The 72,089-nt window shown below is 40.9% G+C and overlaps 4 protein-coding genes across 6 annotated transcripts; all 4 read right to left on the bottom strand.

The window, feature by feature from the left end:
- Positions 1-228: 228 nt before the first annotated feature.
- LOC104116855 (VAN3-binding protein-like) lies at positions 229-5,209 on the bottom strand. The gene is made up of 7 exons (XM_009627801.4): positions 4,756-5,209; positions 4,256-4,393; positions 1,963-2,404; positions 1,091-1,324; positions 955-1,004; positions 776-833; positions 229-665 (listed from the first exon to the last, which is right to left on the bottom strand). Exons 1-7 carry the CDS (start codon positions 5,113-5,115, stop codon positions 451-453), a joined length of 1,497 nt encoding a protein of 498 aa, XP_009626096.1. The 5' UTR covers positions 5,116-5,209; the 3' UTR covers positions 229-450.
- Positions 5,210-40,853: 35,644 nt separating this feature from the next.
- LOC104116856 (uncharacterized) lies at positions 40,854-49,007 on the bottom strand. The gene is made up of 3 exons (XM_009627802.4): positions 48,589-49,007; positions 41,278-42,345; positions 40,854-41,165 (listed from the first exon to the last, which is right to left on the bottom strand). Exons 1-2 carry the CDS (start codon positions 48,859-48,861, stop codon positions 41,278-41,280), a joined length of 1,341 nt encoding a protein of 446 aa, XP_009626097.1. The 5' UTR covers positions 48,862-49,007; the 3' UTR covers positions 40,854-41,165.
- Positions 49,008-57,558: 8,551 nt separating this feature from the next.
- Positions 57,559-57,999, bottom strand: LOC138908065 (secreted RxLR effector protein 78-like). The gene has a single exon (XM_070198704.1). The coding sequence runs from the start codon at positions 57,997-57,999 to the stop codon at positions 57,559-57,561; it is 441 nt and encodes a 146-aa protein (XP_070054805.1).
- A 4,773-nt stretch (positions 58,000-62,772) lies between these two features.
- On the bottom strand, positions 62,773-68,281 carry LOC104116857 (serine/threonine-protein kinase Nek2). 3 transcript variants are annotated; one of them, XM_009627803.4, is made up of 15 exons: positions 68,142-68,281; positions 67,241-67,420; positions 67,017-67,083; positions 66,499-66,564; positions 65,924-65,970; positions 65,749-65,794; positions 65,547-65,627; positions 65,421-65,463; positions 65,298-65,347; positions 65,136-65,217; positions 65,009-65,058; positions 64,531-64,604; positions 64,327-64,378; positions 63,734-64,189; positions 62,773-63,556 (listed from the first exon to the last, which is right to left on the bottom strand). In XM_009627803.4, the coding sequence occupies exons 2-15, from the start codon at positions 67,324-67,326 to the stop codon at positions 62,924-62,926; spliced, it is 1,833 nt and encodes a 610-aa protein (XP_009626098.1). In that variant the 5' UTR covers positions 67,327-67,420; positions 68,142-68,281; the 3' UTR covers positions 62,773-62,923. The 3 variants fall into 3 exon arrangements, with proteins under 3 accessions (XP_009626098.1, XP_009626099.1, XP_033517360.1); XM_009627804.4 differs by having other exon boundaries at positions 67,241-67,410; XM_033661469.2 differs by lacking the exons at positions 67,017-67,083; positions 67,241-67,420; positions 68,142-68,281 and adding an exon at positions 66,749-66,770.
- Between the last annotated feature and the right edge of the window lie 3,808 nt (positions 68,282-72,089).

Below are 72,089 nucleotides of genomic sequence, written 5' to 3'. Positions count from 1 at the left end.
TTGTTTTAAATAGTTAGTTAGTTTTAGTGCATTTTTAAACCATAAGAAAACAGCAGGGGCTTTGCTGGTCTAATAGGTTAACAAACGATATTTTCAAAACCAAATCTAATAGATTAGGAGCAGTTTTAGCCCTTCCCGTTTGAAATATGACAGGTCAAAAAAGGTTGCCCTACACATCTTAATGAACAATTGATAGTGCCCTACATCTTAATAAACAATTTGTGCTAGGAATCACAATATTTTTCGAGGTCTAAACAAAGAGAATACTTATAATACATGGATAAGTTTTAGAATGTTTTTCACAAGCACATCAAAACTTTTATACATTCTACCTTCATCTAATTAATACACTGGTTCTCACTGACTAGTACGTAAGTAAGTAATAGTACCTAATTAAAACTGATCGATCGTGTACTCACTTCAAGAAGTGAATTTTTGGCATTTAATTAATTAGTTCTGAAATCTCTTCTTCCTCTCAGCCACCATAGAGAGAAGTCTTGAAACACCTTGAGTCCATATCTCATATTCTCTTTGATTTTTGCATTCGAACTCAACCACACCTCGTACTTCTGTCTTTAGTCCAAAATATCGGCGTTTCTCACCATCCTCAAGTAAATGCCTTCCTGGCCATGCTGGTACATCCTTGTAAACTTCTAGTACTACATCTGCATGCACCCACATAGAAAATTTCAAGTCATTAATTGGGTTTCCCAATTACTATATATAGTATATATGGAAGTTGTTTTGCTAACATATCAAAATTATTAGGACGTACTTTTCTTTTTCTTGGTGATAGTTTTTCCCACATGTTTGCTTTTCATCTTCAGCATCACCTGTGAAATAGGGAAACATAAAGACTTAATTACTTTTTTATACATATTAACACTAACAATATATATGTTTTACGTTATATGGTCACTTAAAAAGATAATAAGGCAAATTTCCTATGCTTACCTCTCCACTTCGATGAACATAGACAGAGACTATTTTCCAGTGAAGATCACCTGAAACCAACAAATAGACAGCTGCATCAGAAAAATATGGACAGAAAATTTTGTGCATTGGATATCAGGGGACTTGTGCAATTTACCATTACGCGTTCGCTTGAGAAGTTCGCGGCCCCGAGCCAACAGTTCCTGATTACAAACACCCAAAAAGTTCTCTTCAATGTCAAGTCCCTCGCAGTAATTATTGCTATTAGTTTGAGTTTGATCGTTGTTTCGAACTGTGCCTACACCAATTCCCTTTTCTATTGGAATTACTGCAGCTATGTTCCATACTTCCTTCAGTGCCCTAGCCTTTAATGTCGCAGCTCCTCGTAAAGCTGAAAATAAAAATAGGACTATATGAGATTGGACTTTAACTTATATACGATGATAATGTAAATAACTATTACACCTATAGTGTATTCTAAATGGTGTAGCTTATAAATCTGTTTTGCTTTTTAGGTTACTAGTCATAGGCAGTGGCGTCATAAGGGTTCGTCGAAAAATTACACTTGTATAAAAGTAAAATATTACATTTTAGAGGTATATAACACATATTGAACACCCCTTATCGGAAATTTTTTTTACTTTTTTTAAATTTGAATATCCTTGAAAAAATTCTTAGTTTCGCCACCGGTCATAGGAGTACTTTTTATAAACGATTACGTGTATTTACTTTTTGGATGATGTAAAAATTCTTTGTAGTGTTAGTGTATAGAAGCTAAACTTGATCATAGAAGCTCAGGTTTTAGTGTTGCGGTGGGCTAAAAGTCAAGAGGATAAATGATTTATCAACTTTTGTGACATGTATAACTACCACTATTATATAACCGACGATGTGTTACAGCATTAAAATCCAGTCTTTAAAAGATTTAATAGTCAAACTACCTTAGTAATTATCAAGTCGAAGTTTAAAATTGTAAATTAGCTAATGAAACAATGGTGACTCTGCTTTCATATGAAATGTTTAAGTCACCTGTGGCAGCAGCGGCAGTAAGAGTTGATATATCCCCATGAGAACGAACATTTACAGCAGAACTAATTGCTGACATAAGATGATCACGGTCAGCTCCCATAGCTTCAGCAGCCTCCACGCACTGTGCAGCTACCAGCATTGCTGCCGAAGCAACAGCTGCATCCGTCTTTGCCATTTGTTCGTCTTTGCCCGTGGACGATGCTGCTGCAGTGGCTGCAGCAATTGCAGCCACAGAAGCAGCTACTCCTGCTACTGAAACAATAGCATGAAGTTGTGCGTTCTGGGCTCTGCTCTCTTCTTTCTTTTTTTCTCTCCGTTCCTTTAACCATCTCCCTACTGTCTTGCCACCAGGCGTGTTTGGTGCAAGCCCTGTAGTTCCACTGTATCCGTTTGTTCTCACGTTTGTGAATAATGGTTGCAGAGTGTTGTTCGCTTTCAGGTACTGCACCCATATGAGAAAATGAAGGTCAATGGCCGATGTAGCATATAATAATTAACATGTTCAACTTTTGAAATATAAATATATATGTAAAAATCACTAAAATTTAAAAAAAATAGTAAATTTTAAACCCATGATTTTAAATGTGTAATTTGTTCAGTAGCAAGAATCTAAAGGTTCCTGAATTTGCCTCTAGCAAAATGACAATGCTAAATAACATCAAAAAGGTAAATCTTGAAGGAGAGTGGTAAATTTTAGCTTTACATTAGAATGGAAAAATCTTGATGGGAAACTAAACAAGTAAGCCAAAACTCTGAAACTTGGAAGCAATGACAATATATGATAAAGATTGTCAGAGAGCATCTATTTACCATTTACACACTCTACTAGTCTTTTCCAAAAGTTTCTGTCCTGATGATGATAATTAAAATAGGACAAACTGCAGCATAAGATCTCAGTCATCTTGAATCTTACTTGTTGCATATTCTTGTGCAAGCTAATTAAGACAAAAAATAATAATAATAATAATAATAATAATAAAATTGCCTAGTTTACCCAAGACATCTTCACGTGCTACATAAAAACAACGTATGAGGTACATTTTGTATATCAGGTTCTGTTGTTACGAGATTCCACTATTGAATAAACCAAAGTGTTCCGGTCTAAAATCCAACGGCTTTTACCAAGACATGGCTATTAATGTTGTTGTATTTCAAGAGGGGAGACGTACGTAATTCTTATCAAGTTTAAGTTTAAGAAAAGTTTACGCTATAAAGCTACATACGTATAATTATAAGTAATTGCTTGTATTAAAAATATAAAATTACAATGTCAGTGTATGTACTAATCCCTCCGTTTCAATTCATGTGAATTTGTTTGACTGAGTACGGGGTTTAAGAAAAAAATGAAGATTTTTGGAATTTGTGATCCTAAACAAGTCAAAAAGGGCCCCAGAGTATTTGTGTGGTTATAAAAACTTCTCATTAAGGATAGAATTGTAAGTTTAAGATAAATTGTTTTTCAAATTTAGAAATGGATCATTCTTTTTGAAACGGACCAAAAAAAAAATAAATTCACCTAAACTGGAACGGATGACAGTATATAGTATAAGTTAAATTCATTTCTATAATCTAGCCAGACCAACGAGGAAATGAGTTCCCCTAACATGGGTCGAGGGCCATTACGTGCCTTTTCTAAAAAAGTTTGGTTTCACTTTTGTTCATGTTTTACTTTCTTAATCTTGTATGAAACAAAGTTAACTTCTTTATAAGTTTGGTTTCACTTTTATTTTTGTTTTACTTTCTTAATCTTGTATGAAACAAAGTTAACTTCTTTATAAGTTTGGTTTCACTTTTATTTTTGTTTTACTTTCTTGGTCTCGTATAAAACCAAAGTTAACATCTTTTTCTTTTTTCTTTTTTCTTTTTTCTTTTTTCTTTTTTCCTTTTTTCCTTTTTTCTTTTTTCTTTTTTCTTTTTCGCCTTTTGTGGTCGAGTTATTCCACAAACGAAGTCAAAAGGTGGCTCTGATTAGACGGCTAAAGCATCCTTGTACGTAAAGCAAGAAAAGTTGAATATCGAAATTAACAAAAGTGCATTATGTTCTTAACTTTTTCTTGTTAAGAACACTAGAAAAAGCTTTGGAAATGGGTCCGATGGAACCCCTTAATTATTTCTATTAGCTCACAATCAAAGAAACAACAACCATCATCATTAACTAATAACTATACGGACCTACTAGCATTTAAGACAAAAAAGATATGCACTTGGGGGTTGTTTTAATTAACAAAATAAAGTGATCAAGATACTACTAATTAGGAAAAATAAAAGCTTAATAATGACAGAAATTAATTACCTTAACAACATCTTCAAACTCTTCAGAAGGAGAGACTGGAGGGCTATCAGTTTCTTCCGTTAGAGAACCATTGAGAGGTCCACTACTATGAGACAATCTTCCTGAAGTTAAAGGTGATATCTCCTGCCCATTATGCATCTAACAATTTCAACAAAAAAAAAGGGAAAAAAGGAAAAGATTAGGTTATAAAAAGATTAATATGCTGTATTTATCCTCTGTAAAGAAACAAAAAAGAAATACCCCTTCTCTTTTTCATTTTATTCTGATGAAACACATTTTTTCCAATAATAATAATTACGTCTCACTCTCTAACAAATTTGGTTGATTATATGAATCCACACCGCTCTCATTTCAGTCCAATAATAATACTAGACGTTCTTAGTGTTTTCAACTAGCATATAAATCTGTGACATAACTAAAGACTCCTAGAAAATAAACACATTCTTTTCTAAGTGGAGGAACAATGCGAGGAATATAAGAAAATTGTGAAGAGTACTTACAGATTGAGACATAATGCGTTCAAGAACAAGTTGAGAAGTAGCAGATGAAGCAAAAGAGAAGGTATTTCCAGCAAGTTTGGCAGAGTCTTCTTCCTCAGCAGAGATATTCTCAGGTATAGTAATAACACTGCTACTAGTACTGTTTGTGTTATTGGAGTGAGTAGTAGTAGTAGTAGTAGTAGTAATATTAGCACAGGAATTGGCAATGCTAGCTTTGGGAAGAAGAGAAGGAGAAGAAGAAGTTAAGGCCTTGCAAACTTGCAAAGCAGAGGCACTCCATGATCTTGACAAGAATTCCATGGGCGCTTTTGGACTTTCTGGCAAATTAACCAAGCTTTTCTCACACCATTTGCTATCCATGATATCCAAATAGTTAATTACTACTTGGGGGCAAGTTTGTGAAGTAGTGTGTGTGAATTGCTTTTGAAGAAGAATGGCGGGGTCTTATTATTTTTAGCTTTGGACCTCCTTTTATGCTAGCAACTTAACTTCTCGGTAGTTTCACTTTTTCTTTTACGTCATCAGTTTGAGATGACCTACAAAAACATGTATTCCTCTTTCAATTATTAGTTTGATTCGGTACGAAGTTTAAGAAAAAAAATTTAAAATTTGTGATCTTAAAAGCTTAATTAAGGGGTAAAAGTCTTGTGGGGTCATGACATTTGTGTGGTTATAAAAGCTTCTCATTAAGGATAAAATGGGTAAAATGAAAAGTTTAAAGTTGAATTATTTTCAAATTTAGAAATGTGTCATGTATTTTAGAACAGACTAAAAAGAAAAATACATCATCTAAATTATTAGTAGCCTGTTTGGCTAAGTTTTTTTTTAAAATAAAAGTGTTCTTCTTTTTTGTTAAAAATATTTTTTTGTAAAGTTAAGTCGTTTTGTCCAAGCTTTTAGAAAAAAAAAAATGTACTCTTGAGTAGTAGCAGAAATAATTTTTGAGAAGTAAAAAATAATAGATTCTTCCCAAAAGTATTTTTTTTTAAAAGTACTTTTTAAAAACTTGGTCAGATGATCAACACCCTCACCTATATCTCTAGGGTCGTGGGTTCAAGTCACCAAAGGGGGCAATAGCACCAACAAAGGAGATCAAAGGGGAGGGGAATTTAAAAAAATATATTATTGGCGAAACACTAATTAATACTTAAAAGAACTTTTCAAACTCATTAGCCAAACACAAACTACGGTATTATAACGTTTAGCCCGCGCCAAAAATTATTTACCTTCGGTAGCCGAAAATGTGTACAAAAATTTGTATAATTTTTATATATAACATATAATATATATATATATATATATACACACACAAACATATATACAAAAAAATAAATATTTTTCGACTATTATTATGATAGCAGCTATACAATGTCATTTTCCCTTTAACTTCTATGCACTAAATACAGAGGCGGATCCAGGATTCGAAAGTTGCGGGTGCCACCATGTTATGCATACAAAATACATGTTATGCATACAATATACATGTCAGTAGCTACAAAGACAGATTAGGAATAATGGGTTGGTTCGGTTAGTTTTTGGTTAATTTGAATAGGCCTTTCATTAACAAAGCAAATAAGTTCGATTTTAGTTCAAATTTTTAACGCTTAATTTATACACATTCTAAATAAAAATGCAAAAGAAAAATAACATTTCATGAAAGAGCACCTCCAATATAAATATTTGCTTAAAGAGTACCTTAACTACACTACATATTCTTTGTTTGACTAGATTAATTTACTTGTATTGTTCTTTGTTTATTTTTCCATCTTAATTGTTAACTTATATGACAATTATTTTCAAAGAAAACCTTCAACATTCAACCTATGATATTCAACTCAAAACGACTATCAATCAAGCCATTTAATTTTTTTTCAAAACCCAATAGAAGATATTGCTCAAATTATATTTCACTATATAAATTAATATCGTTTCATTAAAATAAAAAAATTATATGCTAATTAAAATCAATCCAAATTACCTATAGAAAATAATTGTTCATAAAGTAAGGTATAATGATAGAAACAAAATAAGAATTGAAAATTTAAAACTAAAGAAGAGAGACTTAGCAAGTAATAAAAGGTGGGAAAGAACCGAAAAAGAAGGAAAGAAGGTGAAGCCGTAGGGCTCAATTGAAAATAAAGGAAATCTTAATAAGTAGAAAAAAGGAAAACCTAAAGGAGCTGCTCCAACAGGGAATCGAACTTGCATTCATGAGGCCAAAGAAAACCTTCAAAGGTATGGCTGAACCAATGGCACCCACTTTCACTTTGTGACTTTTGGGTGCCACTCTATCCATTTATACATTTCTTCACAGACATACTATGTACATAGTAAGAATTTTAGCGAAGCGAGCGGGTGCCGTGGTCCCCCTACCTCAGAGGGTAGATCCGCCCCTGACTAAATATGCGATGTCGTCTGACACTTTCAGGTCATCTAAAATAAATATATATATATATATAAGTCAATGTTTATAATACGTAAAATTAAGACATATAATATCTTATAAGTAACAAATTAAATTATATTGATAGCGAAAAAACAGCGTTAATATTTGAAAGTTAGATTCTTTTTAGAGTGTTATCTAGTGGGTTGGAATTGTTGAGATTGAAACCAACTGGGGCCTTAGTCAAGTAGGTATCTTTGACTTATTGTCTGGGTCTGAAACTGTTGCCTTCTTTCATGTTGAAAAATTATTGCACCAAATATTTGGGCGATCCCAGGCACACTGTAGTGGGTAAAAGCTAAAGTGCTATCGTCCCAGAAAAAAGAAATAAAACAAAAGAAAGCCAAGAAAGCTACTTAGGCTTTAATTAGGGCCTACAGCAGTGATCCACCACTAATGCGGTTTACTCTCTCTACTGCATATTTTTTGGTGTTTTTTATTTGGCACGCCCTTTAAATAACTAATTACTTCTAAAATTTAAAACTATTTTTGAGTAAATTACCCTTAATCAAGTTTTTATAAGAAAACAAGCATATCAAGTATGAAAGAAATACGGCATAATATTATGTGCATATTAAATGCCTTTGAAGAAATAGTAAGACTACCCATTCAATGTACTCATAAGAAATTGTAATTAAGTAAGACCTCTTAGGAATGTGTAAAATAATACCTTCTTGATCAAGTAAAACACCACTTATTTTAAAGACAAAAACACCAAATATAATGGACCGGATGGTACGAGAGGGTTGGTTTTAATTTGGTAAAACACCTCAAAAGTAAGGTTCAAAGTTATACTAGAGTTAAGTGAAAAACTACTACTATATGTAAAAGAAAATTAGAGGCAATTTTAAAAATCAGGGGCTACAGAGTACTACTTGCATTATTTATTATTTCTTGGTAGTTAATGGGAATAGTATAGATATAATTCTTAAAATTTCTTTTAACTCTATATACATAAATCATAATTTAATAAGCTGAAGGATGGGTGGATTCTAAGGAACTGCTGTCAAAGCTTTGGATCCGCTGGAAAAATTTTGAAGAGAAAAAAAGGAAAGGCAGAAATCATCCTTTTTACACCCAAAGGACACTAGACTGTTGGCCCATTTTAATCCATCAGAAATATACTTATCTCCGCAGAAATTCAAAAATAGTTAGATTTACAAGTGATAATTGAAAAATAGCTACAATTTGAAAAGTAATCGAAATCTAGCCATTTTTCATGTAAAGATAAATCTGAACGAAAACACTGTTCAAAATCCGGAAAATATTCCAGCATAATATACTGTAGTTGCAGCATAATATAATGGAAGTTCATACACAGGTGTTCCAATCTCCAGTATATTATGTTGGACCGGTCCGTGTTGCAGTAAAATAGTGGCTATTTTTCATTAACTTTGCAATCGCTGACTATTTTTGAATTACCAGTTCGAAAACTGACTAGCCCGTGCTATTAACATTCGTCATTTTTCCGAAAAGAAATTCTTGAAGGTGAAATATATCTCAACTAAAACGTTTCCTTTAATTTCTTCTGATTGTACTCTGCAACGAGTACCCAATCATTAAGACGCTTATACTTTTTCTTAAACAGTTCCAAGAGATTCATTACGTTAAAACAAAGGCGAATCTAAGCTTATAATTAAGACAACAATTGCAAATTAAACAATGGGTGCAAATTCAATACAGACATATAGTTTTAATATGCAAATCAAGTCCAATTCATTGGGTGCAGTCGCAAATCTAGAGCAGGTTCAACTAAACCTTGTTGTTTTCACCCCGAACATGGAAATAAAAAAAGTCTACATATATATATATATATATATATATATATATATATATATATATATATATATATATATATATAAGCAAGAGACGCGGAGTTGGGATTCGAAACTTACAAGTTCGAGATTCTAGCCCTAGTATTCCGAAATTTATATATATAGAGAGAGAGAGAGTTCGGACCAAAGTTATTGAATTCAGCGAGCTTGTACCCTTAACTCTAGCTCTGCTCTTTTACATAAGACATCACTGTATACGATTAAAATCGGGCCTATCCGATTTTACTATTTTACCGAGACCGGGAGATTGCATTGAAGGATGGCCTCGTAACGGAACAGACTAAATCGCGAGGATGAGATACCGAGTTTAGAATCGAGGTACCTATCGAGATCGAGGCTAGTAGTGATCGAAGCCAAATGAGACAGACATCGAGCAAGATCGAAAATAGCACAATAACAGAAAGACGAGATATCCATGACTGGTCGAGGATCATGCATAAATCTCGGAACGGATAAAATCAGAAATAATTAATTAGCTAATCATAGGATTTCCTTTTGTAATTAAAAGTATACCATAAGTGGAATTCCTCTACTATTTAAGGGGGGAGGGGTTCTAATCATCTGGTGGACACACTGTTCACAGATATCGAAGCAATATAATTCTCTTTCTCGTTTATACTATTGTTCATCAGCTTGTTATATTTTAATTGTTCTTACATCAACCAGTTCGAGGGTATCCAAACTCGAGGGCTGAGTTCCATTCTAACACTGGTTTGCTTTATTTTATAGTTCATTTCTGTTATTAATCTCCATATTTATCAATTGGTATTAAGTGAAATCACGTGTCTTTAGAACCACATTATAAGTTTAATTGTTATTCAATTTTAAGGGTAAACAGTTTGGTGCTCACCGTGGAGCCAAGGATAATAGTGATTGCTTAATACTAATTCCGATAACACACACTGTTTTACACTTGTTCTCATAAGAATCTTTATTTTCAGGATAAACATATCAAACTCACAAGCAGTGCCTACACATGGTGATAACGACCTCGGATTTCACGGGGAAAATGACAATATAGCCGCCTCAGGGATCGAGGTGCCCCAGGCTAACCTCAAGGGAGCACCAATTGCCAATCCCGTCGATGTCAGTTCACATGTCGCCCTAAATGCAAATTTGGGAGTTGATCCCAAAGGTAGCGCATGTAGGAAAGTTCGATCAGGTGGTCAAGGTACGCAGGGCAGAGAAGATGGTGGAGTTAGCCTCCAATTGATATTCGAAATATTACAGGTTCAACAAGCCGCTATAGCACAACTACAAAATCAGCATAGAACACCAAGTAGGATCGAACGAGAAGTCATCCACAAGACTGAGCCTGTGCCAGAAAGGTCGAACGCCAACGAATCGGGGACTGACCCCGCCGTTATGAAAATGCTCGAGGAGCTCACTAAACGGATTGAATCGGGAGAACAGAAAATCGAGGCAAATAACAAGAAAGTAATGACATACAACTCCTGGGTTGACCAAATACCGGGGGCACCGCCAATTCTAAAGGGTATAGATTCAAAGAAATTCGTACAGAAGCCTTTCCCTCCAAGTGCGGCTCTGAAACCCATTCCGAAGAAATTACGAATGCCAGAAATTCCTAAGTACAATGGGACCACCGACCCCAATGAGCATGTCACTTCTTATACATGCGCAATAAAAGGGAATGACTTGGAAGACGATGAGATTGAATCTGTTCTACTGAAGAAATTTGGCGAAACTTTATTGAAAGGAGCAATGATATGGTACCACAATTTGCCGCCTAATTCCATTGATTCCTTTTCCATGCTTGCAGACTCCTTTGTAAAGACATATGCCACAACAATAAAGGTTGTGACTAAGAAGTCGGACCTCTTCAAGGTGAAACAAAAAGACAACGAAATGTTGAGGGAATTCATATCTCGGTTCCAAATGGAACGTATGGAACTACCACCGGTTACAGACGATTGGGTTGTTCAAGCCTTTACTCAAGGTTTGAACGAACGAAGTTTGATGGCATCACGATAACTAAAGCAGAATTTAATTGAATATCCAGCGGTAACCTGGGTCGATGTACATAATCGGTACTAGTCAAAAGATCAGGGTCGAGGATGATCAATTGGGGACCCCTTCCAGTTCTGTTTATCCAAACAGGCCTATCGACAGAACTTAAAGGGATATCGACGGAGAACCCCGGTCGAATAGAGATCGGTACCAACCATACAGCGCAGATCGTAAAAACAGCGGCCCAGGATGCATTCCCATCTGAAATGATCGAAGGAACGATCGAGGACAGAGCTCTCGATGGCTCATGAGAAAAAGTGGCTTCGATAAACATTCCGATCCCACAGAAGCACCACGATTATCAGAATACAACTTCAGCATCGACGCATCAGGTATTGTGTCAACCATTGGGAGAATCAAAGATACTAGATGGCCCAGACCCCTACAAACCAATCCATCCCAAAGAAACCCCAATCAAATATGCAAATACCATGTTCCACATAGTCATAGAACCGAAGACTGCTGTCACGCCCCGAACCTAGGAGCGAGACAAGCACCCGGTGCCTCACCTAAACTGGCATACCAAATTGCGACTAAGGGACTATGAACATATAATGTCATACTTTGGCCATGGGGCCACCTTGCAAGACAATTTGCAAAGAAAAATAGAAAACTGAATAGAAGCTAGCACTAACTAAACATCAATATAAAGCTAGGCCGACAAGGCCGTCATAGCTACTACAGCTGACAAACCATCAAATATACATACCAGGCCTACAAACCCAACATACTGCACTAACCAACAGGATATGCCTACAAGCCTCTACTGATAGATGTACTGTGATCGGAACAGGGCCCCGACCTACCCATAACATATATGCAGATATACATAAGATGTACACAAAACTCTAGTCCTGGCAACTCCGAAAGACGTGGAGCTTACCGATCAGGCGGAACTCGAAAAACACCTACTGAGGAGGTCTAGCCGTCTGTCTGTCTGAACCTGCACGCATGAAATGCAGCGCCCCAAAAAAGGGACGTCAGTACGAAATAATGTACCGAGTATGTAAGGCAATAAAATAACTGAAATCTGAAACTGAACTGATAATATGATAACTGAAATTAACTGGGAGTCAAAGATGATCTGGAGATATACTTACCTGCTGATACTGACTCAACTCCTTCAATATAGTAAGTAAAATAATTGTACGGCCTTATAAGGCTCGGTATATATAACTGCTCTGCCATAGTAGGCTCGCTTATAGGCGCTCGGCCATACTAGGCTATGTATCTCGACCATGCTGGGCTCGCTCATAGGCGCTCGGCCACAGTAGGCTCGGTATATAACTTTCCATCTGATCAGAAGTTGCCCAATAGGGGCCTGCCCATCGATTATAGCTCGATGGTAATGAAAATACTGTAATACTGTATATATAGGCTTGCTGCTCTCTTGACTGGAAGAAGACAATACTAAAATTGAATATAGAGTCTCGATAAGGAATAATATTGTAACTTATGAGACTAGAATAGTGTGAATAAATTCATGAATATGAACTTCTCTTTTTGTCTCATTACTAACACATGTAGCTACGAGATCATGCCAAAATGAAGGAAGGCTTAGCCTTAACATACCTTATCATAATCTTTCGAATCACCAAGTTGAACTCACCTCTTCGCACCTTAATCTACAAGAATGATAATAATACTATCGTTAAGTTACGAAAGGTACAACTATCGCACAACGAACGACAAACCTATTTTGTATTAAAACGGGCAGCATCTCCCCTATAATATGCCCTTCCTCCAACTTCAAGATAACACCAACAATACAAGGACAGAACAATAACAACATATATACATCATTTTCCAGCCCTATATACACCATCAAATACTACAAAACAGCCCAACACACCCCAATCTCTTCGTACACAAAACGACCACTGTAGTAGTGTCAAACGACCCGAAAATGTTATGACGAACGACCAGCCAACCACCCTACATTTATATGGTGTTTATAAACCCCCTTCCTCCTCCAAAACTCCACAAAATAGTAATAAAACACGCAGCCCAACAGCAACACAAAACAGTCCACAAAACAGTCCGCTACAAGTGAATAACTCGAACTCACGGCTTCCGATCACCATCCCGTGAGTTCTTACAAGTATAGAACGACTTACCATGAATTTACAGAAGAAAAAATGGATGAAAGAGAGCAGTAAACTCACCTTATTTGTTGGATAACTCAGCTCCTATCTTGGTTCTTCAAACTCTAAGTTTTACCTCCAATTGGAACTTGAAAGGGAGAGAAAATCAATTAGGGTTTGTGGGAAATTTTTGGGAGGATTCTTTGCAGAGCTTATGTCTGGTTATTATGCTCTATTTTAAGTCTAATATATGAAGAAAATAGGCCCTTAAAAGGCCTCTTTGGACGACCCGAAATGGCCCATTTTTGGGCTTTCATTTAAGCAAGTAGGTGACACACCTACTTGTCACCTAGCAGCTTGCGCAGTATCGCACAAATGCCCATATCTTTCTACTCCAATGTTGTATTGACAAACGGTTTAATGCGTTGGAAAATATACTCATAGATCTTTAATTTGATGGGTGGAACACCCCATAACTCTAAGTATATTGGGAGAAAATCGCAGTTACATTTGACCCAAAATTTCAGTAAAACTTATGAGTGTAACTTGTGATGACTTTCATCGACTTTTGTTCCACAACTCGCTTGACATTAAAACATAACACACGGATGTCATACGACTAATATAAATCATAACATAATCTCCTTATCATGTTAATCACCCTAGTCTCACCCCAAAGGTACATGTTATAACATTCCCAACTTGTCGACTTTCGATGAAACATTGTTTTATTTAATTGCTTTAGCTTCTGAACTGTCCAACCCTCTTTGTACTTGTTGTTCATGATCTTCAATATTTGTAACCTCAGAGGTAACATGATTAACTTACTTTATATACTTTTAAATATTATCTCATTTTTGGTCCTACATTAGTTTGCTTACGACGCATTTTTACGTACGAAAATATAGGGTGTAACATCACTCCCCCTTGGGAACATTCGTCCTCGAATGTTTAATGTTTACTCTTGGAGACTTTGGAAACTTTTTCCAGAGTATCCTTCGTACACTAGGTTAAAACCAACCTGCACGTAGCCAGAAACATACTATGCATGCCACACATGGCCAATCTTTATAAATAGCAGCAATTTGCCTCACCGACCGTAAATCATAAATATTGAAAGTGAAAAATAAAAGCTTACCTGATGACCTGCTAGCCTACATAGAGCTATGTTGTAGCGTCCCATCTCGAACCATATCTTCATTTTGAAATAGGTGGGGGTATTTAGACTTCATTTCTTCCTCCGATTCCCACGTCATCTCTTCTACATTCTTGCTCCTCCATAAAACCTTTACGGAAGCTACCTCCTTATTTCGTAGATTGCGGATTTGTCGGTCTAGGATGGCAACTGGAATTTCCTCGTATGACAAGTCCTCTGTAATCTGTACATCATCCGTGGGCACCACTCGGGTAGGATCGCCAATGCACTTCCGTAGCATAGATACGTGAAAAACCGGATGGACAGACTCCAATTCTGAGGGCAACTCTAACTCATAAGCTAGTTGGCCCACTCTCCGAATGATCCTATAAGGCCCAATATACCGTGGGCTAAGCTTTCCTTTCTTGCCAAACCTCATCACGCCCTTCATAGGTGATACCTTTAAGAATACCCAGTCATTAATCCTGAACTCTAAGTCTCGTCGCCGCACGTCAAAATATGACTTCTGACGACTCTGAGCTGTCAACAGTCGCTCCCGGATAACCTTTACTTTCTCTACGGCCTGCTGAACCAGGTCTGGCCCATGTAACCCAGATTCTCCAACATCAAACCACCCTATAGGAGATCTGCACTTACGCCCATACAAAGCCTCGTACGGAGCCATCTGGATACTGGAGTGGTAACTGTTATTATATGCAAACTCGACAAGAGGTAGATGTTCATCCCAACTTCTTTTAAAATCCAACACACATACTCGTAACATATCCTCGAGCATCTGAATTGTGCGCTCGGCTTGTCCATCAGTCTGTGGATGAAAAGCTGTGCTGAGGTTCACCTGAGTCCCTAGACCTCTCTGAAATGACCTCCAAAAATGTGCTGTAAACTGAGCCCCACGGTCAGATATAATAGAAACTGGTACTCCGTGTAGCCGCACTATCTCCTTAATATATAACTTGGCATAATCTTCTGCTGTATATGTAGATCTGACCGGTAGGAAGTGAGCTGATTTCGTGAGCCTATCGACTATCACCCATATGGAATCGAACTTACGATTAGAACGAGGTAAACCCATGATAAAGTCCATGTTTATCGCCTCCCATTTCCATGTCGGGATCTCTATAGTCTGCATTAGCCCTCCGGGCTTCTGGTGTTCTACCTTCACTTGCTGGCAACTAGTACATTGGGCGACAAACTCAGCAATGTTCTTCTTCATATCATTCCACCAGTACATATCCTTAATGTCATGATACATCTTCGTCGACCCAGGATGGATGGAATACCATGAATAATGTGCCTCTGACATAATCCTGTCTCGTAGCCCTGCTACATCTGGAACACACAAGCGACCCCTGTATCTGAGAACCCCATCTCCCTTGAGCTCTAACAATGGCTTCTTCTGCTGCGGAACTCGCTCTCTCAACTCGACCAACTCTGGGTCCTCGTACTGCCTTTCCTTGACTTCAGCTATGAGGGATGATTTTGCAGTGTTTTGGATTACAACTCCACCATCCTCAGAATCTACTAACCGAACCCCCAACGAAGCCAATTGATGAATATCTCTAGCTAATTGTCTTTTCTTGGGCTCTACATGTGCTAAGCTACCCATAGATCGGCGACTTAAGGCATCTGCTACAACATTAGCTTTCCCTGGATGGTAGAGAATGTTAACATCGTAATCTTTCAATAACTCAAGCCATCGCCTCTGTCGCAAATTCAACTCTTTCTGCTTGAAAATATATTGTAGGCTTTTATGATCAGTAAATATATCAACATGAACACCATATAAATAATGCCGCCATATCTTAAGTGCATGGACAACCGCAGCTAACTCGAGGTCGTGGGTCGGATAATTCCTCTCGTGCTTCCTCAACTGCCTTGAAGCATATGCAATTACCTTCCCATGTTGCATCAGGACACATCCTAACCCGACACCTGATGCATCACAATACACGGCATAACCCTCTAGACCCTCTGGAAGTGTTAGAACTGGAGCTGAGGTCAACTTGTTCTTAAGCTCTTGGAAACTCCGCTCACAAGCCTCTGTCCATTGAAACTTAGTTTCTTTCTGTGTCAACTTCGTCAATGGTGCCGAAAGGGAAGAAAAACCCTCTACGAACCTCCGATAGTATCCTGCTAAGCCTAGAAAGCTACGAACCTCTGTCGGAGTGGTAGGTCTAGGCCAAGATTTCACGGCCTCAATCTTCTGAGTGTCCACCTTTATCCCTTCATCTGATACAATATGCCCCAAGAATGCTACAGACTTCAACCAGAACTCACATTTAGAAAACTTAGCATACAACTTACGATCACGGAGGGTTTGGAGTACCGCTCGCAGGTGGTCCGCATGCTCATCCTCTGAACGGGAATAAACCAGAATATCATCAATAAATACTATCACGAACAGATCTAAAAATGGCCGGAATAGGCTATTCATCAAGTCCATAAATACAGCGGGTGCATTAGTCAACCCGAAGGACATGACAAGGAACTCGAAGTGGCCATATCGGGTCCTGAAGGCTGTCTTCGGAATATCTTTTTCCCGAACTCTGACCTGGTGGTACCCCGACCTCAAATCAATCTTGGAAAAGCATCTAGCTCCCTGCAACTGATCAAACAAGTCATCGATCCTTGGAAGTGGATACTTATTCTTAATAGTTACCTTGTTCAACTGCCTATAATCGATACACATCCTCAGCGAGCCGTCTTTCTTCCGCACAAATAGTACCGGTGCACCCCAAGGTGAGGTACTGGGCCTAATGTAACCTTTCTCCAGCAAATCTTTTAACTGCTCCTTCAACTCCTTCAATTCGGCAGGTGCCATTCTATACGGAGGGACGGATATTGGTTGAGTTCCTGGAAGCAAATCGATGCTAAAATCAATCTCTCGCTCTGGAGGAATACCTGGAAGCTCATCTGGAAACACATCTGCATACTCTTTGACTATGGGAATAGACTGAAGTGTAGGTATCTCAGCATCTGCATCTCTAACTCGCACAATATGATAAATGCACCCTTTTGCGATCATTTTCCTCGCCTTCAGATAGGAAATAAACCTACCTCTGGGTGTTGGTGTATTACCTACCCATTCAAGGACTGGCTCACCCGGAAAATGAAATTTGGCTACCTTTGCTCGGCAATCAACTGTGGCATAGCAAGCTGCCAACCAGTCCATGCCCATGATAGCATCAAAGTCCATCATCTCTAGCTCAACTAGGTCAGCTGAGGTCTGACGACTACAAATTGTCACCGTACAACCTCGGTAAACCCGTCTAGCAATAATCGATTCTCCGACCGGTGTAGATACCGCAAAAGGATCACTTAGTATTTCAGGCACTATACCAAACTTCCTCGCGACAAATGGGGTAATATACGATAAAGTAGATCCTGGGTCTATCAAAGCATAAGCATCGTGAGAGCAAATGGTTAATATACCTGTCACAACGTCTGGTGAAGACTCCTGGTCCTGTCGACCCGCTAAAGCATAGATACGGTTCTGATTACCACTTGAACTGGAACCTCTACCTCTGCCTCGACCTCTACCAGCCGAAGACTGAGACTCACGCCTTGAAGGATGCACGGACATAGACGATCCTGTTGCTGAACTCGCTGGTTGTGCCATTCCCCCAGAATCTCTATTTGGGCAATCTCGCATCATATGCCCCGGATGCCCACATGTATAACAAGCATCAGAACCTGCTCGGCATTGACCCAAGTGTCCTCTACCACAGATGTCACACCGCGGAGGAAATGACCATGTCTGCGCAGAACCTCGTTATCGCTGCAAACCCGACGCCCGTGAGCTCTCACCTGGTCCTGACTGAGTATAGCGGTCATACCCGTAACCCTGTAACTGAGGTGGCGGAGGCCTAGGTGGCCGTCCGAAGTACTGGGTCCTATAACTACCCTGAGATTGCTCCTGAGACCTGGGAAATCTCATCCTCTTACGTTGCCCTTGCTCAGCCCTCTCTGTACCCTGCTGCCGACGCCTACCCCTTTCTATATTCTGGGCGAATGCCTGAATCCGGGAGATATCCATACTATCCTGCAATGCAGCGGTGGCACATGCCTCGGTTAACTCTGGGGCTAACCCTGCTATAAACCTGTGAATCCTGTCCCGCATAGTAGAAACTATGGATGGTGCATATCTGGCCAATGAGTCAAAACGGAGACTATACTCTCGAACACTCATATTACCCTGCTTGAGGGCTAGAAACTGATCGACTCGAGCCTGTCGGATCTCCCGCGGTAAGTACTGGTCAAGGAAAGCATCTGAAAAATTCTCCCAAATAGCTGGAGGTGTATCACGTCCCCTGGACCTCTCCCATCCCTCATACCAAAGGATGGCTATATCTCGGAGTCGAAAAGCTGCTAGCTCAACTGCCTCTTTCTCCGTGGCATGCATAACACGAAAGATCCTGTGAAGCTGATCTATGAAATCCTGCGGGTCCTCCCTCTGATCTGTCCCCGTGAACTCTGGGGGACTCAAAGCAATAAACTCTCGGACCCTTGAACTCCCAGACCCCTCAGAAGTTCCTGCACTAGCTGATGCCCTAGCATGTTGCTGGGTAGCTACCAACTGTGTCAACAAATGCACCGCACTCCTTAAGTCCTGATCTGATGGAAGTGGAGGGGGAACTGGATGTGCGGTTTCCCTAGGAATCTCTGTAGTTGGTGGAGGAGCCGGTAATGGCTGAGTAGGGGTCTCCCCTTGAGCCTCAGACTGGGCCCCATCTACTGGGGGTACCCTGTTGGTCCCCTCACCTACTACTGTATCTCTCCTCTGGCTAGCCGTAGTCTTCCTAGTCACCGTCATCTGTGCATGCAAACACCAACACATAAGTTTAATTCAAATTTCCTATAACTCAGTTCTATAGCACGATTTAGATTTCAAAGAAGTGTAACCAACTCCTAAATGCCCTGTAGTTCCTTGCTTATATAATGTGGTGCACAACACATCTATAAACAAGACCCTACTAGACACGGCTTGTAGACTCCCTAGGACAGAACTGCTCTGATACCAAGTTTGTCACGCCCCGAACCTAGGAGCGAGACAAGCACCCGGTGCCTCACCTAACCTGGCGTACCAAATTGCGACTAAGGGACTATGAACATATAATGTCATACTTTGGCCATGGGGCCACCTTGCAAGACAATTTGCAAAGAAAAATAGAAAACTGAATAGAAGCTAGCACTAACTAAATATCAATATAAAGCTAGGCCGACAAGGCCGTCATAGCTACTACAGCTGACAAACCACCAATTTATACAAACCCAACATACTGCACTAACCAACAGGATATGCCTACAAGCCTCTACTGATAGATGTACTGTGATCGGAACAGGGCCCCGACCTACCCATAACATATATACAGATATACATAAGATGTACACAAAACTCTAGTCCTGGCAACTCCGAAAGACGTGGAGCTTACCGATCAGGCGGAACTCGGAAAACACCTACTGAGGAGGTCTAGCCGTCTGTCTGTCTGAACCTGCACGCATGAAATGCAGCGCCCCCAAAAAAGGGACGTCAGTACGAAATAATGTACCGAGTATGTAAGGCAATAAAATAACTGAAATCTGAAACTGAACTGATAATATGATAACTGAAATTAACTGGGAGTCAAAGATGATCTGGAGATATACTTACCTGCTGATACTGACTCAACTCCTTCAATATAGTAAGTAAAATAATTGTACGGCCTTATAAGGCTCGGTATATATAACTGCTCTGCCATAGTAGGCTCGCTTATAGGCGCTCGGCCATACTAGGCTATGTATCTCGACCATGCTGGGCTCGCTCATAGGCGCTCGGCCACAGTAGGCTCGGTATATAACTTTCCATCTGATCAGAAGTTGCCCAATAGGGGCCTGCCCATCGATTATAGCTCGATGGTAATGAAAATACTGTAATACTGTATATATAGGCTTGCTGCTCTCTTGACTGGAAGAAGACAATACTAAAATTGAATATAGAGTCTCGATAAGGAATAATATTGTAACTTATGAGACTAGAATAGTGTGAATAAATTCATGAATATGAACTTCTCTTTTTGTCTCATTACTAACACATGTAGCTACGAGATCATGCCAAAATGAAGGAAGGCTTAGCCTTAACATACCTTATCATAATCTTTCGAATCACCAAGTTGAACTCACCTCTTCGCACCTTAATCTACAAGAATGATAATAATACTATCGTTAAGTTACGAAAGGTACAACTATCGCACAACGAACGACAAACCTATTTTGTATTAAAACGGGCAGCATCTCCCCTATAATATGCCCTTCCTCCAACTTCAAGATAACACCAACAATACAAGGACAGAACAATAACAACATATATACATCATTTTCCAGCCCTATATACACCATCAAATACTACAAAACAGCCCAACACACCCCAATCTCTTCGTACACAAAACGACCACCGTAGTAGTGTCAAACGACCCGAAAATGTTATGACGAACGACCAGCCAACCACCCTAAATTTATATGGTGTTTATAAACCCCCTTCCTCCTCCAAAACTCCACAAAATAGTAATAAAACACGCAGTCCAACAGCAACACAAAACAGTCCACAAAACAGTCCGCTACAAGTGAATAACTCGAACTCACGGCTTCCGATCACCATCCCGTGAGTTCTTACAAGTATAGAACGACTTACCATGAATTTACAGAAGAAAAAATGGATGAAAGAGAGCAGTAAACTCACCTTATTTGTTGGATAACTCAGCTCCTATCTTGGTTCTTCAAACTCTAAGTTTTACCTCCAATTGGAACTTGAAAGGGAGAGAAAATCAATTAGGGTTTGTGGGAAATATTTGGGAGGATTCTTTGCAGAGCTTATGTCTGGTTATTATGCTCTATTTTAAGTCTAATATATGAAGAAAATAGGCCCTTAAAAGGCCTCTTTGGACGACCCGAAATGGCCCATTTTTGGGCTTTCATTTAAGCAAGTAGGTGACACACCTACTTGTCACCTAGCAGCTTGCGCAGTATCGCACAAATGCCCATATCTTTCTACTCCAATGTTGTATTGACAAACGGTTTAATGCGTTGGAAAATATACTCATATATCTTTAATTTGATGGGTGGAACACCCCATAACTCTAAGTATATTGGGAGAAAATCGCAGTTACATTTGACCCAAAATTTCAGTAAAACTTATGAGTGTAACTTGTGATGACTTTCATCGACTTTTGTTCCACAACTCGCTTGACATTAAAACATAACACACGGATGTCATACGACTAATATAAATCATAAAATAATCTCCTTATCATGTTAATCACCCTAGTCTCACCCCAAAGGTACATGTTATAACATTCCCAACTTGTCGACTTTCGATAAAACATTGTTTTATTTAATTGCTTTAGCCTCTGAACTGTCCAACCCTCTTTGTACTTGTTGTTCATGATCTTCAATATTTGTAACCTCAGAGGTAACATGATTAACTTACTTTATATACTTTTAAATATTATCTCATTTTTGGTCCTACATTTGTTTGCTTACGACGCATTTTTACGTACGAAAATATAGGGTGTAACAACTGCAGACAACTAAGGGAGGAAATGACCCGTCTATTCAACGAGGGTCACCTTCGAGAATTCTTGAGCGACCGAGCTAAAAACCATTTCAGAGACATGGATGCAAATAGGAAAAACGAGCAGGAAGAACCACAGCATGTGATTCACATGATCGTTGGTGGGGTCGATATTTCACAAGGGCACGTGTTCAAATGCACTAAAATATCAATCACTAGAGAAAAACGAACTCGAGACTATGTGCCAGAAGGCACTTTATCATTCAATGATGAGGAAGCAGAAGGGATCTCACAACCCCACAATGATGCTTTGGTAATCTCTATCCTTATGAATAAAATTTAGGTTAAACGTGTTTTAATTGATCTAGGAAGCTCGGCCAATATTATTCGATCGAGGGTCGTAGAGCAGCTCGACCTACAAGATTAGATCGTACCCACAGCTCGGATTCTCAATGGCTTCAACATGGCGAGTGAAACAAGTAAAGGTGAAATCATCCTACCAATAAATGTAGCCGTAACTATTCAAGAAATAAAGTTCCATGTGATCGAGGGCGATATGAGATACAACGAACTGCTCGGAAGACCCTGGATTCACAATGTGGTGAGGCCGAGACCCGGTACCCACACTTAGATAAATTAGCGCTTGCCCTGATAAGCGCCTCTAGGAAATTAAAATAATATTTTCAGTGTCACCTGATCTGTGTAGTGACTACTTATCCCCGTCGCAATATTTTTCATAAGCCCAAACTTTCAGGCCGATTGGCCAAATGGGCCGTCGAGATAAGTGGGTACGATATCGAGTATCGACCCCGGACGCCCATCAAGTCTCAAATCTTAGCGGACTTCATGGCCGACTTTATGCCAGCCCTCGTACCCGAGGTCAAAAAGGAACTATTATTAAAGTCGGGTACATCATCGAGGGTGTGGACCCTCTTCACAGACAGCGCTTCGAACATGAAGGAGTTCAGGCTAGGCATCGTTTTGAGGCCGCCCATGGGTAATACAATTAGACAAGCTATCAAAACTTCCAAGCTAACTAACAATGAGGCCGAGTATGAGGCCATGATTGTAGGTCTCGAGCTAGCTAAAGGTTTGGGAGCAGAGGTTATCGAGGCCAAATGTGACTCCCTTCTTGTGATAAACCAAGTCAACAGAACCTTAGAGGTTCGAGAAGATCGAATACAGAGGTACTTGGACAAACTATAGGTGACTCTAAATCGGTTTAAAGAATGGACCCTATTGCATCTGCCTCGAGAACAAAACAGCGAGGCCGATGCCCTTGCAAATTTGGGGTCATCAGTTGAAGACAATGATATTAGCTCGGGGATTGTCGTACAACTTTCAAGATCTGTAATCGAAGAAGGCCACGCCGAAATCAACTCCACAAGTCTGACCTGGGATTGGAGGAACAAATATATCGAGTACCTACAGAACAGGAAGCTTCCATCGGATCCTAAGGAATCGAGGACTCTACATACGAAGGTCGCACGGTTCACATTGGCCGAAGATGGAACACTATATAGAAGGATGTTCGATGGACCATTAGCAATATGTTTGGGACTAGGAGATACCGACTACGTCCTATGAGAAATCCACGAGGGCACCTGCGAAAATCATTCCGATGCCGAATCATTGGTTCACAAAGTCATCAGAGCAGGATACTATTGGGCCGATATAGAAAAGGATACAAAAGATTTTGTTCGAAAGTGCGACTAATGTCAAAGGTATGCGCTGATGATTCACCAACCCGGAGAGCAACTCCACTCAGTCTTATCCCCATGGCCATTCATGAAATGGGGAATGGATATCGTCTGCCCTCTACCATCGGCCCCAGGTAAAGCTAAATTTATTTTGTTTATGACTGACCATTTCTCTAAGTGGGTTGAAGCACAGGCTTTCGAGAAAATTAGAGAGAAAGAAGTCATATACTTGATCTGGGACCACATTATATGCCGATTCGGGATGCCTGCCGAGATTGTATACGATAATGGAAAATAATTCGTCGGCAGCAAAGTGACAAAGTTTCTCAAAGATCACAAAATAAAAAGGATCCTGTCGATGCCATATCATCATAGTGCGAACGGACAGGCCGAATCGACAAACAAGATCATCATTCAAAATCTAAAGAAAAGATTGAACGACGTTAAGGGAAAATGGAGAGAAATATTGCCCGAAGTCCTTTGGGTGTATCGAACAATGTCAAAATTCAGTACGGGGGAAACACCGTTCTCTTTAGTATATGGTGTCGAAACTTTAATCCCAGTTGAAGTCGGGGAACCTAGCGTCATGTTTCGATATACAGCGGAAGAGCCAAATCACGAGGCTTTGAATACAAGACTCGAATTGCTAGATGAAAAACGGGAAGTCACCCTTGTTCGAATGGCCGCACAGAAACAGTGGATCAAAAGATACTACAATCGAAGAACCAATCTTCGACACTTTAAAATCGGGGACTTGGTTCTAAAGAAGGTCACCCTCAATACTCGAGACCCAAACGAAGGAAAACTTGGCACGAACTGGGAGGAACTATATCAGGTCCTCGATATCATCGAAAAGGGATCCTACAAACTTGGCACGATGAACGGCGAACAATTACCAAACAATTGGAACATATCACTCCTCAAACGATATTACTGCTAAGGTACGACTTTCTTTATTTTCGTTTATATTTTATACTAACCATTTGCAGGTGTTTAATCGAAGACACCAAAGGATTCTTCGAACACAAAGTCCTTAGGTCTAAAAGTAGTCGTTGTATTCTTTTTCCCTTAGACCGATTTTTGTCCCAAATGGGTTTTTCCAACGAGGTTTTTAACGAGGCAACCAATGTTCGCGCTAACTTAGAGCAATTCAAAAGTATCTGAGGCTCCTTTACAATCAACCTCGAATACTGGGGGCATCACCCTCGGATAATTTCAAGGAAAATACTTCGTGTCGACAGGGTCTCGATAGGTAAAGGACCAAACAGCCAAATGAATGTGTCTATGTAGATTACTCGAGCCCTAATGGCAAAACATGTACGCATGTATAATCTATTGAAAGAAGTATTTTTCCTTACCAGATATTCCATAGAGAAATTTATGCTTTATAATTTCATACTTATGATCTATTGTGGAAACTGGCTTAAGGGCTAATCACAACTGAAGTTCAAAAAATTTACCCTATACTGGGGGACTGCCGTCCAAAAAATAGACATGATCGAATAACTAAACCTCAAAATCGTAAGACCTTAAAAAGGCAATCCTTGATTTTATAGGCCACGGCCACCCCACTCGGGGACTGACACTTCGAATGAGTTCAAAGTATAGCAGGGAAACAAGCCTAAGGGGAAAATCCCAAACTAAAGGCTACAGCCAAATTAACACGGTTCGGAGACGTCCGAATTCCATTATAAAACAAGCCTTCAAATATTCTCATAAACTGGTTAAAAAAGGCAACCCTCGGCTGAATTACTAAGGGTCTCGATAATATCGACCCTCGAAAAACCCTAAGAGGTAGCGAATTGTTTGAACTCCCGGACAATTTTGTGCTAAGGCATAACAAAGCAAAGGATTTCGATATCGCCAATCTTCGAAAAACCTTATAGGTAAAAATTTATCTCATGCTAAGGCATGATAAATTTTTATGATTAATTTTTCAAGCCGAAAAAGGGGGAAAGCTATTCTTTTGAGGCCATATCAGCCTAATTCAAGAGCCTAAGGGCCATTTTATTTTTTGAGTTCGAGTAATTATCCTTAATCAACTAAAACCTAAGGGTCATTCGACTTCGAGTTAGAGCAAGTACTCACTCGATTTTAAAGACTACAATGGTCCGACTTCAGTCTAGTTGCCTAAAGTCCCAAACTTGTGAGCAAAATCTCCATAAGGCGTGAAGGCATGAATGAAGTGGAATTTTCACGAGGCAGGAAATAGAATAAAGACAAGTCAAAGAGAAAAAATATCTTTTATCTATATGAAAATATTTACAAGGACCGATCAGGGTCCCGCACAAAAAATCAAAAATGAAAAAAGTCTAAGATTCCTAATTTTCCTTAAAGGAAGCTTCTTCTCCATCGAGGTCCTCCCCATTCCCGGACCCGCTCTTGCTGCCATCATCATCAACATCATCGGAAGAGGCCAGCACTCTAGCATCAGCTTCATGCTCTTTAGCCTTTATTATCTCGTCGGTAAGATCGAAACTTCGAGCATGGATCTCCTCGAAGGTTTCCCTCCGATATTGGCATTTAGCGAGTTCAGCAACCTAATATGCTCGAGTTTTACTGGTCTGGTTGTCTCTCTCGCTTGGACTTGAGCTGCTTCAGCATCGGCCCGGTAAACGGCCACGATTGTCTCTCCTTTGTCCTTTGCCTTTTCGGCTTCATATTTGGCCTTTGCAAGTTCGGAAGCCAACCGAGCCTCGAGCTCCTCTATTTTCTTCGCCTGAGCTAAGCTCTTCTCCTTCATGCCTCGAAGCTGACCAATTGGGCTCGAGCAACCTCTTTTTCAGCAACAAAGCGGTTCACACCTTCTTTCCACCCAAGGTCTCTGCCTTCATCATGTTGACCTCCTCGCGGAACTGCTCGATCCTCTCAACCTTCTGCTGCAGCTGTGAGATTGAAATGTTAGCCAACATTCCCGAATCGAGCCCATGAGCTTTAAATATTTTCATTACCTGCTCGATCAGGTCGGTCTGATCTTGGTGAGCCTTGGCCAACTCCGCTCGGACGTCTTTGATCTCCTCTTCTTTTTCCCCACTGAGAAGTGTAAGGGCATTTCTCTCCTCCGTGAGCCCTCGGAGGTTGGCCTCACATCGGCTCAGCTATGCTTGGGACATTGAAAACTCCTCCTGATGGAGCGTATTAGCCTATGCGGAAAAAAAAAGGAAATTAGACAGGAAGAGAAGAAATAGACTAAGTATGATATCGACAAAGGAAGTTGAGACTCACCCGATTCAAGGCTTGTTGAGCCTCATCGAAGAGACTCGATGCTTCATTCAGGTCGGTAGCATCCTCGACCCCGATAAAGTAACCATGGAAGGGGTCCTCCCCTCCATGGGCCCCGTCTACTTCGGGAGTCCTCATAGCTTGAGCCATCCGAATTGCCTCCTCGGAAAATGCAGGGAGAATCGGTGAGTCTCCAATATCTTTTGCCCCAAGTGAGCCACTTGGGGCGTTCTTCTCGCTGTGAAGGGCCTCGGAGTCGGCCCCTTCATACATACCCGCCTTTTGCTCATCTCGGTGGGAGGCATCTTCGATCTTCGACGACTCGGGGACTTTGCCCGAGTCTTTTTCCAAGACCCCCTCGGCTCGAGGCGGAATCTCCTCAACCAACTTTGGGGCCTCGATGGTTTTCTTCACTCGGGCCACCAATTCCGAGCTATCGTCTTCATATTCCTCTTTTCCCTCCCTTAGCCGTTGAATCACATCCGCAGGCAGGGCAACAATGTCTTTCTTCAGCTTACAAACCGGATTCTTCTTAGGCTTTGGATCCTCAGAGGTTGAGGTCCTTTTCCTCATCTTATCCTTCGCCGGCTTTAGAACCGTGGTCAAAGTCTCCTTCTTACTAGACCGGGGCCTCATGATCGCATCCTTATCCAGGCCTGTACACGAAAAAATTGAATAAGTAGAAGAAGGGCATCTTAATCAAATCATCAAATACATAAAAAGTGGGCTTACCATGAGTCTTGGCCTCCCATCGGCCCTTTGCTAAATCACGCCATGAGCGTTCGGCGTATGTAGAGGTCGAGGCCAGGTTCCAAACCTAGCTCTCGAGGTTAGGAATTGCACGGGGCATCCAAGCGACCGCTACATCATGGAAAAATACATCAATGAGAAAATACAAAGGAATAAATAATACATGGAAGCTAACGGTGAAACGGTACTTACGATTCGTGTTCCATTTCTCAGTAAATGGCATCTTCTCGGCTGGGATTAGGTCGGAAGTCCTCACTCGAACAAACCGGCCCATCCAGCCTCGATCTTTGTCCTCATCTATGCTCGAGAACAACACTTTGGTAACCCAACGTTGGAGTTTTATTAACCCTCCTCGATAAAGGTGGGGGCTATACAATCTGATAAGGTGATCGAGGATGAAAGGGAAACCCTCGACTTTGCTCATGAAGAATCGGAGCAGAATAACAATTCGCCAAAAGGAAGGATGGATTTGGCCTAGGGTTATTTGATTTTGACGGCAAAAATCAATGATGACGGGGTCGAGGGGGCCCAGCGTGAAAGGGTAAGTGTAAACACTTAGAAACCCTTCCATATGGGTGGTGATGTCTTCTTCAAGGGTCAGGATTACCACCTCTTTGCCCTCCCAGTTGCAGTCTTTCTTTACCTGCTTAAGGTATCCCTCCGTTATTGAGCATATATACCTCGACATTGGCTCGCATCCACCAGGAATCAACGAGGTTTTATCGGTCTTAAAATCGGAGTTTAGCGCGCACCCCCCGGGAATGCATTCCTCAAGATGGGGTTCCACCGGAGTTTTCCCACCGGCCGGTTGAGAAGATGAAGCAACTTCTCTTTGTGGTACCGTTTTCGATGTTTTTGCCATTTTTGTGTAAGTTTGAAGAAGAGGAAGATAATAAGACTTGACATTTGAGAAAAAATTAACAGCAAAACCTGAAAATTTGTAAAAGGGAAGAACTTAGGAGATGTAAAAGCTTTGGGGATTAGAAGGAAGTGAAAGTAAAGTTTGAATCAATGAGGAAGGGGTCTATTTATTGGATTCACGGCGACGGTTAAAAGGCACTAGTGGCCGACCACCAACTGATGACTTGGGGAACTGTACCGATGGGATGTTTTGGTCACTCTCGTCATTTACGTCACGGTACCCACACTTAGATAAATTAGCGCTTGCCCTGATAAGCGCCTCTAGGAAATTAAAATCATATTTTCAATGACACCTGATCTGTGTAGTGACTACTTATCCCCGTCGCAATAGTTTTCATAAGCCCGAACTTTTGGGCCGATTGGCCAAATGAGTCGTCGTGATTAGTGGGTATGATATCGAGTATCGACCCCGAACGCCCATCAAGTCTTAAATCTTAGCAGACTTCGTGGCCGACTTTATGCTAGCCCTCGTACCCGAGGTCGAAAAGGAACTATTATTAAAGTCGGGTACATCATCGGGGGTGTGGACCCTCTTCACATACGGCGCTTCGAACGTTAAGGGGTTCGGGATAGGCATCGTTTTGAGGCCGCCCATCGGTAATACAATTAGACAAGCTATCAAAACTTTCAAGTTAACTAACAATGAGGCCGAATATAAGGCTATGATTGCAGGTCTCGAGCTAGCTAAAGGTTTGGGAGCAGAGGTCATCGAGGCCAAATGTGACTCCCTACTTGTGATAAACCAAGTCAACAGAACCTTCGAGGTTCGAGAAGATCGAATGCAGAGTTACTTGGACAAACTACATGTAACTCTACATAGGTTTAAAGAATGGACCCTACAGCATGTGCCTCGAGAACAAAACAGCGAGGTCGATGTTCTTGCAAATTTGGGGTCATCAGTCGAAGACAATGAGATTAGCTCGGGGATTGTCATACAACTTTCAAGGTCGGTAATCGAAGAAGGCCACGCCGAAATCAACTCCACAAGTCTGACCTGGGATTGGAGGAACAAATATATCGAGTACCTAAAGAACGGAAAGCTTTCATCGGATCCTAAGGAATCGAGGACTCTACGTACGAAGGCCGCACGATTCACATTGGCCGAAGATGGAACACTATATAGAAGGATGTTCGATGGACCATTGACAATATGTTTGGGACCAGGAGATACAGACTACGACCTACGAGAAATCGATGAGGGCACCTGCGAAAATTATTCTGGTGCTGAATCATTGGTTCACAAAGCCATCAGAGCAGGATACTATTGGGCCAATATAGAAAAAGGATACAAAAGAGTTTGTTAGAAAGTGCGACTAATGTCAAAGGTATGCGCCGATGATTCACCAATCCGGAGAGCAACTCCACTCAGTCTTATCCCCATGGCCATTCATGTAATGGGGAATGGATATCTTTGGCCCTCTACCATCGGCCCTAGGTAAAGCTAAATTTATTTTGTTTATGACTGACTATTTCTCTAAGTGGGTTGAAGCAGAGGCTTTCGAGAAAATTAGAGAGAAAGAAGTCATAGACTTCATCTGGGACCACATTATATGCAGAATCGAGATGCCTGCCGAGATTGTATGTGACAATGGAAAGCAATTCGTTGGCAGCAAAGTGATAAAGTTTCTCGAAGATCACAAAATAAAAAGGATCTTGTCGATGCCATATCATCCTAGTGAGAACGGACAGGATGAATCGACAAACAAGACCATCATTCAAAATCTAAAGAAATGATTGAATGACGCTAAGGAAAAATGGAGAGAAATAATGCCCGAAGTCCTTTGGGCGTATCGAAAAATGTCAAAATCCAGTATGGGGGCAACACCATTCTCTTTAGTATATGGCATCGAAGCTCTGATCCCGGTTGAAGTCGGGGAACCTAGCGTCAGGTTTCGATATGTAACGGAAGAGTCAAATCACGGGACTATGAATACAAGCCTCGAATTGCTAGATGAAAAATGGGAAGTCGCCCTCATTCGAATAGCTGCACAGAAATAACGGATCAAAAGGTACTACAATCGAAGAACCAATCTTCGACACTTTAAAATCGGGGACTTGGTTCTGAGGAAGGTCACCCCCAATACTCGAGACCCAAATGAAGGAAAACTTGGCCCGAACTGGGAGGGATCATATCAGGTCCTTGATATCATCAGAAAGGGATCCTACAAACTTGGCACAATGAACGACGAACAATTACCAAACATTTGGAACATATCACTCCTCAAACGATATTACTGCTAAGGTACGACCTTCTCCATTTTTGTTTAGATTTTATACTAACCATTTGCAGGTGTTTAATCGAAGATACCAAAGGATTCTTCGAACACAAAGTCCTTAGGTCTGAAAGCACGCGTTGCACTCTTTTTCCCTTAGACCAGTTTTTGTCCCAAATGGGTTTATCCGGCGAGGTTTTTAACGAGGCAACCATTGTTCGTGCTAACTTAGAGCAATTCAACAGTATCCGAGGCTCCTTTACAATCAACCTTGAATACTGGGGGGCATTACCCTTGGATAATTACAAGGAAAGTACTTCGTGTCGACAGGGTCTCGATAGGTAAAGGACCAAACGGTCAAATGAACTGTGTCCATGTAGATTACTCGTGCCCTAATGGAAAAACATGTACGCATGTATAATCTATTTAAAGAAGTATTTTTCATTACTAGATGTTCCATAAAGAAATTTATGTTTTACAATTTCATACTTATGATCTATTGTGGAAACTGGCTTAAGGGCCAATCACAACTGAAGTTCAAAAATATTACCCAATACTAGGGGGCTGCCGTCCAAAAAATCGACATGATTGAATTACTAAACCTTGAAATCGTAAGACCATAAAAAGGCAATCCTCGATTTTATATGCCACGGCCACCCCACTCGGGAACTGACACTTCGAACGAGTTTGAAGTATAGCAGGGAAACAATCCTAAGGGAAAAATCCCTAACTAAAGGCTACGGACAAATTAACACAGTTCGGAGACGTCCGAATTCCGTTATAAAACAGGCCTTCAAATATTCTCATAAACCGGTTTAAAAGGCAACCCTTGGCTGAATTACTAAGGGTCTCGATAATATCGACCCTCGAAAAACCCTAAGGGGTAGCGAATTATTCAAACTCCCGGACAATTTTGTGCTAAGGCATAACAAAGAAAAGGATTTCGATAACACCAATCCTCGAAAACCCTAATGGGTGCAAATTTATCTCGTGCTAAGGCATGACAAATTTTTATGATTAATATTTCAAGCCGAAAAAAGGGAAAAGCCATTCTTTTGAGGCCATATCGGCCTAATTCAAGAGCCTAAGGGCCATTTTATTTTTTGAGTTAGAGAAATCATCCTTACTCAACTAAAACCTAAGGGTCATTCTACTTCGAGTTCGAGCAAGTACTCACTCGATTTGAAAGACTACACTGGTCCGACTTCGGTCTAGTTGCCTAAAGTCCCAAACTTGTGAGCAAAATCTCCATAAGGCATGAAGGCATGAATGAAGTAGAATTTTCACGAGGCAGGAAATAGAATAAAGACAAGTCAAAGAGAAAAAAGATCTTTTATCTATACGAAAATATTTACAAGGACTAATCAGGGTCCCGCACAAAAAATCAAAAAAGAAAAAAGCCTAAGATTCCTAATTTTCCTTAGGGGAAACTTCTTTTCCATCGCGGTCCTCCCCATTCTCGGACCCGCTCTTGCTGCCATCTTAATCATCATCATCAGAAGAGGCCAGCGCTCTAGCATCAGCTTTATGCTCTTTAGCCTTTATTATTTCGTGGGTAAGATCGAAACCTCGAGCATGGATCTCCTCGAGGGTTTCCCTCCGATATTGGCATTTGGAGAGTTCAGCAACCCAATGTGCTCGAGTTTGAGCGGTCTGGCTGTCTCTCTCGCTTGGACTTGAGCTGCTTCAGCATCGGCCCGTTAGACGGCCACGATCGCCTCTCCCTCGACCTTTGCCTTTTCGGCTTTAGATTTGGCCTTTGCAATTTCGGAATCCAATTGAGCCTCGAGCTCCTCTATTTTCTTTGCCTGAGCTGGACTCTTCTCCTTCATGCCTCGAAGCTGACTTTCGATCGATGAAAATTGAGCTTGAGCAGCCTCTTTTTCAGCAGCAAAGCGGTTCATACCTTCTTTCCACCCCAAGGTCTCTGCCTTCATCATGTCGACCTCCTCGCGGAACTGCTCGATCCTCTCGACCTTCTGCTGTAGCTGTGAGATTGAAATGTTAGCCACTGTTCCCTAATCGAGCCCATGAGCTTTTAAGATTTTTATTACCTGCTCGATCAGGTCGGTCTGATCTTGGTGAGCCTTGGCCAACTCGGCTCGGAGGTCCTTGATCTCCTATTCTTTTTGCCCACTGAGAAGTTTAAGGGTATTTCTCTCCTCCGTGAGCCCTCGGAGGTCGGCCTCACATCGGCTCAGCTATGCTCGGGACTTTGAAAATGCCTCATGATAGATCGCCAAAGCCTATGCGGAAAAAAAAAGGAAATTAGACAGTAAAAAAGAAACAAAGGGAGTTGAGACTCACCCGATTCAAGGATTGTTGAGCCTTATCGAAGAGACTCGATGCTTCAATCAGGTCGGTAGCATCCTCGACCCCGATAAAGTAACCATGGAAGGGGTCCTCCCCTCCATGGGCCCCGTCTACTTCGGGAGTCCTCATAGCTTGAGCCACCCGAATTGCCTCCTCGGAAAACGCAGTGAGAATCGGAGAGTCTCCAATATATATTGCCCCAAGTGAGCTACTTAGGGCGTTCTCCTCGCTGCGGAGGGCCTCGGAGCCGGCCCCTTCAGACATACATGCCTTTTGCACATCTCAGCGGGAGGCATCTTTGATCTTCGACGACTCGGGGACTTTGACTGAGTCATTTTCCAAGACCCCCTCGGCTCGAGGCGGAATATCCTCAACCACCACCGACTCAGCGGCCTTTGGGGCCTCGACAGTTTTCTTCACTCGGGCCACTAATTCCGAGCCATCGTCTTCATCTTCCTCTTCTTCCTCCCTTAGTCGTTGAATCACATTGGAAGGCAGGGCAACGGTGTCTTTCTTTGGCTTATGAACTGGATTCTTCTTAGGCTTTGGATCCTCAGAGGTTGAGGTCCTTTTCCTCTTCTTATCCTTCGTCGGCTTCAGAACCGGGGTCGAAGTCTCATCCTCACCAGACGGGGGCCTCATGACCGCATCCTTGCCCAATCCTGTACACGAGAAAATTGTTTAAGTAGAAGAAGGGCATCTTAATCAAATCATCAAATACACAAAAAGTGGGCTTACCATGAGTCTTGGCCTCCCATCGGCCCTTTGCTAAATCGCGCCATGAGGGCTCGGCGTATGTAGAGATCGAGGCTAGGTTCCGAACTCAGTTCTCAAGGTTCGGAATTGCACAGGGCATCCAAGCGACCGCTACATCATGGAAAAAGACATCAATGAGAAAATACAAAGGAACAAATAATACATGGAAGTTAATAGTGAGACGATACTTACAATTCGTGTTTCATTTATCAGGAAATGGCATCTTCTCGGCTGGGATTAGTTCAGAAGTCCTCACTCGAACGAACCGGCCCATCCAGCCTCGATCTTTGTCCTCGTCTATACTCGAGAACAACACTTTGGTAGCCCGACGTTGGAGTTTTATTAACCCACCTCAATAGAGGCGGGGGTTATATAATCTGATAAGGTGATCGAGGGTGAAAGGGAGTCCCTCGACGTTGCTCATGAAAAATCGGAGCAGAATAACAATTCGCCAAAAGGAAGGATGGATTTGGCCTAGGGTTATTTGATATTAACGGCAAAAATCAACAATGACGGGGTCGAGGGGGCCCAGCGTGAAAGGGTAAGTGTAAACACTTAGAAACCCTTCCACATGGGTGGTGATGTCTTCTTCGGGGGTCGGGATCACCACCTCTTTGCCTTCCCAGTTGCAGTCTTTCTTTACCTACTTAAGGTATCCCTCAGTTATCGAGCATATATACCTTGACATTGGCTCGCATCGACCAGGAATCGATGAGGCTTTATCGGTCTTGAAATCGGAGTTTAGCGTGCACCCCCCAGGAATGCATTCCTCAAGACGGGATTCCACCAGCGTTTTCCCGTAGGCCGGTTGAGAAGATGAAACAGCTTCTTTTTGTGGCACCGTTTTCGATATTTTTGCCATTTTTGTGTAAGTTTGAAGAAGAGGAAGATAATACGACTTGACGTTTTAGAAAGAATTAACAGCAAAACCTGAAGATTTGTAAAAGAAAAGAACTTAGGAGATGTAAAAGCTTTGGGGATTAGAAGGAAGTGAAAGTAAAGTTTGAATCAATGGGGAAGGGGTCTATTTATTGGATTCACGGTGACGGTTCAAAGGCACTAGTAGCCGACCACCAACTACCACTCATTAATGACTTGGGGAATTGTACCGGCGAGATGTTTCGGTCATCCCGTCGCTTACGTCACGAGGATGATGTCATGACAGGTCACGGTAGAAAATCGAAGGCTCAATTCGTTTCTTATCATTTCACTCCAAAAAATGAGGAGACTATCTGTATACGGTTAAAACCGGGCCTACCCGATTTTACTATTTGACCGAGACCGAGAAGTTGCATCGAAGGATGGCCTCGTAACGGAACAGACTAAATCACGAGGATGAGATACCGAATTCAAAATCGAGGTACCTGTCGAGATCGAGGCTAATAGCGATCGAAGCCAAATGAGACAGGCATCGAGCAAGATCGAAGATAGCACAATAACAGAAAGACGAGATATCCGTGACTGGTCGAGGATCATGGCGTAAATCTCGGAACGGATCAAACCAGAAACGGTTAATTAGCTAATCATGGGATTTCCTTTTGTAATAAGAATTATACCATAAGTGAAATTCCTCTACTATTTAGGGGAGGTTCTAATCATCTGTTGGACACATTGTTCACATATATCGAAGCAATATAATTCTCTTTCTCGTTTATACTATTGTTCATCAGCTTGTTATATTTTAATTGTTCTTACATCAATCAGTTCGAGGGTATCCAAACTCGAGGGCTGAGTTCCATTCTAACACTGATTTGCTTTATTTTATAGTTCATTTCTGTTATTAATCTTCATATTTATCAATTAGTATTAAGTGAAATCACGTGTCCTTAGAACCATATTATAAGTTTAATTATTATCCAATTTTAAGAGTAAGCAATCACACATATTTAAACCACTAACTCTAATTTCTAAATCCGCCTGTGGAAGCATGGACAAATTGTTGTCAAAGCTCTAAATCTGAAGCTATCCCTAAAACGACACTGATAACTCATGCACCCTCTTGAAGTGTCATTTGAATGAAGTTGGGGAGTGGAGAGGGAATTGGATGATTGGTCACTGTTGATCTTATTCTAGTTTCCAGTTTTGACACCATACTTTGAATGCAAAACAAGAAGAATTGTCGGGCATAACTTGTGCATATAAAATGACAAACCCATAACGTTATTTCAAAGCACTGCTCTAGCAGAATTCCTTCTATATTGTGTCTCTTGTTTAGTTTTTTGTCTCAAGTATTGGCAACGTCAAGAGCTGATAACATGTTCTTTTAAGATCCAAACAAAAAAAATTCTGAAGAAAGCTGTGTGGAGTTAGTACCCAGTACTAGTAATTTAGGCGTGCTATAAGAGACGTCATCACCTTTTTTTTCTTTTCAGATCATCTTCTCTTCTTTCATTTTGCCTTTTTCTTTTCTTTTCAATTCTTTTGCTTTTATCATCTTCAAATATCTAAAGAACTGAAAACTATTATAGCAAACTCAGAAATGCAGTAAAATAAATTCAGCTTTTGTAATTTAAAAAGAGTTCTGTGGGTATATGTCTTTATTCCGGGGAGTTGGGGACCATTACTACTTCTGAGCCTTCTATCTGTGGATTAAAGAAGACCCCTTTATTCCCTTTGTCTGAAAATCCCAATGATCAACCCCGGTCATTTCTCTTTTATTTGCTCTTCGGGATTGTTTACATTTTGCTGTTGTTTTTGTAACTCCAAAAGGGTGCGAGTTTGAAAATTGATATGCTGGCAAAAGCACAAACTATATGTACGGAGTGGCGAAACTGGGAATTTACTCAAGAGTATTCAAATTTAAAAGAAGTGAAAAAAAGCGCGACAAAAGGTGTTCAATACGTGTTATATAACTCTAAAACGTAATATTTTATCTATATACACAGTACAATTTTTCGACGAAGGGTAATCAATTGACCACCCTTGTAACTACGTGGCTTCGCCATTGTATGTATGTGGCTATGTCGTACAATGTTGGAGCCAGAATTTAATTTCACTAAATGAATTTAAAATATAAAAAATAAACATACGAATAAGTTAAAAAGATTCGACATCAATTATATATCCATAAGAATTGATTTTGACCTTTTATATATATACTATAATTTTCCGACAATATTCTAATCCCCTTTCCACCCATGGCCGTGTGAGGTGTCACTTGTTTATATAGACATGAAGTACATACTAGTAAGTTTTTGTTCAACATGTATAAAGTAATTATATGTAAGTCACGACATGTAAACTTATGCATGTGTATTATTACTATTATTTCAAAATAAGCTAGCTAGAAATAATTAAATACGAAGATGTCTAACATCCTCTCTCAAGCTCTTTATTAATGGAAGTATATTGATGACCAAATTTTATTGTCCCCTCATATGAGGAAAGTTTCCATTTCGTGTTCATATGGTGTGTAATTAGTGGTGGCAAAATGAATAAAAAACAGTTATCCATCCATATTATTCATAAAAAAATGGGTTGGATAATGAACTTTTTAAGAACGGGTAAAATATGAATAAGAACCATATTATCTAGTTAGAAAATGGATTTCTAATGGATATAATTTTTACATCTGTAAAGACTCAAATTAGAATTTCCTCAAGTTTGGGAGATTAAATGATCATATTCAAGAAGTCATGGATAATATGGATATCTATATTATTCTACGGTTAACCCATTTTCTATCGGTATTAAATGTGGGTCGGATCGGATAATTTAATTATTTTTGCATTACCTATTTTGAACCGTCCATATCCGATCCGACCTGACCCGCCTTTTGCCACCCCATGTGTAACTGTGTATGCATCCGGGTGGATGTATCTAAGAATGCGGGAATAGCTTATGAGGGGAAATAGTTGGAACTCACCTTTTGATATACTCTCTTGGTGTGTATTTGTCAGATCTTCTCCGTCCTTTTCTCCAAATATAATGGTCTATACTCTATATAATTGGTATTTTATTTTATTCTCTTGAGCTATGAACCCATTAAATTTAGCTCATTAAAAGCAGATGATAAGTAGGGTCGTGCATAATTTGGTAAATATCGAATTACCGTACCGAAATCGAAAATGTTAATATTTGGTATTCGGTATTTTGGTATTTCGTATGGTGTTTGGTTTAAGTTTTTAAAAAAATTGGTATTAGGTATGGTATTTGATATTTTAAAATAAAATACCGATACCGTACCGAAATATATATTATATTACACAAAACGCATATTATCAATTATAACATAAATATAAAAAATCTAAAATTTTACTTTCATTTATTCTCTAAGTTCATCAATTAGCTCTAAACAAGTAACAAGACATTTCTAGTGATCAAATTTATTCTTTTATATACAGTTCTCTCTATGGGTCGATATTTGCTGGTTTTGGACAAAACTTTTATCAAAAAATATTTTCAGTTTTGTATTTTTGAGTACTTTAATTAAGAATATTAGAGTCTATGGCTTTATGCACTAGTTAGTATTCAAACCGAAGTTACCGAACCGAATAAACCGAAACCGAAAGGAGAAAAACCGAATCATACCGAATTTAATTAGGTACGGTATTGGTATAGGATTTTAAGAAACCGAATACTGAAAATACCGAACCGAAATATCTAAATATCGTACCGTACCGATCGACGAACATACCCAAGGATAAGTATCAAGTGCTAATAATCACTTTTAAGTGTTCACACTAATTTCGTGTTTGAATAAAATTGTTAAGACTGATAATAATTGGATTTTGACTCTCTTGCGAAGTGCAATAACGGAGGAATACCTTTTTGTGGTACTCTTTGTCTGTATTTTTTTTTTTTTACGAACCAAACGGCCAGGGGAAGAGTCGTGCATTCGTCCTCAGTCCTCACATGTCAATTTTCACCCTCAAATGTCATCATTCTCGTTTTCAGTTTTACTTGTCAACTAGTGTTTTCTGTATAACATTCACTTTTTGACTACAAATTTGAGGGAAGGAGACACCATTTACTACTCCATCTGTTTCAATTTAGATGACACAATTTCTTTATTAGTTTGTTTTAAAAAAAATAAAAAATTTATGTATTTAAAAACAATTTAACTTTAAATTTTTCATTCTACCCACTTTACCCTTAATGAGAAGTTTTTATAGCCAGACAAATATTATAGTTCTACTAAGATTTTGCCCCTTACACTTTTAGCACCACATATTTCAAAAGTCTTTGTTTTAAACTTTGTGTCAAGTCAAACTAAGTCATGTAAATTAAAACGGATGGAGTAATACATTCTTCTATTTGCTTCAAGCATTCCATTAATACATCTAATGTCATTCGTGGTATTTCTGAATTTATGTGCTGTAATTAGGATCAACGAATAAGAATTTGACAAAGTCAAGAATGTGACTAGTTGGGTTGTAACTCCGTTCATCTCACACGATCAGTTTATACTCAAATTTAATAGAACGCATTTATTTCACATATCGTTTATCATTTGACAAATCTATTCATACTTCACTTTAAAAAAGTTAAAAGTGCTTATTTTCTATGTTAAGGTGCGGCTAACCTAGTCATGAAGTTCCTGTAATTATTTGAATAATAAATCAAATCGAGTAATTTAAAGAAAGAGAATAAGGAATGTGGCTTCCACCACCTTTCAAGTTCCTATGTTGTCTACTGAAATAAACCCATAACTGTTACGAATATGTACACCTCAATTATGAGAGACAGATCCGCTCCACTCTAGAAGTCAAAAAGACCAGCCTATGGATTATAGGTTTGATAGTAATAGTAGTAATATGCTCTCCAATAGGTACAAACTACAAGGCAAAATCCATCAATCAACTAGTGGAATCATTAGCTCATCTTAGTCCTTATGTTATCGAAATGGGCAGCATGTGTCCACAAAAGCATTCAACAAGTAATGATTGTAAACTATCTTTTTCTCCAGAAACATGAAAAAGATTGTTATTCCATTTTAGTAGATTCATTGACAGCACTACAGCATAGAAGTTCTCTGCTAGTCTAAACACAATCACAGAGCAAAACATGTGTAAAACATGAGTAAAGCTGTATGCATGTAAATTAGCACATATATATAACATGCATAAATTAGACTGCTCGAACTGCTCTGTAACAGAAACCTCAATTTGGGTCATTCTATGTTGCTTAACTCCTCTCATCAACTGAATATCTGCGCCTAATGCAAAACTAGGGAGCCGTAGGCTTCCATATTAGGCTTATAATATTATTAGTGCATTATTGAGGAATGTACTCACTGGACTTCTGTATATTCCAATATTACGTTGTATCACTGTATTGTTGAAATGTTTGACATCTTTGACCTTTTATGTTAATCGAACATGTTATTATTTTAGACATGATGAAGAGAACAGGCCAATGAGCCGGTCCTGGTGCAAGTCCAAAGCCATTAGATGAAGCTACTTTTGCCTTTGGGCTGATTACATGTACCTTGTAGAGTGTGGATGAGGCCCAAGCTTGTAAACCCCATTCATCTTACCTTCTGACTAGGGGTGGCAAACAGGCGGACGGGTCGGGTCGGATATGGGACGGGTCAAAAACGGGTAATGAAAAAACGGATAAATTATCTGACCCGACCCATATTTGATACGGATAAAAAATGGGTTAACCGGCAAATAATATGAGTAACCATATTATCCATGACTTCATGAATATGATCACTTTTGGAAGAATTTCTAGTCTCCCAAACTTGAGGAATCTCCAATTTGGTTATCCATTTTCTAAATGGATAATATGGTTCTTATCCATATTTGACCCGTTTTTAAATAGTTCATTATCCAACCCATTTTTTAGTGGATAATATGAGTGATTAACTGTTTTCTTTTAACCATTTTGCCACCCCTACTTCTGACACATCTATCTGCAAGTAACAGCAAAAGAAAATCTGTGACTAGGAAGTATAATTTTAAGATAGTTCTTAGAAATCCAAAGTTTAGTGCGGCAAAAGTATCCCAAGTAAAGGTCACAGGATTATGTTCCTTCAGCAGTCATTCTTAAGCATGGTGCACAGTTGCAGTGACTAATTTCTTTCTGCATTGGTCACATTCAGCCATTCCCACACAGTCGGGGTGTTGTTGAATAGACCAAGTTCTTTGTTGCCATAGAAAGCGCACTTTTACAAGCATTTCAATATCTTAGAAAATGTTAAATTTTTTATTTTTCCAAAATCACATACAATATGATGTCTCATTTTTCTAAATGGGAAATTAATTCCTAAAACTACATCGACTCTTTACCTAACATTGGCTCTGAGAGGGGGGACTTGAAGTAATGGATTTTCACACTGTATACAGTTAAAAATACACCGTAAGTGTGATTCCAAGACATTACTGTGTCACAGATCATCAAAACAGACCCGTAGGAAAGTTGAGACTTTTTGCCACCAGTTTAAGCATTGTCCGGCCAGATGGAAGCTCTCTGCATCTAAGAATATCCACAGAAAACCTGAATCCAAGATAAAAGAGACAAACCATTACATACTGAAATTATCTGTTCATATGAATGAAACTTAAATAGAAAAAGAGAAGGAAAAAGAAGGTTACTAGTCAGTGGTTACCTATCTGTTGGACTGTAAACCTTTACCACCATAGTATTGTTTTGTAGTTTCACGGGAAAATTCTGCAAATGTCATCCCATCTTTCAGCCTCGACAAAAGTGGTGGAACAATCTTTTGAATTTCTTGACTTAATTCCTCTGATACCTGCCTAGACTGTTCAATTCCCTCAATACATACCCCACACTGCTGACTACTTAAATTTAAACGTTCAAGAGGGTAATCCGAAAGAGAGAATTGTTTGCTCCATGCTGGCTGCAAGAAGACAACAAATGTTTCTCTGCTCAAGTTTTCAATCTTTGGTGGTCTACAAACACAATGAAGTGTTGCTCGTAGCTTCCCCTTAGATAATATATCAGCTGCTTCTCCAACCTGCAGAATGAGACTCTCTGAAGGCGCCTTTACCATGAAGATCTGATTCTTTTTGGGATCAAATATTTGAAGATATGTGTGACCACTGGGCGAAGGGAATTCATGCTCAGAAGAAATAGGTGAACCAGTATTTACAGCAGCTAGCGTTTCTTGGCGAGAGGACAACAGAAACATGGGAACTGTTAAGAGAGTGAAAATGCCATAATCATAATGCCACTGCTGCCAAAGACCATAGTCATTTGACTGGTCTTTCGATAAGTCAGTAGTGCCTTGCTGTTTCGTACTTGCTTGCTCATTCTTATTGACTTTTCCATTTCTTGATTTAACATATCCGTTTCTTTTTGCAGCTTCTCTAATAATATCATTGTCAACAGCGGAATGGTAATGGATTAGACGCCCTTTAGCTGTGCCAGACTCTAGTAAGCTCTGTTGTAGCTCTTGGCCTCCAATGACCTTATCACATATTTGTGCAAGACGAAGCCCTATGTCCATCATGCAATATCCTAGCTCCTTAAAGGTGCATCCTAATTTCTTAAACTCATCCTGATCAACCACTTCGTCATCCCCATTACCAACATCTAGATCATTAACCCGACAATCACTTCTTTCAAAGCACTGCTCATATTTCAATTGCATAGAAAAAGACGAGACATTTCTATTCAGGTTCTTCAGTGAAACATCACTTCCTAGATTGTTTTCCTGTTGCTCAATAATAATATTAAGAGGATTAAGTAATAGAGCAATTCTTTTCTTTTCTTTTTTTGATAAGTAACAGGGCAAATTATGCAACCAGGCTCTACCATCCATGTTCTTTCCAAAAGAAAATCTTAGAGCTTTGCAAGTTGCACATATTTTACAATGCATAGTCAGATTTCAAAAGATAGTGATATTTCAAACTACTATCATTCCCTCACTCAATCAGTAAAACTAGCAAAACAGTTTAGGACTGTTGTGAACACAATCTTAGACGAAGCTGATGTGGCAATTGAGAATGAATTGGGTAATGAAGTGATGAAGGGCAATCTGGGTAGAGGCAAACGCAAGAAACAACCACCTGCAAAACTAATGGATTATGTTAATAGGGTTGTGCATGGATCGGATTTAGCACATTTCGGATTCAGATTTCGGATTTCGGATTCTACAAAATGCAATCCGAATCCTATCCGAATTATTATCGGATCGGATCGGATCGGATTTTAAAGTTTGGATCGGATCAATATTTCGGATTTCGGATCGGATTATATGTATTATTAAGGCTATTGCTAATCTAATCGGCTAATGCATCTGCCTTATCTGCTTCTTCTGTGTTATGTGCTAATACAAACATCTCTTTTCTTTTCATCCTTTTTATCAGCATTGCATCTCTAAGAAAATATGAAGTTCGAGTTGTTATGCCTCAAAGTTGCAAACTCATACGTATATTTTCTATGTAAAAGAGGCAATACAGCAAGAAAAATTCATGTTTCTGCAATTATGAGGGTACTATGGTGCCAATATAGCTAAATCCAGCAATTGTAAAGGTAATAACTTAGAGGAAGATATAAAGGAAGTACTAACTATCCGAAATTAAAGTTTAGTATTTATACATGCCCTAATAATTTCGGATTTCGGATCGAATCGGGTTAAAATTATACCAATCCGAATCCGATCTGAATATCCGAAATTTTAATAAACATAATCCGAAATCCGAAATTGAGCGGATCAGTTCGGATTTCGGATATCCGATCCAAATGAACAGCCCTAGTGAGTGCTAAATGAAAGTGTGTGGGCCAGGAGTTAGTTATATATAGCAGACGTAAGCATTGTAGTGATTTAGGCAAAAGTTGTTATGAAAATATTCCCTTCTCATCCCACTCCTCTATATCTCTGATCTCATCCCCTTCTTCTGCTTCTCATCTCCAGCTTCTTCTTATTGTCATTTTTAGTTGTAATTACCGGTTGGTATTTTCAATATAATCAAAGTTGTTGTTGTTACTTGCTAGTTTAGTAGCCCTTCCTACATTGGTGCTTTCATTCCGTTTATGTCCGATAACAAACTCAAAGCTTCGATGGGTTCTACGCTGGAACTGGTTGAGATTCGTTCCATCATGGATTCTTATCAGTCCGTGCTTACGGATCTGGCTGCTCAACTCGCAGCGTTGAACGCTCGTTTTCCCTCTCTCGATGATTCTCGTTCCCACGATGTCGGCGATACTCTGCCGTTCACTGGTTTTTCGTCCTCCACGGCCCAACGTGATAAGCCTGCACGTATAGAGTTTGGTCGATTCTTTGGTGAGGATCCGGGGTTTTTTGGCTTTTCCAGGCAGAACGTTATTTTGATTTCTATGGTATTATGGAGGAGGAACGTCTGTCTATTGCTTCCTTTTACTTGGACGGTGATGCTCGAGCCTGGTATCGCTGGTTGTTTCGCAATAAGCAACTAAGTGATTGGCCTTCATTTACTGAGAAAATATTGGTGCGCTTTCGAAAACGGGAGCTGGTTACACCAGAAGGTCGCCTCTCTAAGCTGATGCAGACCTCGACAGTGGAGGACTATCGCCGTCGTTTTGAAGCGGTGGCCACTGAATCTATGGCCTTACCAGAGCAGTTCATGGTACGTTGTTTTACTTCTGGGCTTCGTGAGGATATCCAATCTTCCGTTTTGGCCAAGGAGCCTAAAACTTTGGATAAAGCTATTCGGGTGGCAGGTGGCCCAATTACAAGAGAGGCGTATTAATTTTGGAAAAGGCCCAGTTCAAACAGTCTTTACCCGGAGCCCAATCCAACCAGCCTTGGCCCGTACACAACCCTTGTTACCTACCCCATCTGCTCCGACTTACTCTACAATCCCTAACCCACGTCCAACATCCATGGCTCTTCCATCCCCGAAATCACAAACATTGACTGGCCGTCTACCCCTCAAACGTCTCACTCCTGCCGAAATTCAGGGTCGTCGGGAGAAAGGACTCTGTTATTATTGTGATGAGAAGTACTCTGCTTCTCATAAGTGTAAAAATCTTCCCCAACTCCTTTTGTTAACCGAAGAGCAAGACACTACCACTCAGTTACCGGAGTTGCAACTTTCTGACGAAGCTATAGCAGAAGAACTTCAATGCCTTGAGGTGTAAGAGCACTCTTCTATTTCCTTCCATGCTCTAGCTGGCGCTCATGCTCCGAATACTCTTAGGTTTGCCGGCCATGTGAATGGTTCTCCGGTTCAGGTCCTCGTCGATGGCAGTAGTTCAGACAATTTCATTCAAACTAAGATCGCGACTTTCCTTCAATTGACCATTGAACCGATTCCGAGATTTTATGTCGTGGTGGGTAGTGGACAGTGCTTACGCTGTGATGCGATTGTTCGGCAAATCCCCCTCACTATCCAAGGCTGTGAGCTCGTTTTGGATGTCTATGTGTTGGCCCTACATGGTGCTGATTTTGTTCATGGTTGGCCACATTGGGCTCGGTTCTCACTGATTATTCCACGCATGTCCTTGAGTTCTCTCACAATGGCAGCACCATGAAATGGCAAGGTGAACCACCAACTATGCTCCAACCGCTGCAATTGCACAGTTTGCATCGTTTAGCTTCAACAGATGCCATCTCTTCATTTTTTCGGTTGGAACTGGTTCAGGAAGAACAAGTGGTTTCTGAGTCTGTGCTTACAGAGTCTCCACCTACCGATCTTCAAGACTTACTCACTTCCTTTGCTGATATTTTTCAAAAACCCCAAGGCCTTCCCCCAGTGCGTCCTCAAGATCATGCGATCCATTTGCAGCCTAGTTCCGGTCCCGTGAATGTAAAACCGTATCGCTATCCATACTTTCAGAAACAGGTTATGGAACAACTGGTTTCAGAAATGCTCAAAGAAGGGGTCATTCGACCTAGTACAAGTCCTTTTTCTTCGCCAGTATTGCTAGTTCGAAAGAAGGATGGTACCCGGTGTTTTTGTGTGGATTATCGTGCCCTCAATGCTATCACTGTGCGCGACCGTTTCCCTATTCCTGCAATCGACGAACAATTTGATGAATTACATGGAGCTCAGTTCTTCTCCAAACTGGATTTGTTATCAGGGTATCATCAAATTCGGGTACGAGTCGAGGACATTGAAAGGACGGCATTTAGAACCCATGACGATCACTTTGAATTTTTGGTTATGCCATTCGGTTTATCTAATGCGCCATCCACTTTTCAAGCTACCATGAATTTTGTTTTTCGTCCCTACTTGCGCCGTTTTGTGTTGGTCTTCTTTGACGATATTCTCGTCTACAGTCCAACTTGGGCTGGTCATCTGGAACATCTTAGTTTAGTGTTGAAATTGTTACGCCAACACAGTTAGTGGCGAAGCAGAGCAAGTGCTTGTTTGGGCAGACAACCGTTGATTACCTTGGACATGTACTATCTGTTCAAGGATTGGGTGTGGATCCTAGCAAAATTGCCATTATACAGCAATGGCCAGCCCCACGAAATATCAAGGAGGTCCAGAGTTTTTTGGGGCTCACTGGGTATTACAGGCATTTTATCCATCATTACGCTTCTATTGCTGCTCATTTAACTGACTTACTGTGTCGTGATGCTTTTCTGTGGACTGAGCGCGCACAAAAGGCCTTTGAAACCTTGAAAGCATGCTTGAGCTCAACCCCGGTCCTCGCTTTGCCCGATTTTAGTCATGAGTTTCAAGTAGAAACAGATGCATCAGGAGTTGGGATTGGTGCGGTACTGTCTCAAACGGGGCATCCTGTGGCATTCTTCGGTCAAAAATTAAGCCCCCGAATGCAAGGAGCGTCCACCTATCACCGTGAAATGTTTGCCATTACACAAGCTGTTAGTAAATGGCGTCAATACCTGCTTGGCAGAAGATTCACAATACTTACAGACCAACAAGCTCTCTGTAACCTTACCACGCAAATCATACAAACCCCGGAACAACAGAAGTGGCTTTGTAAGTTAGTCGGGTATGATTTTCGCATCCTATATCGCCCCGGGAAACAGAATTTAGCAGCTGACGCTCTCTCACGAGCCTCTGATGCTACTTATTTGGCCATTACTATGCAAATACCTGCCCTTGTTGAAGAATTGAGAGAACTCAACAAGAACCACCCGGAGTTGCGACATTCAGACATCTATTATGCAACAACTAGACTGTCATTGACTTCACCTTTATAGAAGGTCTTTTATTTTATAAAGGACGCTTGGTAATTCCTATTGATTCCCCTCTTAGACAACAACTTTTACAGGAATTCCATGCTACTTCCATTGGGGGACATGCTGGTATAGCCCGTACTTTGCACCGTGTGGCCTCAAATTTTTATTGGAAAAATATGAGGAGGGATGTGCATTTGTTTGTCTCAACTTGTTCAATATGTCAACAGATGAAGGATATCCACCATCATCCAGCGGGATTATTGCACCCTTTGCCTATGCCCGATTTGGTGTTTGAAGACATAGCAATGGATTTCATCACCTGCCTTCCAGCTTCAAGGGGCAAAGCAACTATTATGACAGTAGTGGATCGGTTGACTAAATTCCGCCACTTTATTGCATTACCCTCAACATTCTCTACTCGGACAGTGGCTGAGGCTTTCGTTGTCCGAGTCATCAGGTTACATGGGCCTCCAAGATCAATAGTAACTGACCGAGACCCAAGATTTATCCATTCCCTTTGGTAGGAACTAAACAGGATGCAGGGCACCACGTTAGCGATGAGCACCGCGTACCATCCCCAAACCGATGGTCAATCTGAAGCGCTCAACAAATGTGTAGAGCAATATCTTCATTGTTTTGTGGGTCATTCTCCCTCTGATTGGGTGGCTATGTTACCATGGGCAGAATATTGGTACAACACAGCTCTACAAACTTCAGCAAGAATGACCCCTTTCCAGGCTCTTTATGGTCGAGAGCCACCTACTATTACTCGATATATATTGGGCAGCAGCAGTAATGAACTCGTGGAGAAGTGCCTTGTGCAGCGTGATACAGTTTTGGAACTCCTAAAGCATAATTTAGCTAAGGCTCAACGACGGATGAAAGCCCTGGCTGATAAACATCGAAAAGAACTACACTATGAAGTCGGGGAGTGGGTCTACGTGACGCTTAAACCGTATCGTCAACATTCTGTGTGACTACAAAAGCAACATAAGCTGGGTAGAAAATATTTTGGGCCATTTCGCATCTTGAAAAGGGTAGGAGACTAGGAGATGTTGTCTATAAGCTGGAGCTGCCAGCTGCTGCTAGGATTCATCCTGTCTTTCATATATCCATGCTCAAGAAGTGTACGGGCCAGCCTGACAATCAGATTACACCTCTTCAGCTGACTCATTTTGCTGCTGCTATGCCTCCGAGCGAGCTAAACCTTGAGGACAAGGTTCTCGTTGGAGATGGGGGTAATGTTGTGAACACAATCTTAGACGAAGCTGATGTGGCAAAAGTTGTTATGAAAATATTCCCTTCTCATCCCACTCCTCTGTATCTCTGATCTCATCCCCTTCTTCTGATTCTCATCTCCAGCTTCTTCTTATTGTCATTTTTAGTTATAATTTCCAGTTGGTATTTTCAATATAATCAAAGTTGTTGCTGTTACTTGCTAGTTTAGTAGCCCTTGCTACAAGGACATTGATGAATACGCCCAAATTAAAGTGGGCTAGAGCATTGAACATTAGATACCGATGCCTCGATCTGAAAATAGTTTATCAATAAATATACATAACCACCCCAGCTAGTTTGAGATACGATATCTTGCTTTATTTGGGAACATTTCATTCAAACATAGTTAAAAAATCATTCTTTAAGGCAAACTCAGGATTCTCTAAATAGAACGTCTCTAAATTTTACAAACAACTCGTTTTATTTGGGCACATTTCTTTTAATTTTCATTGCATTATGTTATTAGCTGATAAGACTGTTGAAGATTGGACATGAAGAAGGAAGTTAAAGGGAACAAAAATTAAAACTGGGAGAGAGGTGGACCTTAAGAAGGCGTTTGCGATCTTCGTTATTGAGAAGAGAGAGATTTCGAGCCAAAGGATGAAGAGTTCGACGAAGATTGGAAGCTTCTGGAACGCCGGTGATGGCCAGAAGTCCGGGTCCCTCTGGCCCTAGGTTTTCCATAACACTTGTGGTGATTGATTCAAGCCGCTGAATTTCTTCAGAAGATTCTGCTGCTGATAAAGCTTTCTCTGAAGAAAGTTTCTTCAAATGAGAGTACTGAAGCTCGTACAGTTCTACTACTTCTCCTTCCATATCTTCTCTTTCTTTGCTATCGCAATGTTGCAATTTCGAAGTCGTGACATATTTATAGTCGACCTAGAGTGAAATCGTTTGGTTCCAAACTTAAAATAGCAGACGGACTTCTGCCAAAGGCTAAACTCCTTAATTTTTAAAGTTCATTAACTATCCACTTTTAGTAATAAGCTAAAATAAATAAAATTTATCTCGATTTCTTTTCCATATCGTTTTCTGATGTTCTTAGAGTATACGTCTAAAATTGGGGGTAATGTATACCCCGGGGAAGAAAACGGAAGAAGGACATGGACATGGACGCACGAGATAGAAATCGAGGTTGGGGCCCTTCGTATCGAGACCCATGGAAGGTGAACGGTGTGTTCATCATCGGGCATAAAAAAGCGACACTCTCTAGATCCAGAACGAGTTCTAAAACCTCCGAAAATACAGTAAACGGTTACACACAACGGATAGAGGGTCGTGATATTCATACCTAACCGGATACCACGACGCAGATATCATTCGATGTTAGTTACGGATCAGTAATTAACGAAAAAGGAAGATTTTTACCTTTTTTAGACTTGTACTAGGGATGAAACTCTCATACTATATAAAGGGCAATTTTTTCTTTGATAATACACGAATCAAAGCAATACAAATTCATTTCCTACTTTCTAGCTACTGCAAAAGTTCTTATTTAATTGTCATGTTCTTCATTCACAACTAGGCTCGAACCAAAGGACCAATCGAGGGCAAAATTACTGTTCAACCTAGGTTCGGACTAGGCCATAACATTACAACTGGTTTGATCGTTTATTTTGTTTTTAACTCGTTTATCTAATATTTTTGCTTATTTGTGTTGAATCAATCCACGTATCCTTAAAATCGCGTAAAAATTTAATTATTATCCGATTTCAAGGTTAAACAGTTTGGCGTCAACCGTGGGGCTAACGATAATAGTGGTAATTTGATACAAATCTCCATAACACACCATATTTTACGCTTGTTCTTTAAAGTCTTAATTTCATATCAGCTTAAAAATGTCGAATTCTCAGTCTGTCCACTTGAATGTTGACGCTGAGTCTGGCCATCATGGCGAAAGTAATAATTTTGTGCCTAGCAACGAGGTGTCTCCTGCTAATCCCAACAGTGTCCCAGTTGCCAATCCGATCGATGCTAACTCACAGGTGGCCATCGACATTAATTTATCAACTGATCCCGAAAACAGCGTTCGCGGGGGACCCCGACCAACAGCTCGAGAAGCGCCCGAAGGCGAAGGTGATGGGGTAAGGCTACAGTTAATTTTCGAAATGTTGCAGGCTCAACAGGCGGCAATATCACAGTTACAGAATCAAAACCACGCCCCCAGCAGGGTTGAGTCCGAACAATCCTGGGAAAGCACCCGAAGAAACGAACATATCACTGAGAGACCGGGTGAAGCCGAGCCCGGGGTCAAGCCCGAGATAATGAAAATGCTTAAAGCATTAACGAGGCGGGTAGAGTCAGGCGAGAAGAAAATTGAGGCCAATGACAAGAAGGTGGAACCATACAATTTCAGGGTCGATCAAATCCCGGGAGCACCCCCGATATTGAAAGGGCCGGATTCCAAGAAATTTATCTAGAAATATTCTTCTCCGAGCGCAACACCGAAGTTGATCCCAAAGAGGTTTTGTATGCCCGATATCCCCAAATATAACGGAACCACGGATCCGAACGAGTATGTGACCTCCTATATATGCGCAATCAAAGGGAACAACATAGAAGATGATGAAATCGAGTCGGTGTTACTGAAGAAGTTTGGGGAGACTTTGTCCAAAGGAGCAATAATATGGTATCACAATTTACCCCCAAATTCCATTGACTCAGTTGCTATGCTTGCAGATGCTTTCGTGAAGGCCCATGTAGGGGCCATCAAGGTCGAGACCAGAAAGTCGGACCTTTTCAAGGTTAAGCAAAGAGACAACAAGATGCTCAGGGAGTCGTGTCAAGGTTCCAGATGGAACAGATGGACCTGCCTCCGGTTGCAGATGATTGGTCCGTTCAGGCATTCACTCATGGGCTTAACCCCCGAAGCTCCTTGGTTTCTCACCAGCTAAAATAAAATTTGATAGAGTACCCGGCAGTGACTTGGGCTAATGTCCACAACAGGTACCAGTCGAAGATTAGGGTTGAGGACGACCAACTCGGAGCTCCTTCTAGGTCTGTTTATCCTATCAGGGCCGACGACAGGTCTAAGATAGCCATTGATCATGAGCCAAGGCAGGTCCAGAATCGGTACCTACCATACAGCGACGACCGAAGGGGAAATGGGTCCGGGCGTCACCCCCACAAGGAACGAAAAAAAAGGCAATTGAGGGCCCAGTAGCCGAGGTCTGATGAGCAAAAATGGTGTCGACAGGCTGCTCGAGAGTAGGAAAGCACCAAGATTATTAGAGTATAACTTCAACGATGATGCTTCCAGTATCATGTCAGCCATCAGGCGCATCTAAGAGACCAAGTGGCCCCGACCATTGCAGTCTGAACCTATCCAAAGAGATCCTAACTTAATATGTAAGTATCACGGCACTCATGGTCACATAACCGAGGATTGCCGACAGCTAAGAGAAGAAGTTGCCCGATTATTCAACAACTGGCACCTCCGAGAGTTTCTGAGTGATAGAGCCAAAAACTACTTCAGGAACAGGGACACCAACAAACAGATCGAACAAGACGAGCCTCAGCACGTCATCAACATGTTCTTCGGAGGGGCCGATGTCCCCCAAGGACCAATGATAAAGCGCACTAAAATGTCTATCACGAGGAAAAAATGCACCCGAGATTATGTCCCAGAGGGAACCATTACGTTTAGCAGCGAGGATGTCGAGGGCATCGTGCAACCTCACAATGATGCGCTGGTAATATCCGTACTTATAAATAAATTTTGAGTTAAACGTGTATTGATTGATCCAGGTAACTCGGCCAATATCATCATATCAAGGGTCATAGAGCAATTGGGGTTACAGGACCATATAGTGCCAGCAGTCCGGGTGTTGGACGGATTTAACATGGCATGCGAAACCACTACAGAGGAGATAACTCTGCCGAGGAACACCGCCAGGACGATCCAAGAGACAAAGTTCTACATGATCGAAGGGGAAATGAGGTATAGCGCTCTATTCGGAAGGTCGTGGGTTCACAACATAAGGGCGGTACCCTAGACCTTACACCAGGCATTGAAAATCCCTACACCAGGAGGAGTCAAGATGGTCTACGGAGAGCAGTAGGCCGCAAAGGAGATGTTCGCAGTTGACAAGGTAATCCTGGTACCGGCGATTTCGACATCAAGGAACACGGATCCAACCAGAAAGGAAGAAATTAAATAGCAATCACTAATGTCGGTCTCGGCCGAACCGGAAGAACAAGGAATAGACGAGGAGGATGATTACGGAGTCCTGAGATCATTCATAACTCCTGATGACACCGATGCCACCAAATCGACGGTCGAAGAGTTGGAGCAAGTCATATTAATCAAGCACTTACCAGATCGAAAGGTATACCTGGGCACAGGGTTAACCCCCGAGCTCAAAAAAAAACTCATTAATTTTCTTAAAGCTAACATAGAGTGTTTCGCTTGGTTCCATATTGACATGACAGGGATCCCACCGGAAATACCACTCATAAGCTGAGTTTGGATCCGAAGTTCCATCCGGTCAGAAGAGGAGGCCGCATTCCGAGATCAAGCATGCGTTCATCAAGTACGAGGTATCCAAACTCCTTAAAATAGGGTCGATTCGGGAAGTTAAATACTTGGACTAGTTAGCTAACGTAGTAGTAGTGCCTAAGAAGGGAATAAGCTAAGACTGTGTGTAGATTAGAAAGACCTAAACAAAGTGTGCCCTAAGGATTCTTTCTATTTGCATAACATCGATCAGGTGATCGACGCGACGGTCGGGCATGAGATACTCAGCTTTCTCGATGCCTATTCGGGGTACAACCAAATTCGGATGGACCCGGACGATCAAGAAAAGACTTCTTTCATCACTAAATTTGGCACCTACTGTTATAATGTAATGTCGTTTGGATTAAAGAACGTCGATGCCACCTATTAACACCTAGTAAATCAGATGTTCGAAGAAGAGATAGGAAAATCAATGAAAGTTTATATTGACGATATGTTAGTCAATTCCTTGCGAGCAGAGGACCATTTAAAATATTTGCAGGAGACCTTCGACATACTAAAGAAATACAATATGAAGCTGAACCCGGAGAAGTGTGCATTCGGGATCGGATCAGGAAAATTCCTCGAGTTCATGGTATCCAATCGAGAGATCGAGATCAACCCCGACAAAATCAAGGCCATAGAGGACATCACCGTGGTGGAAAACGTCAAGGCCGTTCAAAGACTGACCGGGCGCATAGCCACCCTGGGCTGGTTCATATCAAGGTCCTCGGACAAAAGCCATCGATTCTTCTCACTTATTTAAATGAAGAATAACTTTTCTTGGACCCAGAATACCAGCAAGCTTTGGAAGAACTCAAACGGTACCTATCGAGTCCACCCCTGCTGCACACTTCAAAGGCAGACGAATAGTTGTACCTCTACTTGGCAGTCTCCGAGGTGGCGGTAAGTGGAGTCTTAGTCCGGGAGGAAGAAGGTACGCAATTTCCTATTTACTATGTCTGTAGAACTCTAGGGGAGGCCGAATCAAGGTATCCTCACTGGAAAATTTGGTGCTCGCTTTGCTAAGCGCCTCCAGGAAGCTAAAGCCATACTTTCAATACCACCAAATATATGTCGTGACCTCTTACCCAGTAAGGAACATCATGCACAAGACCGAGCTCTCGGGCCGGTTGGCCAAATGGGCCGTGGCGTCTACGATATCGAGTATCGACCCTGAACCGCCATAAAATCTCAAATTTTGGCAAACTTCGTGGCCGACTTTACGCTGGCCTTAATACCTGAAGTCGAAAGGGAATTACTGTTAACCTCGGGGACCACTTCGGGAATCTGGACCCTTTTCACGGATGGTGCCTCGAACGCGAAGGGGTCCAGGCACGGTATCGTACTAAAACCGCCTATGGGAAATATAATTAGGCAATCTATTAGAACTGTGAAATTGACTAACAATGAGGCCGAGTTTGAGGCCATGATAGCAGGTCTAGAATTGGCTAAAAGCCTCGGGGCCGAGATGATCGAAGCTAAGTGCGACTCCCTCCTCGTGGTAAATCAAGTTAACAGGATGTTTGAAGTAAAAGAAGAACGGATGCGAAGGTACTTGGACAAATTACAGGTAACCCTAAATCAATTCAGGGAATAGACCGTGCAGCATGTACCCCGAGATCATAACAGTGAGGCCGATGCACTGGCTAACTTGAGGTCGTCGCTCAATTTTGATGAATTCAGTTTGGGAGCAGTAGCGCAGCTAATGAACTCGGTGATAGAAGAAGGCCACGCCGAAGTAAACTCAACGAGTTTAACTTGGAATTGGAGGAACAAATATATAGACTACTTGAAAATAAGAAAATTGCCTTTGGATCCCAAAGAATTGAGAGCCCTGCGCACCAAGGTTGCCAGATTTAGCTTGGTTGAAGGGGCATTGTTCAGGAGGACATTCGACGGCCCGCTAGCCAGATGCTTGGGACCGGGAGAAGCCGAATACGCCATAGGAGAAGTTTACGAAGGCACTTGCGGGAACCATTCGGGGGCATATCGTTGGTTCAGAAACTAATTAGGACTGGCTATTACTAGACCGAAATGGAGAAGGATGCGAAGGATCTCGTACGGAACTACGACGACTATCAAAGACACGCCCCGATGGTCCATCAACCGGGGGAAATGCTCCACTCGGTCCTGTCCTCGTGGCCATTTATGAAGTGGGGAATGGACATCATTGGTCCCCTGCCATGGGCACTCAACAAAGCTCAATTCATACTATTCATGACCAATTATTTTTCCAAATGGGTTAAGGCTCAAGCATTCGAAAAGGTCCGGGAGAAAAAAGTCATTGACTTCATCTAGGACCACATAATATGTCGATTTGGGATACCTATCGAGATCGTTTACGATAACGAAAAACAATTCGTCTGCAGCAAGGTGAGTAAGTTTTTCGAAGATCACAAGATCAAGAAAATACCATCAACTCCTTATCACCCTAGTGGGAACGGGCAAGTAGAATCAACGAACAAGACTATACTTCAAAATCTAAAAAAGAGGTTGACCGGTGCGAAAGGGAAATGGAAGGAGATCCTGTCCGAAGTCCTGTGGGCATATCGTATGACTTCGCAATCAAGCACCGGGGCCACATCATGTTACTTGATCTACGGAATCGAAGCCTTAATACTAGTCAAGGTGGGAGAACCAAGCCTCAGGTTCCAGTATACGACCGAAGAGCCAAATAGCGAGGACATGATCATGAGCCTGGAACTATTGGATGAAAGGCGGAAGGCCGCCCTAGTCCGGTTGGCCGCCCAGAAGCAGCAAATGAAAAGGTATTACAACCGAAGAGCCAGTCTCCGACACTCTCAAGTTGGGGACTTAGTGTTGAGGAAAGTAACACTACACACCAGTAACCCGAACGAAGGGAAACTGGGCCTGAACTAGGAAGGACTGTATCGAGTTGTCGGAGTAACCAGCAAAGGCTCATATAAACTCGAAGCGGGAAACAACGTACAACTACCGAACAACTAGAATGTGACATACTTAAAGCGATACTACTGTTAAGGTACGAACTCAATTACTTTTTAATCATGTTATAAATCGGACTAACATATGTAGTTAATCGGCCAAGGACGGATGTGGCTATTAGGTCTGAAAGCACGTGTCGCACTCTTTTTCCCTTGAACCAGTTTTGTCCTGAAGTAGGTTTATTGGCAAGGTTTTTAACGAGGCAACGGTAAAATGTGCTACCTTAGATTTGAAGACCAGCTTTAAGCCGAAATTGATGGTTGTTTGCATTATATCAACAGTATTCGAGCCCTAACGAGTTCGACCTCGAATACTAGGGGTCATTACCCCCTGGTTAAGACCTTTAGCAACGGAAAAACAAAATTGCATGTGCTAAAAGCTAAGGCTTGGTGGTTAGGATTCATTTTAAGGGTCAAACGGTCATATGAACCATGACATAGTCCACTTTAGCCATGGCACAAGTTTTTATGCGCCTTCGATTGTGTACCTTGCATAATAAGCAATGAAAGAAATTTTTACTTCCCGTTCACTTTGTTACTGCGCATTTTTCTTCTTCGATCATGGATCCTAAAGCCCACAGGCTACCCCTACTCGGGGGCTGTCAAGCCCACAGACTATCCGTACTCGGGGAGTATCGCCCGATGAAAATTCAAACGACCCAGGATTCCGAATTCCTGGAGGCACCAAACCTATCAGGCGGTGCCCAGGTATAAAAGGCTACAACCACCCTAAAACGGCTCGGAGACGTCCGAAATACGTAACCAAAAAGTAAGTCCCTTACAAAAATTTGAAACCTACTAAAAGTTTACCCTCGGCAAAAACGTCGTCTAAAAACACTTGAGCATCTTAAAAACCTTCGGTCTCACCAAGGGATCGAAGCCACAAGTAAATCAAAGTTGCATCGAAGTCGGGCTCCGTTCTAACCTCTGAAAAATGGATGATCCAAAATTACATCTGATTTTATGCTAATGCATCAAAAACAATAGGCAAATAGAAATTACAAGTAGCAACAACAACAACAACAACAGCAACCCAGTATAATCCCACAAGTGGGGTCTGGGGAGGGTAGGATGTACGCAGCCTTACCCCTACCCTGGAAGGGCAGAAAGACAGTTTCCGATATACCCTCGGCTAAAGATGGTGAAAGAAGCCCTGATAGCAAGTAATAGCAAGACAAATAATTAGAAAACTAACTCGAAGATAGCATCAGAGAATATGAAAGAGGTACCGATAACAAGTAATAGCAAGACAATATATTTAGAAAACTAAGTCCAAGGCAGCAAACGAGAATATGAATGAAGTACTGCTAGCAAACTACGAAATTACCGATGGCAAGTAATAACAGAACAAGACATGCGAATATAGCAAACTAAGGAAAAAAGGGTATCGTACTAGCACTAATACTATCGAACTAGAGAAGACAAAGGGAAACACACGACTACCTACTAACCTTATACCCTAATCTTCAACCTCCACACCCTTCTATCTAGGGTCATGTCCTCAGTTAGCTCAAGCTACGCCATGACCCGCCTGATCATCTCTCCCTAAGACTTCTTTGGCCTACCTCTACCCCTCCTCTCACCTCCCAAGGCCAACCTCTCACATCTCCTTACTGGGGCATATGTGCTTCTCCTCTTAACATGTCCGAACCATCTCAACCTCACCTCACACATCTTTGCCTCCACAGGGGCCACTGCTACCTTGTCCCGAATAACTTCATTCCTAATTCTATCCAACCTAGTATGCCCACACATCCATCTTAATATCCTCATTTCCACTATTTTGATCTGTTGGACATGGGAGTTTTTGACTGGCCAACACTCTGCCCTATACAACATAGTCGGTGTAACCACTACCTTGTAGAACTTACCCTTAAGTCTCAACGACACATTCTTATCACACAAGACGCCGAAAGTGAGCCTCCACTTCATCCACCCTGCTTCGATATGGTATGTGGCATCCTCATCTATCTCCCCATCCTTCTGAATTATAGACCCCAGATACTTGAAACTCTCTCTCCTGGGAATAACTTGCATATCGAGCCTCACATCTCAGTCCGCCTCCTGGGTAACAATGTTGAACTTGCACTCCAAGTATTCTATCTTGGTCCTGCTCAACTTGAAACCCTTAGACTCCAGAGTATGTCTCCAGACCTCCAGCCTCTCGTTAACACCACCTCGCGTCTCATCAATCAGGACTATGTCATCCGCAAATAACAAGCACCAAGGCACCTCCCCTTGAATGTGTCGCGTCAATGAATCCATCGCTAGGGAAAACAAAAACGGGCTAAGTGTTGATCCCTGATGCAACCCCATCTCAACCGGAAGGTAGTTAGAGTCTCCTCCTACTGTCCTAACCCGTGTCTTAGCTCCGTCATACATGTCCTGAATCACTCTAATATACGCTACAGGCACTCCTCTAGCCTCCAAACATCTCCATAGAATCTCTCTCGGGACTTTCTCATAGGCTTTCTCCAGGTCAATGAACACCATATGCAAATCCTTCTTCACCGCCCTCTACTGCTCCACCAATCTCCTCACAATGTGAATGGCCTCAATAGTCGACCATCCCGACATAAAACCAAACTGGTTCTCGGAAATGGACACACTCCTCCTCAACCTCCCTTCAATCACCCTCTCCCACACTTTCATCGTGTGGCTTAACAACTTGATACCCCTATAGTTGTTGCAGTTTTGGACATCCCCCTTATTCTTGTACAATGGGATCATCATACTCCGCCTCCACTCTCCGGGAATCTTCTTCGTCCTAAAAATGACTTTAAATAACCTAGCAAGCCATTCCAAGCCCTCCTAACCCAAACTCTTCCAGAATTCCACCAGGATCTCGTCCGGCCCAGTCGCTCTACCCCTACTCATCCTGCGCATAGCCTTTACAACAAAAATAAATTGCAAGTAGATGCTGAAAAAATAAAGACACGGTATTGCCAAAAAGGGAAAAAATTTATATACTCCAAAATATATTTACAAAGGCCCGATAGAATGGCCTCAAAATAAACAAAAAAATATACATAAGGAAAAACTGGAAAAATACTAAGGCATCTACTCCTGGTCTTCACCGGGGCCCGACTTATTGCTAGAACCGTCAGAGCCCTCCGAGCCTTCAAGAACCTCAGGCTCATATAGCTCTATTGCCTCGGCCTCGAGCCTCCCAGCTTCTTCAATCTCAGTCGATAGGTCAAAATTTGGGCATGGATCTCTTCAAGGGTCTCTCTCTGGGTTAACCGCTTTATGAACTTAATCTTCATCTTTAAGCGTGTCTTGACTTCCTCTATATCGGCCTTATACTGGCCACTATTTCCTCGGCATCAGCAGAGGTCGCATCCAATTTAGACCTCAATGCAGCATATTCTTTTTCGAGAGCATCCCGTTCCGTGACGGCCAAGATCAGTTGTGCCCGTAGATCATCATTCAGCCGAGACCACTTATCGGCTTTGTCCTTTGCCACCCGGTGTTGGTTTTTGACCGATGCCAGCTCCGCCTTCGCAGCTTCCTTCTCCGAAGTCAGCAGGTCCATCCTATCCTTCCACACTTCGGTCGTGGCCTTGACCTCATCCATCTCAACCCGCAGTTGGTCGATCAGGTCTATCTTCTGTTGAACTTGTGAAGTTGTGTTGTTAGTCACCACGACTAGCTACTCGATTTTAGCCTCAAAGATCTTTACCTTCTCAACCAAGTCGGCGTGTTCCTGCTTCAGGGTCGAGGCCTCCTTCTGAGCTTTTTCCAGCTCGGTCTGGATATTCGGGAGGTCTTTGAGGGTCTCGTCCTTTTGCTCACTAAGAACCATGTACATGTCCTTCTTCCAGACCTGCTATTTGAGCTCGAACTCGAGCTGGCTAATCTCCAAGCAGTATCGGAGGAAGCTTTCATGGTGAAGCACTGAAGCCTGAAAAACAATGAAGTTAGTAGAGGACATCAAAGACCAAAGTAAGATTCACAAAGGGGTAAAAAAGGCTGGCGGCTCACGCGGTTCAGCGCATGTTGTGCCTCGTTGAAGTGGCTCGACGTGGCCACCTCGTTCATCTTTGCCTAGTCCTCCTCGGTCACCGGGCATCGGAGGTAGCTGGCTATATCCACCAGAGCAGACAGGACCCGGGCATCCTCCGGGAATGTAAGAACGAACATTCTCTTGCGCTCGGGGACCATGCTTGGAGCAGGAAATTGCTTCACTAGTTTTGGGATCGAACTCGGCCCGCCAGCTCCCGAGGGTACATCCTTCTTCGGGACCTCCAGGTGATCAAGCCCGAAATAATCCTCCAGTGCGGCCATATCCATGCCATCGAAAAATGTGTTGAGGGCATCATCTGGGCCATGCATTCCCTCAATTGATTTCTCTTTGCCCGCTTGGGCCTCTTCGAGCATGGACTTGGTATAGGAGGGTGTCTCCACGATGTCAATGACATTGGTTGCCTCCTTCGGAATAGGAGCGGTTTCCTAGGAGACTGCAGTCTCCGGCCCTCCCTCCCTCTGGTTCCCGAGTTAGGGGAGATCGACCTTATAGTCCTCTTTTTTGGTCGCTGCCTGCTCCCCCTCATTAAGGGTTGACCCATGAGCAACGAAAAAGTCGTCATCTTCGGGCTCATCCCTGTACCGGCAGAGAGAATCGGGGTCCGGTACCCTGGACTTGGTGCTCTTCTTGGGCTTCCGGACCGGAATGGTCACCTTCTTCTTCTTCTTCGCCTCGATGTCTGGGGAACCCAGGGACTTTATCTTCTTCTTCTTCCCCTCTTTTGCTGCAACCCCGAGCTGCCCCGAAATGGAGCGCTCGACAAGCGAGGACGGAGCATCGTCCACATCCAGCGGCCTAAGTTCGGTGGTCTTAGGCAAACTTATGAGAAAAGAGAAAGGGTTAGCACTGTGTAAGTTAAGAGAATAGTGATAATTATTTAGGGAAGAACCTCACCATGAGAACGGGCCTCCCATTTGCCCTTCGAAAGCTTTTGCCATGCGCACTCGGAGTACGGCATCTGCTTGCAGATCCCCTCGATACACTCCTTGAATCGAGGGATTGCATCAGAAACTTGGGCAACAACTGCACGACCACAAACACAAGCAATGAGAGAAAGAATAAAAAGAAAGGAATACTCAAGAAAGACAATCCTTACGGGATGCGTTCCACTCCTCGGGGAACTGCAGAAACTCGGGATAGATTAGGTCTTCGGTTTTCACCCGAACGAACCTTCCCAGCTAGCCTCGGTCTCGGTCCTCATCGATGCTCGAGAAAGGAGCCTTGCTTTCTCGGCGAACGAGCTTAATGAGTCCCTCTCGAAAGATTCAGGGACTGTACAGGCGGAGTAAATGGTCGAGGGTAAACCGAGAGGCTTCGATATTGTTCACAAAATAGCACAAGAGGATCACGATCCTCGAGAAGGACAGGTGGATTTGCCCAAGGCACACCTCGTAGCTTTTGAAGAAGAAAGGACTATGGGGTCCACCGAGACGAGCGTGAAGGAGTAAGTGTAAACTCTGAAATGCCCCTTCACGTGAGTAGTAATATCGTAATTGGGCCTGGCGATGACCACGTCCTTACCCTCCCATTTACAGTCTGCTCGAACTACGGGTAGGGTTTCTCCAGTGACGGAGCATATGTATCTACATGTTCCCTCGCCTCGGTCATGTTGACTAGAGGCCTTCTCGGCCTTGAAGTCATCCCCGATAGAGCAGCCCCCGGGTATGAAGCTCTTCATGGGGGGCTCCTGAGCCACTTTGGGAACGGCCACCTCGGCATCTGTGGCCGGGTGGGAAGATAAAGGAGCAGTCTGCTAAGGCACTGACTTGGAAGTTTTTGCCGGGAAATATGAAGGTCTGAAGAAAAATATGAAGATTTGAAGATGGTACGAAGGTATGAAGGTCTGGGTTGAAGATTCAAAAAAGATGTACGAGGATTGAAGATGAAGATATGAAGGCTCAAAGAACAATGTATGAAGATCTGGAGAAGTTAAAAGCCGTTAGAGAGTTCAAGGGTAAAGTCTAGAATCGGAAAATAGAAGAAGTGAAAAAGGTCGAAGCTTTTATAGGAGAAAAGACAATCAATGCGCGACGTTTCTCATTCGAACGTAGCCAGCCGGTGACTGACACGCGTCCAATGTCAGAACGATGCGACTGATGGGACGTTTTGATTTACCTGTCATCTCAGTTGTAATGTACGAAGGAAGGAACTGGGGTCCATCTATCGTTTCCCTTCATTTTGTCAAACCTACTCTCCGTAAAATGAGGGGACTATCTGTATACAGGTAAAATCGGGTGTAATGTATACCCCGATTCCCCAGTGAAGAAAACGGAAGAAGAGCATGGACGCACGAGATCGAAATCGAGGCTGGGGGCCCTTCATATCGAGACCTATGGAAGGTGAACGATGTGTTCATCATCGGGCATAATAAAGCGATGCTCCCCGGACCTAGAACGAGTTCCAAAGCCTCGGGAAACACGGTAAACGGTTACACATGACGGATAGAGGGCCGTGATATTCGTACCTAACCGGATATCACAGCGCAGATCTCGCTCGATGTCGGTTACGGATCAGTAATTAACGAAAAAGAAAGATTTTTACCTTTTTAAGACTTATACTAGGGATGAAACTCTCCTACTATATAAAGGAAAAGTTTTTATTTGATAACACACATTGTAAGACGTGAATCAAAGCAATACAAATTCATTTTCCGCTTTCTAGTTACTGCAAAAGTTCTTATTTAATTATCTTATTCTTCATTCACAACTAGGCTCGAACCAAAGGTCCAATCGAGGGCAAAATTCTTGTTCGGCCTAGGTTCGAGCTAGGCCATAACATTACAACTGGTTTGATCGTTTATTTTGTTTTTAACTCGTTTATTTAATATTCTTGCTTATTTGTGTTGAATCAATCCACATATCCTTAAAACCGCGTACAAATTTAATTGTTATCTGATTTCAAGGTTAAACACTTAGATAAAAGCAATAAAATTGCATCAATCATTTGAAAAAAGGACAACTTTTTTTTAATAAAAAATCATTACTTTTATGGTCCACTAAATTTTTCTATAATTTTTCAAACTAGCTTGAATATCTATTTAATTTCGTTAAGTTAGATTACCTTTTTCATTATTTACTTTTGTTAAATCACAAGGATTAATGGCCAGGAGGTAAGTTTAAAAACTCGTTACACCAAACTTATCTCCTGCAGCTATTGAGCATTTAGCATCAATGCTCATCTCCGATTCTAATGGCCATATGCATTTAGCATCACATTTCAACAAAGACCCAGACAACCAATTGAAAATTAATTTTCCTTTCTGCTTCTCATGAACAGGTTATTCATGTTGTACAGTTTCCCGTGTGCATTCTGATTTTTTTTTTCTCTTTCGAAAATCTATGCATCATTAGTTCAGGTAAGCAGGAAAGATGAAAATGTAGAAGGTTACAATTACACTCCCTTCTCCTTGAAACTCTTGGTCAGCCAGATAGCAGTTTCCCTTGGAGAAACCTTTTCTGGTCCAAATGGCTTCAGTAACACTGTAAGCTCTTCTAAACGCTCTTGGTGCAATAGTTGCGCGCTGAACTCAAGTAATCCTTCTAAGGCTTCAGCACGTTGCTGGTAAGAAGAGGTGTCAAACCTCCGGGGACGAGATTCTGAAGATGACCGGCTTGAAGCACCAGTTGTTGCATCATGTTCTGAACATTCACTTCCAATCCGCGCAATTCCATGAATAGGGTCAATTAAAGGTGGCTTGGGAAAGCTTCTATCAACAACCTGTACTGTACACTTGTCTTTTGTGAACGACCAGTCACTATAGCGTGGTGAGGGGGAAGACAACTGAACAGATTTCGGTGAAGCTCTCTGGATGGGTAAAAGAGGGTCTTCTGAAGAAGCCAAGGGATCAACCATCTTGTCAATTCTTGGAGCATTCACAGAGACATCCGGAGACTTCATTTGGTGAAGAAGACCAACATTATGTTTGTAAGGTGACTCCAACTTCCCAGCTTTTGTGGATAAAGGAAGAGAAGTTCTACGCGTTGACTTGGAAGGTTGGCTAACTGGTGTATGTGTCACTGGAAGCTGCATTTGTATGTAAGTATATAAGTGTAAATAAAAACTCAAGCCTTGAAGAACTACAAGTATAATCTCAACAATCTAGCACCAAGAAAAGTATCTACATTCCTGTCTGGAATTTTCTTCATTTGTTTTGACTTTTACATTGAAGATCTTAACAATACTATTCAATCAGAAACATACCAGTTCACGGGTAGAACCAGCATTGGACATCTTTAATGGAGTGCTCTGTCTCCTGTGAGGTGTGGAATTTCTATTTGAATCGAATCGCACAGTTTTGACAGCTGCCGACAACTTTGACATTGCAGAACTTTTTACCCCAAGGTCATAGGGAGTACTTTCAACAGACGGCTCTGAGAAATTTTTCTTCAAAGAACTCATTAGATTTTTTGCTCTCCGAGATAAACATGGAGAATTCATTCCAGAAATACTAGGGTTCAAAGCCCTATCACTGGACAATCGCCTCTCCTCTCTTTCATTAAAGACTGGAGCAGTTCTGGGCTCAGACAATCTTTTTTTCTTTACATAGTTTGAATTAGAGGGTTGGACGAGGAACTTGTGCTGTCTAGGGCTGTCGAAATTCAGAAGGATTTTTAACACGTAGGGCTGAAGATGGGGATGTCGGAGTAAATCTGCAGCCTGGAACAACAGTTGGGAGAGAATTAAGATGAAAAGGAGTAAATGTGTCAAACAGGTAACATCCTTGGCGCTACTTGAAGCTAAAATATGCACGTAGAAAGTAAATAGTGAACTTTGAGGAAGTGAGGGATACATACACTTGGTCTGAGTTCTGGGTTTTTCCTTAGCATACTCTTAATAAGGCCACGGCTGACAAGGAAAACGACAATAAATTCAGCAACAGTACAACAGAAATGTATTTATCCACTGGGTTGTTGTTATTGTAGCACAAAAGAATAGCAATTTGACGAGATATGCACTATGATGGGTTGCCTCAACTGTGCAAAAGATAATTTACTCACAATGCACCAGAATACGTGGTGGGAAGTGGAGCAACTATACATTTGTTAATTTTGTTAATTAGACCTTGCATATCCTGCATTCAAGACACTGGAGGTCATTTGAAGTATTACAACTGAAAATATATATATATTGCAGGTAAACATCAATTAATTTCATGATGAGAAGCCGAGAATCTGATAAAAATACAAAGATAGGGAAAACAGTAGCTAATGAATGTAACAATCATAAGAAAGATCTACCTCCACTGGTTAAAGGTAGAACAAGTTATACACCATAAGTGTAAGTACAGTTGGTCTCGCTATAGATCGAGTACTGAAGGACTACACTGCCCATCAGCCCATGGAAACAATTATAGGAAGATACCTCAAGAAATGGTTTTAGACATGCACAAGGCAACAAAATTAATTTGGAAATTGATTATATAGCTCGTGATAGTATTAAAATTCATAGTCTGGAAAGTAGCATTTCATGACTTACAAATGCTTTGAATGCCGGCTTGTAAGCAGTCATTTCATACATGCAGCAACCTGGACATGCAAAGAGTCAGCAAAACAGTGTGCATCTGAAAGCGGTTCGTGTGAAGCAAGGAAAGGTAAAGACTTACCCAAAGACCAGATGTCTGATTTACAACCATAGGGTATATCAGCAAGAAGCTCGGGACACATATAATTTGGGGTACCCACCACCTGACAGCCAGTATACCTCATCAATAGACTAAACAATACCACAAACACAAATACAGAATATTCACAAACAAGTTACTTACAGAGGAAGCAAGATCATCCGAGGACAGTATTTTAGCAAGACCAAAATCGCCTGAAAACAACTCTTGAAATAAATACTCAAAGTCAATCATACCCAACTTCAAGTTATGAGGAACGGGGATTACCTAGACGTATATCGTGCTCTTTGGTCAGAAAAATGTTTGAACACTGGGAAAAAAAGCTAAATCAGCAAACAAATCTATGAAGTTGAGAAAGAATAACTTTGTGGTATAAAGAGAGATGCAACTCACCTTGACATCACGGTGAATTATATGATTCGTATGCAAGTGATCAAGTGCCATCAGAAGTTGAACTAGCCACTTACAAAGCTTCTGCTTATCAGTCAACATTTAGATTTCAGGAAAAGAAATGGCCGCAATATTAGAAAGTAAATTTATTAGGTGGAGGCAGGAGGGTGTGTTCCAGAAGCAAAATTGTAAATTTAATAACAACCTCCTCAGGGAAAAGAACACCATTAGCTCTCTTAATAGCATCTGCCCTGTATAAGGATTGACAAAGTGATTTAGACAATATATAGGGTAGACAAATATAAGCAACTAGATTCAGGATCTCAGGCCTAAGGTCCTAATTCTGAAAACAGTTCATGGGAAAAGGAAAAATGACTTACATATCACCACCTTCACAATACCCAATAATAATGCACACGTAGCATCCCTGAAAATTGGGTATTCTCGCATAGTCAATGGCTTGGCTGAACAAATAATTCTTCCACAGCTATACAACATTATGAACACACCACAAACTCAAAGGTTTACACGTATCTTAGATAATTTTTGTAACCGCAGTCCTTATATTGGTCTATTAGAACTTACCAATACTTGCTAAAATTAGAATAATAGCACTACCTTCTGTCCAGTAAAAGCCAGACTAACCATCAAGATGAATAGTTAAATCACTAAACATCTATCAAATTTGGATGCAGTTGCATGTTCAACCACTACAACAACGCATGAGTGCTAAGTATTCACTTTAACAGTAGTTTTAATTCTTACGTAGTTCAACATCTAACCTAGATAGGCACCCTTTTACGTTTTTTACTATTTGTAGACTTCCACTTAAAAATCTTTCATATTTTTCACACTGTGTGTCATCCGAAAGTAAATAGCATGAGTAGAAAAGTTATCACATGTACGTTGAGAAGTGTTTGAGTGAAATGGTGAAAGGACAAAACTATGAACAGACCTTTTCCACCCAGGAATCTTTGTATTCCACCACAAATGGACTTTGTATTCTTGAGATCAGTTCCATCTGAAAAAGAAAGAACCCAGATCAGAAATTGCAAACACAAACCTGCACCTCCAGATTCGCCAGTCTTTCTCAAGAAAAAGAAGGAAGAAAGAAATAGATTAGGCAGAAAGGATCTACTCGAGTTAAAGGTGCATTTAAGATAAGCAAGTATCATTGTCTTAAACAGAATTGATGATAACTTCACCTTATTAGCAAAAGCCTTTTTTATTGCTTCATGACCTGTACTAAATCAAAGAGTTCAGTAAATGTTTAATCCCTAATGCATACATAACTTACATCCTGTCAGGTAACACTGTGCAGTTCATTGCATAACTTCTTAACCATTTAAGACAATTATGGTGAATTCTATCAGAAATTTCCTATCTAGATGCCAAGATATGCAGATGTCTTCACACTCTTAACCACCCTGTTTGTCCTTTCAGTCACAAAGAAAGCTGGGAAAAAAGGCTGACCTCCTGGTGGGCAGATCTGCGTGTTCTCTCTGTCTGGCGAGCTAAGCGAATTTTTTTCATAACATATCTTTGAGGAACAGGAAAAAAAAAAAAAAAGACAGCAATCAGAAATTCAAATAAATTGAATAATGCAACAATGAAATGACTAATGAACATAAACTGTATACTGTAACAAATATAAAACTATAGCAGATGGATTGAGAAAAGGTTGCACGCCTCCTTACTTCTTCTTTTCTTGTTTATGCCTTACAAGTAGTGCAGAGCCAAAGGAACCTTTTCCAACCTGCTCCAAAATCTCATAATTTTCCATCTTATGGGCAATAGGACCACCAATGCTTTATCAAATAGATTTCAATCCAGATATAATGGTCACATTTGAAATATCATAGTAAATCTGCAAACACCTTGTACATGTAGAGAAAGTGCATCTTTTAGAAACTTTGAAAATGATGGAATTTTCTGAACACTCAACAGCAAATGTTAGCAACACTACATCAGTCCAGAATACATTTTATTAGAGGAAGAAAAATTATAGCAAATCTGCAAACGTCTTGTATATCGAGAGAAAATGTGACTTTTATACATCATCCAAAAATGTAGGAGATTTTTAAAACCTTCACAGCAGCTCCCTCACATTCCCCCTTCTTTCAATAAGATAGGAATTTTATACTACTGTAAATAATTACTAACAACTATCCTGAGATTTTATTGGTACTAAGATAGTCAATTTTGTACACAGAACATATCATTGAAAAATTCTAAATTCTAATCAGCGGTGTAGGTCATTCAATGTAAATCAATAAACTTTCTTAACATAACATAATTTCTCATCAGTCTTTGAATACAGTAGATTCATACAAAACATAATCCAAGTACTCTGGCAATTAGTACGAAAAGCGGGAAAACGCAATGTAAAGGCTCCATTTGAAAACTTTTAGGGCAAAGCTAAAGTAAAAACAAATAAACCTAATCGAAGAGCGTAACCAATTTCCAAAAAAAAAAAAGGAAAAAATGCAGCGCATAAAAGGGAAAAAGCAATACCGCATATGAGAAAAGTAAGTGCAGTAACCGAAACCGATAAATATGGAAAAAATCAAATTCCAAATAGTATGCTCCATTACGTACCTGAAACTGAAAATGATGATGAAGAAGAATTGGAGAAGAGCGTTAATGTGAAAATAGGAACGGCATTTTTCAGGTGTGATTCATTCTATATAGATGATGAGTCGAGTAGTTGGAATTATTTTAGTCAGTGAACAGAGAAGATGGAGAGCGGTAAAAGAATTGTAAACAAAGCAAAAGCGATGTGTCCGCTTTCTAAAGGACATTTTCAAACTTTGAATTTTATTTTTTTTATTATTGTTTTTGTTTCCAAAAAGCGCCTTTTGTTTTTAAAATCAAAATTATGTCCCACAAAAAAAGTCATGGGGTCGAACAAACTTGAAACTTGGGCCTAAACCTACAATTTTAATAGGGATTATTCGGTTGTCGGAATTAGGAAAATAATTCTTATAAAAGTTTGATGTTACATTTGATTTACATTTTGTTTTTGGTATTAGCAATATGAATATAGTATTTTAAGGAAATTCTGATATTATTTTAAACCAGATTCAACGTAAATTAATTTGTACAGTGATTAGTTTCATGGGTATAAAACATCTGCTACCCCCACCGGTCCACAATAAGCGACCATTTTACATTCGGTACATTCATTAAGGAAATACGAACTCCTCGAGAAAAAAAATGATATATTCACTAAATTAACCTTAATTAATTGTTACCTTGACACATTGGAATATATAAATAAGGGCAAATTTTGAAAAAATAAAATTAATTTCTTCTTGATTATGTAAATGGACACTTATTTTGGACTAAAATAAAAAAATAAAATGGTCACTTATTGTGAACAGAGTAATAATCAAAACAACTTTGGTTTCAATTTTTCGTTTTTCGTAGTTTTTTGTCATAATTGAAGTGATTTTACTTGATTGAATGGAAGATCTTCCAATAACATCATCTCTATTTTCACAAGATAAGGGTAAAGACTGAATACATACTACCCTCTCTTAAACCTCACTTGTAAGAATATATTGGGTATGTTGTTGTTACTGTAACTTTGGTTTCTGTCATTTATTTTAACAAGGATAAAATTGTAACTTCTATATTATAAATTATATATTCTATTTTAGTGCAATGAGCCAAATATCTGTCAAAAAGAAAATATGGACCAAATAATCCATAAATTACTAATGTATATATTATAATTCTTGTATAACCTCATGCTAATGCCACCTGGTCAAATAACCAAGGTGACAGAATAATTTAAGGGAAACATTCCTGTAACAATTCAGTATCCAAACGGTCATCATTACAATTTACGCATAATTGCAAAATGTCATTCTCAATTACTCCTATTAAACTTAAATGACTAATTTTTTATCATGATAAATGACATCATTATGAATAATCTATATCTTTGGAAGAACATGTGAAAAACATCTAATGAACAAGTCAGAATAAAAAAATTCACAATTATATACTCTAGTTATATGAGAAAAAAGGGATTTAAAAATCATGTAGTAAAACAAGCTACGTCTTTGAAAAATTGCTGGCACCTCAGTAGGAGTGTATACGGTCAAAATCGAGTTTGCCCTTCGTATAATTAGTCAAGATTGAAACATAATGGACCGAGGGTCGTCATTATAATATCGAGATACGATGAGATGCCGGGTTATCAAGCTCAAGACCCAGACCGATCAATACCGGGCTCGAGTCAGTATCGAGCTTGGGTCAATTTCGAGTTATAATATGAAGTGTGGTTATCAAGCTCGAGATCCAGAGACCGACCACTACCAAGACCGACCAAGATCGAGCTAAGAGACAACAAAGCCGTTATAGCCGCACTAAGGGAGAGAATCTCGGCAGAAAATCAAAGAAAAGCTAATTGATTAATCTATTATGAGATCTCCACTATGTATTTTCAATTATATCCAAAGTAGGATTCTTCCACTATATGAGTAATGGGTATTATTTCTGTAGAGGGCAGATTCAGGGGGGGGGATATCTAGAGAAGCAAATATTGATACACTCACATTTCAAAGATTATTACACTGATATATAGCAGGGATTATCCTTTTTGAGCTTTGACATTGATTCATCTTGCTTGTTTATAAATCATTCTCTACTCAATTTGGTTTGCATTACATTCCTTTTTTACAGTCAATATTCGATATATATTTCTACTTACTTTTTCGATTTGTACCGAGTTACACCACGTATCCTTAGAACTACGTATAATTCAACTCTATCCGTTTTTCGGGTAAACAGTTTAGCGCGCCCACCGTGGGGCTAAGGATAATAGTGGTTATTTGGTGCGAATCTCTGTGAAACACACTATTTTACACTTGCTCTTGGAAGTATCTTTGATTTCAGGCTGAAAACGACGAATTCATAATTAATGGCCCTACCTATCGACAACGAAGCTGGCCTTCAAGATGAGAACATCAACTTAACGCCCGGGGATGAAAGGCCACTTGTCGATCCCATTGTAGCTCGGGTCGAAGAGCCAATAGACGTTAATTCACATGTGGCCATCGAGGCAAACCAACGTTCCGACCCTGAAAATAACATTCATGGTGGAACTCGATCTGCAACTCGAAATACCCAAAACGCTAAGAAAAACGGAATTAGCTTGCGTATGATTTTCGAAATATTGCAAGCTCAACAAGTAGCAATAGCACAGTTGCAGAGCCAAACCCAGGCATCGACCAGGCTCGAGCCCAGTCCACCCCAAGAAGTCACCCACAAAATGGGGCCAGCTGTACTGAGGTCAAATGAGCAAGAATAGGGGATTAATCCCGAAATTGTTAAGATGCTCGAGGAACTGACAAACGAATAGAGTCAGGAGAAAGGAGGATTAAAGCAAATGACAAAAAATTGGAAACGTATAACTCCAGGATTGATCAAATCCCAGGGGCACCACCGATATTGATAGGATTGGATTCTAAAAAATTCGTACAAAAGCCTTTCCCCCCGAGCGCATCTCCGAAATCGATCCCCAAGAAGTTCCGCATGCCCGAAATTCCTAAATATAATGAAACGACCGACCCCAACAAACACGTCACCTCTTACATATGTGCCATTAAAGGGAACGATCAAGAGGACGACGAGATCGAATCTGTATTATTGAAAACATTCGGTGAAATCCTGTCAAAGAGAGTAATGATATGGTATCATAATTTACCGTTTAACTCTATCGACTCTTTTGTTATGCTTGCAGATTCTTTCGTAAAAGCACACGCTGGAGCCATAAAGGTTGAAACCAGGAAGTCAGACCTTTTCAAGGTAAGACAAAAAGATAACGAGATGTTAAGAGAATTCGTATCTCGTTTTCAAATGGAACGAGTGGACCTACCACCAGTCACAGAAGATTGGGTTGTTCAAGCTTTCACTCAAGGTCTGAACGAACGAAGCTCGATAACTTCACGACAGTTTAAACAGAACCTGATCGAGTACCCAGCTGTTACCTGAGCCGATGTTCACAATCGGTATCAATCTAAAATCAGAATCGAAGATGGTCAGTTCGGAGTCCCTTCGGAGCCTATTTATCCAGCTAGGAACGTCGAAAGAACCAAGAGAGACACCGATTCACGGTCCAGGGTCAAGCAAGGATCGATATCGTCCATATAATGAAAATCGAAGGAGCATCGGACCCGATCGGAACCATGTGAGAAATGAAAGAAGAAATGATCAAGGTCGAAATAATCAGGGGTCATGACCAAAAACCACTTCGACAGGCCCATCAGGAAGCGCCGAGGCTATCGGGCCTAACAATTGGAATGTAAACTTGCCTAAAAGCGATACTACTGCTGAGGTACGACCCCCGTTCGTTTCTCTTTTTGATGCTTCAAAACTAATAATTGTAGGTAACTTAGAACAACAGTTCAGTGTTAAATGTTGCGCCAACAGTATCTGAGGCTTCTCTATCTGATCAACCTCGAATACAGGGGGCGTCACCCTCGGATATCAGCTACAGCAAAGAAAGAAAGAGATTTACGTTAAAAGGTCTTCGAG

The sequence above is a fragment of the Nicotiana tomentosiformis genome, chromosome 1, assembly GCF_000390325.3.
Source record: "Nicotiana tomentosiformis chromosome 1, ASM39032v3, whole genome shotgun sequence".
Lineage (NCBI taxonomy): Eukaryota > Viridiplantae > Streptophyta > Magnoliopsida > Solanales > Solanaceae > Nicotiana > Nicotiana tomentosiformis.
This window is presented reverse-complemented; position numbering and strand designations above follow the sequence as displayed.

Excerpts from the sequence above, each read along its gene's own strand:
- LOC104116855 (XM_009627801.4), bottom strand. The coding sequence starts at position 5,115 with ATGGATAGCAAATGGTGTGAGAAAAGCTTGGTTAATTTGCCAGAAAGT. Across the intron at positions 4,394-4,755 it reads AACGCATTATGTCTCAATCT|ATGCATAATGGGCAGGAGAT; the intron begins GTAAGTACTCTT and ends TGAAATTGTTAG. Across the intron at positions 666-775 it reads TATCACCAAGAAAAAGAAAA|ATGTAGTACTAGAAGTTTAC; the intron begins GTACGTCCTAAT and ends GGGTGCATGCAG.
- LOC104116856 (XM_009627802.4), bottom strand. The coding sequence starts at position 48,861 with ATGGAAGGAGAAGTAGTAGAACTGTACGAGCTTCAGTACTCTCATTTG. Across the intron at positions 42,346-48,588 it reads ATCGCAAACGCCTTCTTAAG|GAAAACAATCTAGGAAGTGA; the intron begins GTCCACCTCTCT and ends ATTGAGCAACAG.
- LOC138908065 (XM_070198704.1), bottom strand. The coding sequence starts at position 57,999 with ATGGTGTTCATTGACCTGGAGAAAGCCTATGAGAAAGTCCCGAGAGAG.
- LOC104116857 (XM_009627803.4), bottom strand. The coding sequence starts at position 67,326 with ATGGAAAATTATGAGATTTTGGAGCAGGTTGGAAAAGGTTCCTTTGGC. Across the intron at positions 65,795-65,923 it reads TATTGTGAAGGTGGTGATAT|GGCAGATGCTATTAAGAGAG; the intron begins GTAAGTCATTTT and ends ATCCTTATACAG. Across the intron at positions 64,605-65,008 it reads AGCCGGCATTCAAAGCATTT|GATATGCAAGGTCTAATTAA; the intron begins GTAAGTCATGAA and ends TCTTGAATGCAG.